At 44.2% G+C, this 71,558-nt stretch overlaps 3 protein-coding genes across 7 annotated transcripts; 1 reads left to right on the top strand and 2 right to left on the bottom strand.

The window, feature by feature from the left end:
• The first annotated feature begins 26,847 nt into the window (after nt 1-26,847).
• Nucleotides 26,848-30,906, top strand: LOC121577300 (duodenase-1). The gene is made up of 5 exons (XM_041891063.1): nt 26,848-26,951; nt 27,957-28,119; nt 29,046-29,172; nt 29,398-29,625; nt 30,309-30,906. Exons 1-5 carry the CDS (start codon nt 26,894-26,896, stop codon nt 30,441-30,443), a joined length of 711 nt encoding a protein of 236 aa, XP_041746997.1. The 5' UTR covers nt 26,848-26,893; the 3' UTR covers nt 30,444-30,906.
• Nucleotides 30,907-33,191: 2,285 nt separating this feature from the next.
• On the bottom strand, nt 33,192-38,349 carry LOC121576765 (cold-inducible RNA-binding protein B). 3 transcript variants are annotated; one of them, XM_041890200.2, is made up of 7 exons: nt 38,242-38,349; nt 37,002-37,116; nt 36,739-36,845; nt 36,452-36,629; nt 35,927-36,017; nt 35,619-35,653; nt 33,192-34,265 (listed from the first exon to the last, which is right to left on the bottom strand). In XM_041890200.2, the coding sequence occupies exons 2-7, from the start codon at nt 37,099-37,101 to the stop codon at nt 34,246-34,248; spliced, it is 531 nt and encodes a 176-aa protein (XP_041746134.1). In that variant the 5' UTR covers nt 37,102-37,116; nt 38,242-38,349; the 3' UTR covers nt 33,192-34,245. The 3 variants fall into 3 exon arrangements, with proteins under 3 accessions (XP_041746134.1, XP_041746136.1, XP_041746135.1); XM_041890202.2 differs by having other exon boundaries at nt 36,473-36,629; XM_041890201.2 differs by lacking the exon at nt 38,242-38,349 and adding an exon at nt 38,085-38,155.
• Nucleotides 38,350-38,574: 225 nt separating this feature from the next.
• LOC121576764 (cold-inducible RNA-binding protein B) lies at nt 38,575-44,595 on the bottom strand. Of its 3 annotated transcripts, XR_006002530.1 has the most exons (8): nt 44,502-44,595; nt 43,322-43,431; nt 43,138-43,244; nt 42,902-43,049; nt 42,566-42,761; nt 42,312-42,379; nt 39,537-39,626; nt 38,575-38,900 (listed from the first exon to the last, which is right to left on the bottom strand). XR_006002530.1 is itself a non-coding variant. In XM_041890199.1 (7 exons), the coding sequence occupies exons 2-7, from the start codon at nt 43,419-43,421 to the stop codon at nt 41,875-41,877; spliced, it is 633 nt and encodes a 210-aa protein (XP_041746133.1). In that variant the 5' UTR covers nt 43,422-43,431; nt 44,502-44,594; the 3' UTR covers nt 40,958-41,874. The 3 variants fall into 3 exon arrangements, 2 of the variants coding, with proteins under 2 accessions (XP_041746133.1, XP_041746132.1); XM_041890199.1 differs by lacking the exons at nt 38,575-38,900; nt 39,537-39,626 and adding an exon at nt 40,958-41,888 and having other exon boundaries at nt 44,502-44,594; XM_041890198.1 differs by lacking the exons at nt 38,575-38,900; nt 39,537-39,626 and having other exon boundaries at nt 41,878-42,379.
• Nucleotides 44,596-71,558: the final 26,963 nt, after the last annotated feature.

Genomic DNA, 71,558 nt, shown 5'->3' with positions numbered 1-71,558 from the left:
AACAGTGGTAGGCCTGATCACCGACAACAACGAGACAGCCTATAGGGAGGAGGTCAGAGACCTGGCCATGTGGTGCCAGGACAACAACCTCTCCCTCAACGTGATCAAGACAAAGGAGATGATTATGGACTACAGGAAAAAGAAGAGGACCGAGCATGCCCCCATTCTCATCGACAGGGCTGTAGTGGATCAGGTTGAGAGCTTCAAGTTCCTTGGTGTCCACATCACCAACAAACTAACATGGTCCAAGCACACCAAGACAGTCGCGAAGAGGGCACGACAAAACCTATTCCCCCTCAGGAGACTGAAAAGATTTGGCATGGGTCCTCAGATCCTCAAAAGGTTCTACAGCTGCACCATCGAGAGCATCCTGACTGGTTGCATCACTGCCTGGTATGGCAACTGCTCGGCCTCTGACCGCTAGGCACTACAGAGGCTACTGTGTACGGACCAGTACATCAGTGGGGCCAAGCTTCCTGCCATCCAGGACCTTTATACCAGGCGGTGTCAGAGGAAGGCCCTAAAAATTGCCCCAACCCTGATTCGCCGGTCTACTGAGCCACCGGTCTGAGCGCACCCCCTCGGCAAACACAGGAATGGAAACCCAACGCACCCTAATCACCTCCAGCGCACCTGCACCTTATCATCTCATCACCACCACTATATAGCCCTGGACTGTTCGTTCATTGTTGTGTGCAATTGTTAGCGTCATGTCGTTTACTCGCTCTTTGTTATTCTCTTTCTCATTGTTAAGTATACCTTTACCTTGTTAATTCCTGCGTCTTCGTATACTCAGTACTAGTCACAGAATTACACACCACTCACGAAAATGGATGCAGCAGGAGTTTCCCTGTGACTCGACCAGCAGCAGCTTGTCCAGTTGAACGCCACCATGCAGGAAGTGCTCCAAACTCTGCATAGTCTGCCGAGCTCTCCGGTTCCACCTCAGGGAGTGGCGAGTGCACCCAATCCACCTGTTCCCGTGCTATCACCCACTTCTGAGGGAACCCTTGCCATACCGGAGCGCTATGAGGGTAAAACTACTAGGAGCTGTCACCACGAGGAGCTGTCATTCCACATCGTCACGTCACCCCTTCACTGGATCGTCTTGGGATTGCCCTGGCTCAGACTACACAACCCCACCATCAATTGTATCACCAAGAGGATCACAGCCTAGTCCAGGTTTGTTGTTCCACGTCAGTGGAGTGTCCGGAGTCCGCCCTCCAGCCCAACATTCCACGTGAGTACGCAGATCTCTCTGATGTCTTCTCTTCATCAAAGGCTACGCATCTCCCTCCTCACAGGCCCTGGGACTGCGCCATTGACCTGCTGGAGGGACAACACCCCCCGAAGTGTCGCATTTACCCCCTTTCCATGGCGGAGACTGAGGCCATGGAGAAGTATGTGGCGGAGACCCTGAAATAGGGGTTAATCAGACGCTCTACCTCTCCTGCCTCCGCCAGCTTCTTCTTCGTGGCCAGAAAAGACGGAGCCTTTTTCTCTAAAAAGCTGGCACTGGCTGGAGGGCATAGTCCACCCATTCCGGATTCTTACTGACCACCGGAATTTGCAGCACATACGGGCAGCGAAACGGATGAACTCTCGTCAAGCCAGGTGGGCCCAATTTCTTACTCACTTTCAATTCATTCTGTCCTACCGCCCAGGATCCCAGAATGTGAAATCCGAGGCACTCTCCAGGATGCACCTTACCGGAGAGAGGAAGGATCTGGGGGGTCCTATCCTACCCCCGTCTCTCATCGTTGCACCTGTCGATTGGGATGTGGACGAAGACATCCGCCTGGCGGCTCAGGAGGACCCAGCGCCTGCCAACGCTCCTCCGGGGCACGTGTATGTACCAACCAGTGTCCGTGACAGCCTGCTGATATGGGCGCACACCACCCTTACGGCAGGGCACTCCGGTATTACGCGCACCCTGCATTCTCTAGCACAAAAATACGGGTGGCCCACCTTGGCGTCTGATGTCTCTCGCTATGTCAACTCCTGTTCCGTATGTGCCCAAACGAAGACACCTCGGAACACCCTGGAAGGCAAACTAGTTCCTCTACCAGTGCCTCAGCGACCTTGGTCACACCTGTCCATAGACTTTGTCACCGACCAACCACGGTCTGACGGCTTCACCACAGTCATGGTGGACGTAGATCGGTTCTCAAAATCATGCCGTTTTTTGCCACTAACTGGTCTTCCTTCTGCTCTCCAGGTCGTGGAGGTCCTATTCCAAACAGGTCTTCCAGCACTATGGACTTCCGGAGGACATCGTCTCGGACCTGGAGAAGATCGGGGCCACGGCCAGTCTCACTTCCGGGTATAGGCCTCAGTCAAATGGGCAGGTGGTACGCATGAACCAGGAGCTGGGGAGGTTTCTTTGTTGCCACTGTCAGGACCGGCAGGGTGAGTGGGCGAGGTTTGTTCCCTGGGCAGAATATGCCCAGAACTCCCTCATTCACTCCTTCACTGGGCTCACTCCCTTCCAATGCGTCCTGTGGTACCAACCGGCCCTGGCCCGTTGGACACCCAGCCAGACCGATGCGCCTGCTTTCGACGAGTGGTTCCGCAGGGCCAGAGAGGTCTGGGACACCGCCCATGTCCGTCTCCAGAGGGCCATTTGTCGGCAGAAGGACCAAGCTGACCGCCATTGCAATGAGGCTCCCGTATTCCAGCCTGGTGATCGCGTCTGGCTGTCCACTCGAAACCTCCCTCTCCGCCTGCCCTGCAAGAAACTGAGCCCCCGGTTTGTGGGGCCGTTTAAGGTCCTATGCCAGATTAATGAGGTGTCGTACCGGCTGCTCCTTCCCCCTCACTACCGTGTCTCACCTACTTTTCATGTGTCTCTCCTCAGGCCGGTGGTTCCTGGTCCTCTGGCGGATGCCGTCCACCGGGGTACGCCCCGTCCACCGCCTGGAAATTGACGGGAGTCCGGCGTATGCTGTGAGGGATCTGCTGTACTCCAGGTTCCGTGGGGGATGGCTCCATTACCTAGTGGACTGGGAGGGGTATGACCCCCAACCTAATTCGGGACCTCCACCGTCGCCACCCTGACCGGGCCGCTCCTCGTCCTCTGGGTTGTCCTCCTGCGGCGGGAGCACTGTCACGTCTCCTCCCGTTGCTCCCCTCCAGCGCTCTGATTAGCCGGTCTACTGAGCCACCGGTCTGAGCGCATCACCTCGGCAAACACAGGAATGGAAACCCAACGCACCCTTATCACCTCCAGCGCACCTGCACCTTATCATCTCATCACCACCACTATGTAGCCCTGGACTGTTCATTCATTGTTGTGTGTAATTGTTAGCGTTGTGTCGTTTACTCGCTACTTGTTATTCTCTTTCTCTATGTTAAGTAAACCTTTACCTTGTTAATTCCTGCGTCCTGCCTCTTTGTATACTCAGTACTCGTCACACACCTGTTGTATTCGGCGCATGTGACAAATACATTTTTATTTGATCCTGGAGGGGAAAATTATACAACAGTCAGGGCAAGTTGTAGAGCTAGGAGAGGGTGTCAGAGCCCAATGTTGGCTTGGAATACTTAGTTTTGCCATGCCAAGCAGTCTGCTGCCTTTTTATATATACAGACAAATGTGTTTGAGTGTATATGGTGGGTATATTGGATTCCTAACATAGTTGAAGTACACAAAAATACTGAGTACATGTCATAAGTACAGTACACAAATCTGGAAAATGTCTCTAATTTAAAATGTATACATATACTGGTGATTAAACCACAATTTAATGGTAATGTGGCAGCCATATTGGATTTGGAGTCAAATCTAGGGGGCCCCCTAACGTAATTGCAAGAGTAGGGGCTAAACATATAAAATCCACAGAGGAACCTTTGACTGGAAATAATTACAGTTTTTAGTGTCTGAGCCCACTTGCCTTAGAGTCAATTACAAAAGCCACAACATCAAAAAAACATGGGTAACTGTATGCAGTTTTTTATTCAGGCAGGACCATACAGCACTGAATGAGGACAAATTTGACTTGGAAAGTTGTCTATTGAACAGCTACCAAAAAGTGAAGTTCATCATAAATATTCATAGTTGATATTTCCGACAATTGTATCTGTGTGTTTACAGTTCTATATTTCCAAGATGCATTAAGATATCCTAATGTTGTTTGTTTGTGTATGTAGGGCAGACAACTGACTACTTGTATTCCAAATTGTAGCATCATCAGAGCTTGCAATTTTGGGTTACATGAGCCAGGCATTATTCTGCACTTTTTGAGTTAAGGGGGTGTGATACAATATCTATCAATTTAACCACTTTTGCAGTAAAATATTTTTATACAACCATCCAGGATTGGCCACTAGCCTATTTCTGATTGGCTATATCGCTAGGATGTGGCAACCAAAAGAACCCAGATGGAACCGTGGAAAATGTGGCATTCATTCTCATGTAATCCAATTAGGTTTTTCAGAGAAATGCCGGCAGAGAGAATCTAACATGTTCTGGCTTTTAAGCCTGCAACACATCCACGTGAGAGCCTGAGAGGCTGCCTAGTTGTCTGTCACTCCATGTGGCAGTGGGAATGGGAACGGTCGGTCACCTGTCTCCATGATGGTTCCCTCAGTTCCTCCTCCGACTGCCCAGCAGCCAGAATAACCAGGAGATACATTTCTATTCGCTCATCCCACAGTAATGAATCCTCCACTGAACAAGTTCCATGGTGAAAACCTATGACCCAATACAACATTTGTCCAAAACTGGACTAGGCTAGCTAGCTACATCTGGATGTTCGATTATTCCCCTGGTCTCAACCGAGAAATGTCTAAATATAGGTATCGCCTTTCAGTGCCTATTAATTACAAACGACCCCTATTTGGCCCACTTACAAACCTCATTGGCTTTCAGTGAAAACCTATACAATACTCTTTCAATGGTTTGTTTTTCTTTTCCACACTGTTTGGCCACCACGTTAGCCTTTCATGGCCCTTGTCTGTGATCAGAAACACTGGATATGTCTACAGACAGACGGGGAGACACTGGGCTCTTTAGAGGTATCTACCTTGGGTCTATATCCCATGCTAGTTTTCCTGGGGCTCTGTGTTCCTCAGACAGCGCTGAATTGAAAGAGGATTGAGCATGTATTTCTGCCTGAAGAATAAGTGGAGTGAAAAGGGGGCCTAAGCTCCTCCAACACAACCATTATCTTGCAGTTGCATGATTAATCTGTTTAATTCTTGCTCCGATCGCGTTAAACCAAAACAGAAGTGCAAAGCTGCAAGATTTGGCAGCTAAGAGCCTTCATCTGATCCACGTGGTTGTATCTCTGACTCCTCAACAGCCCTCACCGCTGTTAGGTTCGCTAGAACACACCATCTAAGCTAGAGCGAGGTGAAAACATTGCACAAGACTTGTTTACTATGTTTAATCAGTGGCAAGTTTTTTTCTGAGGAGCCACAGATACAATCTCGAGTGTATGATGCTTTTAGTTTCACATCCTGCCACTGTTCTCTGCACGATCTGACTGACTGAAGCCTAATGGGTCTGTTAAAGTTAGAGGAGCTTTATTTGCAGAAATGTTCCCATCCCCTATTATTCTGATGTACATCTGATACCTTGGAATATGTACACCATATGTTTTGCGGATCATAATGATTCGAGCAGAACACCAAAACATCCACACAGGCTGACATAATTGATGTTCTTCAGGCTCCAGACAACCTCTATTATTTATCTTTATAAGCATGGCATGACGCTTCAGACTGGGTAATGTCTGTCTGTCTGTCTGTCTGTCTGTCAGACACAGACTGTGGACATTCTTCAGGCTGTGGTTGGGTTTTTTCAATGCCAAATGATAATTCTTCATCTGACTCCTATAATCCTTTAAGAACAATTTCCCCTTTTGTTTGGGTTCCCTTGTACATGTGGTATATAGGGTATGTGACAGTGGAGGCTCCTCAGGGGAGGAAGGGGAGGACCATCCTCAGTGAATTTCAGAAAATGTAAATAGTGAAACATCTAAAAAGTTATCCTTTTTAGATAAAACTATACTAAATGTATTCACGTCACCAAATAATTTATTAAAACACACTGTTTTGCAATGAAGGTCTACAGTAGCCTCAACAGCACTTTGTAGGGTAGCACCATGGTGTAGCCGGAGGACAGCTAGTTTCCGTCCTCCTCTGGGTACATTGACTTCAATACAAAACCTAGGAAGCTCATGGTTCTCACCCCCTTCCATAGACTTACACAGTAATTATGGTAACTTCCGGAGGACGTCCTCCAACGTGTCTGTCAGGATTGAGTGTAGAGGGAACGTGGAATCACACGCAGGACACAGAGATTCAAAAAACAGATGTCTTTAGTGAAGTCCGACAGTACAAGCCAACACGGCAACAGGCCACAGGCGAAACATACGCACACTGGAATGTCCAAAGTAAATGCGCACAACGTGCAGGACTCTCTTAAACAAAACGAAATACAGAGAGCACAGAACAGCGGACCAACAACAACACGTGACATCGAACAATTACACACAACACCTGACCAAACACAAGAGAACGAAATAGGGTGCCTAATGAACACTTAACAATGAACAGGTGTAACAAACAGACAAAACCAATCTAACATGAAACATCGAACGGTGGCAGCTAGTACTCCGGAGACGACGACCGCCGAAGCCTGCCCGAACAAGGAGAAGGAGCCGCCTCGGCCGAAACCGTGACAGTGTCAGAGCTCTTGCAGCATGAACTGACATGTTGTCCACCCAATCAAAGGATCAGATAATTAATCTATTACTGAAAGCATTAGCTACAGCCAGCTAGCACTGCAGTGCATAAAATGTGGTGAGTAGTTGACTTAAAGGGAGAGAAAGACAATAGTTGAACAGTTTTGAACAAATTAATTTATTCAAAAATGAAGGAGAAGTGAGAGAGCGAGAGTCATTCAAAAATCATGTTGAACACTATTATTGCACACAGAGTCAATATGACTTGTTAAGCATATTTTAACTCCTGAACTTATTTATGCTTGCCGTAACAAAGGGGTTGAATATTATTTACTCAAGGTATTTCAGCTTTTCATTTTTCAGTCATTTGTAAAAATGTCTAACAGCATAATTCCACTTTGACATTATGGGGTATTGTACGTAGGCCATTGACACAAAATCTCAATTGAATCCATTTTAAATTCAGGTTGTAACACAACAAAAGTCTATAGTGTATTCCTCCTCACAAAGGTCTAAGAGTTGACAGTCCACCACAGTGTCCTAGAGAGAGAGAGAGAGAGAGAGAGAGAGAGAGAGAGAGGTACATTTCATATTTTTTTCACTTTCACTTTCACTTACTTAGCTAGCTAGCTAGCAAATGCAGCTAGCTGTTTAGCCTACTCAAACACTCTGCTCAAAGAGAGAGTGATGCTATGTTAGCTATCTGACTATGGCTATCCAACACTGGAACACTTCCAAGTCAAGGTAAGGTTTTGGTTTTATTAATTTATTGCCACCGGGGCCCGCCGGTGTAACTGCTAAACTCCTTGCTCTCTGTACTGCATGATTGTAGCGGGTTTACCAACGCATTAGTTCTAGTAGCTATGTTGACTATGACATTATAATATGGTGACAGCGATGTAGGCTGTGTGTAGCAGTTAGCGGTTATGATGTGAAGGTTTGGCTTGGAAAGTTTTTTTTGCCTGGTTACAGACAGCTGATGTGTTGTGCACTGAAGTCCACAAGTGAAGGGAAAAGTTGAGAGGAGGAGAGTGCATAGATGCGAGAAGAAATTACACCACGATCAAAGGCATCGTGCTGTATTGTATGTATGTGGCTACTATGAAAGTGAACTGTGTTTGAGTGTGATCAGGGGTGTATTCAATCTGCCGATTCTGTTGAATAACGTTTCTTAAACAGAAGCAAACGGAACAAAACAGGGATAAACATACCCGAATTTGTCCAATAAATGTTTTTGTTTGCAACTGTTGGACTAATGATTACACCCTAGATCAGCTAGATGTAGGCAAGAGTGTGTAAGGTGGTATTGAATGTGTCAATGTCTGTCACCTTGATTACTCAAATGTATCTCAACCTGTGGACCTAGGCTGGGTTGTAGCAAGCTCATGATGGGTATAGGGAAAATTTGAGTATCATGTAGTAGCCTAACTATCAATGTTACATTGAGCTTGGTGAATGGAATATGAATGACAGTCATCCGATATGCTGTAATAGAAATAAGGCCATGCTCATTTAAAAAAATTGCGTCCTCCCTCATCTTAAACGGCACCGACCCCCACTGGTATGTGATGCTGGTCGTTCAGTCATTTTGACTAGTCAGTCATGATGTGTGCAGTCAGAATAGACAGTTGAAATTGAAGGGGTGCTACTGATGGAGTTTAATTGTGGTTGCGTCACTGGTTGATCTGCTGGAAGCCTATCCAATTAGACTTCATTAAGCATTTTTTTCAATGGAAATAAACAGCATACCGACTATGGCTTCACGGTCAGAGCACATGCCCGTGTCTCTGCATGGAGACGGTGGAGAACCAGCTGAAGCAGGTTTTCTATTCTTAGCCAGCACATCACTAATAACATTAGCTCATCATGTTAAGTTTCTCTTATTACTGATCCAATCCCTCCCGTGTTCATGCCAATTGTGTGCTGCGATTATGTATCAATTATGTCTCAATTGTTCTAAGAATTACAGTGTTGTAGTTGCTGGAGAGCTTTAGAAGCACATCTTTCACTGGAGATGAGAACACTCCATAAAGGAAAATAAATAGTCTGAGGTCCCAACGTTTTTCCATCAGTCTCTCTTCAATAAGCCACAATTTCTCAGTCTTCTGCTGCCAATGGTTTTGAATTATATTGTGAAAAGAACTGATTTGGATCCAGTTAAGAGTTTTCTCTCTAAAGTTGAGTTAGCATGGCAGGCAGGGCTATCAGATGAGATGCCAGGATCTAAATCAAAATTCTGTCAGGGTGCAGGGAGTCCATCAACGAGCTTGCTTGATGTGTCTTATATTGTCCTTGAGAATCCTCTTGTTTAGTTTCATTGACCACACACAGCACGACATGCCTTTAGCAAATGGTGATGTTTTTGTTTTCCTTAACTACCCAATATCAATGGAAATAAGCCCTTGGCACTCTGAAAATGTTCTCACAACAAAACAAAACAAAAATCACTTAGCCTACCAAAAAAATCTTATTTCACCTGAGAGCAATAGTTCACATGAGAACACGTTCATCTTATGACTACATGACAAGCAAATTAATAAGCACTGTTGACATGACTCATGGTCTTATAGTTAGGTATAACAATTTAGACTCAAACTCAGATCTGTCAATCATCCATTTGTGAAAACTGCAAGAACTGACTGACAGTAAGACCAACTGACATGGTATGTTGATGTACAGATAATTTAATATTATAAAAGCTACATTTAATTCAACATAAACATTTAAACCTGTGACTTGAAATTAATTCTATGAAATCGCAAGTGCATCTATGCTTTTCCTGCAGTAGCTGTAGGAAAGGTTGAACTACCTGAGAAGCCCCAGTACATTTCCAGCTGTGCAAATAGGATAGAGACTTTTGCATAAATCTTACTTTCTTCATATGCTGAGTGCTGGACAGTGGGGCATCAGTTGATACCAATGATTTATATATAAACTAGATGACTCATACGGGGCTCTGTGTTGAAGCCACCATGCCTCCATCTTGGCACTCCCTCACCAGTGTAAATAAATATTTTGGAAGCTAAATAAATGCATTTATTAATGTCTACATTCATTTTTGCCACATTCATTCTAGTACAGACACCTTAATGCATACCTTTAAATTATATTAATTATGGCCGATATCGGGTCTGTCTGTCATGGCCGTTATTTCGCCCAAAAATAGTAGTCCCAAATTGGGCTATGTTTAGTCCGTCCATTTTGGTCCAAATTTAGCCAAAGATCAGCCTGACCGCTAGCTTGCTGTACTCATTGAAAACATCCATGAAAATAATCATATGGCATAGCTTATATTGATTAAATTATAATGTCTTTATGGAAATATCCACAATACAATATTCATCAAGTATTAATTTTTTTTAGACAAATTTAGCTTGTCAATTTGTCAGATGTTCTAACATAGGCAGAATATGACTGAAAACGGCCTGTAATCTTAAGGGTGCACAATTTAACAACTGAATTTATTACAATTTTAATTTGGTATTTTCACCGCCGTTTGCTTCTGTGACATACTGCGCAAGTGCTAGGGGGCAAAAGACATGAGCAAGTAATTCACAACATTTTATAATTTGTCATATGTTCAGCTTTCAAACTATTATTTTCTCTATACTCTAAGCCATCGTTAGCTACTGGATACCTGCAGATGCTAGCTAGATAGCTAATGTTACAAGGCGGGAAAACATAGCTAACTGATTTGCTAACTAGCTTGCTATATGGTTTAACTAGCTATCTAACTAGCTATCATAGCTCGTGAGAGAGGAGCATTAATAAGCCACTAAGAAGGGGGGATGAGGCCATTAAGTTGGCCAAATTTGGCTACCTAGCTAGCTAACGTTAGCTACTGCTGCTGATTAGTCACTGGTGTGTGTGCGCTTGTAGCTAGCTAACTTTAGCTATGTAGCTAGCTAGCTAGCTAACGTTAAAAAAGTTATCTAGCAGCTAATGTTAACATAAGCTACTCTGGGTAACGTTACCTGCAGTCAGATGCTAGCTAGCTAGTTAGCAAGGTAGGAAAGTATAGCTAGCTGGTTTTCTAACTAACTAGCTTGCTGTAGCTATCCAACTATCATAGCTAGCTAGCTCATGAAAGAGGGTCGTTAAAGGGGAATGGAAACACCTCGGGAAGTAAAGCTGAGCAAAGAGATGCATTCAATCCACTAATACTAAACATGTGCTTGTAACATAGAAACATCTCCATTTTTTGTATTGTGATCTTCAACAACAGTTATTAGAGGTAAGGGTAGCGCCATCTTGAATTGCCATAGCAAAGACTGATGCCAATGTATCATTGGTAGAAGTGAGAAAATTCTGAGTTTTAGCATGGAGACTGAAAGTGAATGCTGCCATCGGAAGGCGTCTCGCCTCTACTGGACCTGAAAGGTTTCTCACAACTTTGACTGCTCTGTCATTGAGAGCACGACAACAATATTAAGGTAAGAAACTGCATACAATTCATTTTTATGTTGGTAATTATAATGTGTACATTTTAGAGTATTTTTTCTGTTTGATAAGATGTCTGTGAAACGAAATTTTGATAACAAGCGGAGTAGACAATCAGCCAAAATGAGGCAAGCTAGCTAGCTAGCATAGCTATTTGATTTAGCTCTTCTCTTGTCTTGCCTTTTTTATGTAAATGTTTTCATTGATATCTGTACAAAATAAAATACTCATATTGACAATTTGAAGAGCATTTGTCATTACGAGCTATACCTAGCTAAAACAAACTGGCTAATGTTAGTGATTAGATATGAAGCTAGCTAGTTAGCCAGCCAGGCAGAAGAGAAGGCTGTTGCAGGATTGCTATTTTACCAGTAAAATATAGCTATGATCCCCATATAGCTAGCTAGCTAGCTAAAGTAATTATTAGCTAACTAGCTACATAGCTATATATCTAGATATATTATGTTTCGTTTTATCTGTGATAGCTATGATTCTTAAAAATAGTATGCCTTCTGGCTGTTGATTGCAAGAAGCATAGCATAAGCCTGAAGCCTAACCCTGATAACTTATTCAGTTCCCTTCGATTAATGATTCCCTTTTTATGTGCTAAGGGGTTATCACTACTTGGGGAACACGAGGACGAAGAGAATGAGATTAAAATGAAGGAGCCGGAGGAAGTTGAGAAGCCACCACATGATGCTGCTGCCTCTCAGCCAAGCTTTTTGACTGGAAGGTAACTGTCAATGATGTATTATTGTTATGTACTATTAGGCCTATATAAATTAGGTCTGTACTTTTTTAAATACTCTCTCACTCTCTCGCTCTCTCTCTCTCTAGGACACTGTGGTGGACTGTCAGCTCTTAGACCTTTGTGAGGAGGAAGGCACTATATACTTTTTTTTGTGTTACAGCCTGAATTTAAAATGGATTAAATTGAGATTTTGTGTCACTGGCCTACACACAATACCCCATAATGTCAAAGTGGAATTATGTTGTTAAACATTTTACAAATGAATGAAAAATAAAAAGCTGAAAAGTCTTGAGTCAATAAGTATTTAACCCCTTTGTTATGGCAAGCCTAAATATATTCAGGAGTTAAAATGTGCTTAACAAGTCACATGGACTCTGTGAGCAATACTAGTGTTTAACATGATTTTGAATGACTACCTAATCTCTGTACCCACATACAATTATCTGTAAAGTCCCTCAGTCGAGCAGTGAATTTCAAACACAGATTCAACCACAAAGACCAGGGAGGTTTTCCAATGCCTCGCAAAGAATGGCACCTATTGGTAGATGAAAAACAAATGCAGATATTGAATGTCCCTTTGAGCATGGTGAAGTTATTAATTACACTTTGTATGGTGTATCAATACATCCAGTCACTACAAATATACAGGCGTCTTTCCTAACTCAGTTGCCGGAGAGGATAGAAACTGCTCAGGGACTTCACCATGAGGCCAATGGTGACTTTATGGCTGTGATAGGAGAAAACTGAGAATGGATCAACAACATTGTACATTTTAGTTACTCCACAATACTAACCTAATTAACAGAGTGTAAAGAAGGAAGCCAGTACAGAATAAAAAATATTCAAAAACATGCATCCTGTTTGCAATAAAATAAAACTGCAAAATATGTAGCAAAGTGTTATGTTTGGGGCAAATCCAACACAACACATTACTGAGTACCACTCTTCATATTTTCAAGTATGGTGGTGGCTGCGTCATGTTATGGGTATGCTTGTCATCGGCAAGGACTAGGGAGTTGCTTTAGTATAACAATAAACAGAATAGAGCTAAGCACAGGCAAGATCCTAGAGGAAAACCTGTTCAGTCTGCTTTCCAACAGACACTGGGAGACAAATTCACCTTTCAGCAGGATAATGACCTAAAACACAAGGCCAAATATACACTGGAGTTGCTTACCAAGATGCCATTGAGTGTTCCTGAGTAGCCTAGTTACAGTTTTGACTTAAATTGGCTTGAATATCTATGGCAAGACTTGAAAATGGCTGTCTAGCAATGATCAACAACCAACTTGACAGAGCTTGAAGAATTGTTTTAAGAATGAAGGCACTATATGTAAGAGGAAATTGAAGTTATAAAAGCCAATTATTGTTATTATATTCCTTATTCTTATCATCCCAGTCCCTGCTGCTGATAAACATCCCCACAGCATGATGCTGCTACCACCATGGTTCATGGTAGGGATGGTGCCAGGTTTCCTCCAGATGTGACACTTGGCATTCAGGCCAAGTGGATAATCAGGGATACGTGGAAGGTAGGATGGATCCTGAGAGAGGCTGGGAGTTTCAGGCGCACCGCAGAGGGGTTAATGACACGGTCAATTTCAAAGGGAACAATGAATCGGGGGGAAAGTTTCTTCGATGCCACCTTCAATGGCAGGTCCTTCGATGAGAGCCATACCTTTTGACCCGGGGTGTAGACTGGAGCTGAGGCAGAAGAAGAAGGGCAGTACTTCCAGGTACGGTGACAATGGCACAGATGGTCCTGGACAGAGGGAACCACAACCTCAACCTCTTGGGCGGGAAACAAGGGGGGTTGGTAACCCAGAGCACACTCGAAGGGTGACATACCTGACGAGGCGTTGGTGAGGGTGTTGTGGGCATATTCAACCCAGGGTAGCTGAGCGCTCCAGGAGGAAGGGTTAGCAAAAGTCACACAGCGTAGGGCAGTCTCCATCACTTGGTTGGCCCGTTCGGTCTGGCCGTTAGTCTGGGGGTGATATCCAGAAGAAAGACAGTGATACCAAGAGCTAAACAGAAGGATCTCCATTCCTGGGAGGTAAACTGGGGTCCTCTGTCGGAAACGATATCAGTGGGGATGTCATGCAGACGAAACACATGGGATACTAACAGGTCCGCAGTCTCCCTGGAGGACGGGAGCTTGGAGAGGGGAATGAAGTGAGCCATTTAGGAAAACCTGTCAATAATGGTGAGGATGACGGAGTTACCATTAGATGGGGGAAGGCCAGTGACGAAGTCCAGAGCTATGTGTGACCAGGGGCGACTGGGTATGGGAAGAGGGTGGAGCAGACCGGAAGTGGGTTTAGTCAAGGTTTTGTTCCGGGCACAAACCCAACAGGCTGAGATTAACTCAGTCACCATGGTGGGCCACCAAAAGCGCTGACGCAGGAAGTAGAGGGTCTGGTTCATACCAGGGTGACAGGTGAGGTGGGTAGAATGGCCCCACTGAAGAACATCAGAGTAAACACAATCTGGGACAAACAGAGCATTACTAGGACCGTTACCCGGGTCAGGCTGGTTCTGCTGAGCCTGGCGGATACGGGACTCGATCTCCCAGGTGACGGCGGCAACGATACAGGTGGATGGCACAATGGCTTCTGGCTCAGTACCTATGTTGTTGTTGGTGAACTGGCGAGAGAGGGCATCAGGCTTGGTATTCTTCGAACCGGGGCGATAAGTTAGTGTGAAATTGAATCTACCGAAGAACAAGGCCCACCTGGCGTGCCGGGAGTTCAGACGTTTGGCGGTCTGGATGTAGGACAGGTTTTTATGGTCAGTCCACACGATGAAGGGGGTTACAGAGCCCTCCAGCCAATGACGCCATTCCTCCAGAGCCAGCTTAACTGCCAGGAGTTCCCGGTTTCCGATGTCAAAATTCCTCTCTGCAGGTGAGAGCTTAAGGGAAAAGAATGCACATGGGTGGACCTTCTTATCAGAGGGGGAACGTTGAGACAGAACAGCACCTACCCCGGTGTCAGAGGCCACCACCTCCACGATGAACTGGAGTTCTGGGTCGCGCTGAGTAAGGACCGGAGCGGAGGTGAAGCGACGCTTGAGTTCCAGGAATGCTGCGTCTGCCGCAGGAGTTCAGTGGAACGGAGTGGAGGTGGAGGTGAGAGTGGTGAGAGGTGCTGCCAAATGGCTGTAGTGGCGGATGAAACGTCTGTAAAAATGTGCAAACCCCAGGAAACGCTGTAGCTGCTTCAGGTTGGAGGGCGCAGGCCACTCTGTGACTGCCATGACCTTGGTGGGGTCCCTACGTAACTGTCCCTGTGCAATAATATAACCCAGGAAAGACACTGTGGCAGCATGGAACTCACATTTTTCAGCTTTAAGAAGAAGCTTATTCTCCAACAGCCGTTGAAGAACTTGGCGAACGTGTTGCTGGTGAGCCTCAGGGTCCTTGGAAAAAATCAGGATGTCATCTAAATAGACAAAAATGAAGCATCCAATCACATCCCTCAGCACGTCATTGACTAGACAGCAGGGGCGTTAGTAAGACCAAAAGGCATGACCAAATACTAAAAGTGACCAAGTGGTGTGTTGAACGCAGTCTTCCACTCGTCCTCCTCTCTTATGCGGACAAGGTGGTAGGCATTCCGGAGGTCGAGTTTGGTAAACACCATGGCACCATGGAGTGGGGCAAAAGCAGAGCTGATGAGTGGCAAGGGGTACTTGTTCTTAACAGTGATATTATTCAGCCCACGGAAGTCTATGCACGGCCTCAGTGACCCATCCTTCTTCTTCACAAAGAAAAACCCAGCACCCACCGGGGAGGAAGATGTCTTGATAAGTTCTGCAGCCAGAGAATCCTGGATGTACCTCTCCATAGCCTCTTGCTCGGGACGAGAGAGGTTAAACAACCGGCTACTGGGGAGAGGAGCTCCAGGCTGGAGGTCAATGGCTCAGTCGTACGGCCAATGAGGCTGCAGCGACAGGGCGTGGTGCTTGCTGAACACAGGAGCTAGATCGTGATACTCGGGAGGAACTGATGACAGGTCCGGAGGTTCTGGAATGAACTGGGGCGCAGACAAGGCAGGGGGAAGGGCATAATGTAAACAATTAGAGTGACAAAATGAACTCCAAGTGGTTACCTTTCCAGCGGTCCAGTCAATCTGTGGGTTGTGTAGCTTTAACCATGGGAGAGTAAGGACAGTCGATTATGTGGAAACGGATCTTTTACTGGTGATTTCCAGAGAGACACAGGATGACCGGGACGGTTCTCTCACAGGCATGGGTGAGGAGCTGTCCATTGAGAGCGTTGGCATCGAGGGGTGAATCGAGTGGGACAGCGTCCAGGCCCAACTGGGTAACGACACCTCGGTCCAGGAAGCTCTCGTCGGCGCCCGAATCGATGAGAGCAGACAGAGGAAAAGCCTGGCTCTGCCACACAAGGTTGCCTTCAAGCAGGGGTCTGGGGGAAGATGGGCATGTGATTTGGCTCAACAGTATATCCCCCACTACTACCGAGCCCCCCTCTTTTGCTGGACGCAGGGAACAAGTGGAGACAAAGTGACCAACCTGGCCACAGTATAGGCAGCTCCTAGCGCCGATTCGTCGTTGCCTTCCTCTGGAGAGAGACGGGCCCGGCCGAGCTGCATGGGTTCAGGATCTGGACGAGCCTGGGGATGGGATGCAGTTGGAGAAGGAGGACAAGGCACTGAAGCAGATGTTATGGGACATGCAACCCTACCTACCCTCTCCCTCCAACGCTCCCAGAGACGGTTGTCGATGCGGATAGCGAGAGAGATGAGTTCATCAAGTCCATCAGGCTCATCCCTGGACATCAACTCGTCCTTGAGGGTCTCAGTGAGCGCGTTCCGGAATGCTCCCTGAAGGGCCTCCTCATTCCAGCCGCTCTCAGCGGCGAGGGTGTGGAACTCAAATGCCATCTAAAGCAAACACTATGGGGGCCTTGACGGAGGGACAGGAGTCGTTTAGCGGCATCCTTACCACAGACCGGGTGGTCGAAGACTTTCTTCATCTCCTCCGTGAATCTGGAGTAGGAGAAGCAGATGAAGGACTGTCTCTCCCAAACCGCCGTGGCCCAGGAAAGCGCTGCTCCACGGAGGCAGCCAATCAGAAAGGAAATCTTGGCCCATTCGCTAGCAAATGAGTAGGGCTGTTGCTCAAGTACTAGTGAACATTGTACCAAAAAGGCTCTGCAGGCTCTGAGGTTGCCATCGTAACGCTCGGGAGTCGGAACAAACGGCTCCCGGAGCGGAGGAGAAGGACTTGGAACTTGTTGTGAGCTCTGGGCGAAGGGTCGGCCCTGTAGGTCAGACAGGCTCTGTGAAAACTCCTTGATGTGTTCCAGAAGGGTCTTCAGGGCTTGGTCATGTTGCTCAAGCAGGGCGTCTTGGCCGGCAAGGGTTTGGTGGAGAGTAGCAGAGTCTGCTGGGTTCATCTCTTTGGCCAGACCGTACTGTTACGCGGAGTGGAACAGGGGAACCCAAGAGCAGACTCAGACGAGGAGACTGGGATGAAGTAACCAAGGTATTTATTGAAACACAGGGGGGAGATGGAGAGCAGGTCAGGGGAAACTGCTGGAAACCAGGTGCGGAGGCTGCGGCTGGAGCGAGGGGGGTTGAGACAGGGTGAGCAGGTCCGGAGGGGAATCCAAGGGAGTAGTAGAGTGGGGAATCCAGGACAGAGTAGCAGGATGACGAGACGTGGGACTGGAGACAGGGACCAGAGTCAGAGCGGGCAGAACTGTAGCGGAGAGGAAAACAGCGTCAGGCAAGGAAAACAGGCACAACAGGATAACAGGATATGAATAGTAACAAATGGCTGGAACCGTAGACTGACTGAGCAGAGATTACGATCTGACAGTGTGGAAGTGGCAGGACTGAGTATTTGTAGAGGTCTTGATTATGGAGCAGGTTGCAGCTGGTGGGGATCTGCTCTGACTCCAACTGTCTCTGCCCACACAATCACACACACACGAAGAGAGAGAGAGGGAGAGGGAGAGAGTACTGGGGGAGTGGTGGCAGGTCAAGGAGACACAGGATGAGCAATAGAGGGCATTGCAGGAGCAGATGTGAAAGATCTAGGGTTTATATACATCATTGGTTGATACTCGCTCAGCGCCTTCACAACCCTCGTGGTGTTACCATGGCGAGGGGCAGACATCTAGCTGACTCGGCTGAGTGGGTCTTGCACACAGGCAGGTGGATGGGATAGTTTATCACAGATAAGCTTTGGAACTCTTGCCTCTGCCAATTCCTTTACTTCATTTATTTTCTTGCCAGTTTTTGTAAATAATCTCAGTGAATATACGACGTGTTGAAGTGTGGCCCGTAAACTCATCACAATAAATGTTGAAGTGCATGTCTCTTTTACAATGACATACTTCCTAAATGTGTTACTCATCCGAATGCATACAGCTGTTGAGGATGTACAGTATATCGTTTGCTGTGTGGTCCTGTCAGATAGAAAAACATAACTAGAGCCCTAATGGTTTGAAATTATTTGCACATTCATTTGCAAACAATTTCCATTTGTGTTTGAGTGTATTGAGGTTACATGACAGAATATACAGATAAAAATATAGTTTGTTATCTGTGTCACAGGAGGAGTAAGGCCTGAAGGCAGAAAGTGTTCAACATTTTTATCTCATGAAGAGATACAGATATCAGCACCTGATCAGTTCACATCATATAAGACAAGCTTGGGTAACATTTCATTTTAAGGGGTCCTTATTATAGTATTGTAATTAATTGTAATAATTCATAGTTACACTGTAATAACAACATGTAACTGGTGGTAATTGCAATATGTAATTACACAGGTGTAACAACGAATGCTTGTTACCATTCTTGTTACAAATGTTAAAGTTTACGATAGCATCCCAACGCTCCATATTTCAGCCTGCACAAACCACGTGATAAGTTTTAGCAATTTGAAAACCGACCAACTCATTGACACAACTCTGCAATAAAGGACTCTGGAGTCTAATTACGTTGTACTTATGCAGATATTACATGTAATCTGTGGTGTACTAGTGCGTTTATCCTCCCACTTGGATGGTGCGTCTGGAAGCCTTAAAATTAGGGCCAGGTTGTCAGGATGGCTAACGTACTACAGTGCCTTGCAAAAGTATTCATCCCCCTTGGCGTTTTTCCTATTTTGTTGCATTACAACCTGTAATGTAAATGGATTTTGATTTTGATTTCATGTAATGGACATACACAAAATAGTCCAAATTGGTGAAGTGGAATGAAAAAAATTACTTGTTTCAAAAAATTCCAAAAAATAAATAACGGAAAAGTGGTGCATGCATATGTAGTCAATCCCTTTGCTATGAAGCGCCTAAATAAGATCTGGTCACATAATTAGTTAAATAAAGTCCACCTGTGTGCAATCTAAGTGTCACATGATCTGTCACATGATCTCAGTATATACACACCTGTTCTGAAAGGCCCCAGAGTCTGCAAAACCACTAAGCAAGGGGCACCACCAAGCAAGCGGCACCATGAAGACCAAGGAGCTCTCCAAACAGGTCAGGGACAAAGTTGTGGAGAAGTACAGATCAGGGTTGGGTTATAAAAAAATATCAGAAACTTTGAACATCCCACGGAGCACCATTAAATCCATTATTTAAAAAATTTAAAGAATATGGCACCACAACAAACCTGCCAAGAGAGGGCCTCCCACCAAAACTCACGGACCAGGCAACGAGGGCACAATCAGAGAGGCAACAAAGAGACCAAAGATAACCCTGAAGGAGCTGCAAAGCTCCACAGCAGAGATTGAAGTATCTGTCCATAGGACCACTTTAAGCCGTACAATCCACAGAGCTGGGCTGTATGGAAGATTGGACAGAAAAAAGCCATTGCTTAAAAAAAAAAAGAAGCAAACATGTTTGGTGTTCACCAAAAGCCATGTGGGAGACTCCCCAAACATATGGAAGAAGGTACTCTGGTCAGATGAGACTAAAATTAAGCTTTTTGGCCATCAAGGAAAACGCTATGTCTGGCGCAAACCGAAAACCGCTCATCACCCCGAGAACACCATCCCGACAGTGAAGCATGGTGGTGGCAGCATCATGCTGTGGGGTTGTTTTTCATCGGCAGGGACTGGGAAACTGGTCAGAATTGAAGGAATGATGGATGGCGCTAAATACAGGGAAATTCTTGAGGGAAACCTGTTTCAATCTTCCAGAGATTTGAGACTGGGACGGAGGTTTATCTTCCAGCAGGACAATGACCCTAAGCATACTGCTAAAGCGACACTTGAGTGGTTTAAGGGGAAACATTGAAATGTATTGGAATGGCCTAGTCAAAGCCCAGACCTCAATCCAATTGAGAATCTGTGGTAAGACTTAAAGATGGTGAATAGTTATGCACGCTCAAGTTTTCTGTTTTTTTGTCTTATTTATTGTTTGTTTCACAAGAAAAAATATTTTGCATGTTCAAAGTGGTAGACTTGTTGTGTAAATCAAATGATACAAACCCCCCCAAAATTCCATTTTAATTCCAGGTTGTAAGGCAACAAAATAGGAAAAATGCCAAGGGGGGTGAATACTTTCGCAAGCCACTGTATTTAAGAACACATTCATTACAAGTAAGTACCCCTCAAGATACACTTTATTTTAACTAGCTCAATCCTGCGTAACGCCTAGTAATTACATTGTACTTATGTAGATATTACATTTACTCCGTGGTGTACTTGTAGGTTTATCCTCTCACTTGGGTGGCAAGGAGGTCCAGGTTGTCATAATGGATAACGTACACATTTATTATACATATTTTTATTTTATTTAATATATAACCTGGGATGACACCCATATGGTAGACCCCAGTCAGTGAGGTTGTCCCATACCTGATCTGTTATTGTAAGCTCAACCAAGTTAACCTAGATGGTACACCTTTTGGGGGCAAGTGCTAGCTACAACATTGACTGGAGATTTAGAAGAGTGCACATTCACGGGTAGATAATTAGAGCCTATTGAGCCTCCAACCTTTGTAATCTCGGACACCCAGTGCATCTGTCCACAAGAGATTACAATCTTGTGAGTTATTACTGAATCGGATGCAGCTGAGATGAAACAAAACACTAAATTGGTGAATTTAGTGGAAACTAAAAAGCATGGTAACAAGCGTTTGTTGTTAGCCCTCTGTAATTACAGACTGCAATTACCACCAGTTACATGTTATTATTACAGTGTAACTATGAGTTGTTACAATTAACTACAATACTTGTAATAAGGACTCCTTAAAATGAAGTGTTACTGAAGCTTGTTTTTGAGTGCAGTGCAGCTCACCAGTCCCAGACATTATATGATGCTTCTGTTCAGTTCAAACATTCAAAACAGTTCCAAATCATTGCATATAAAAACTGTGGACTAACCCTAACGCAGCAATGATGGAGTGGCGTGAGGAAGATAGAAGATCTACACTTGATCTAGGCCTCGACATGTGATACATGGTGGAAATAATCACAGGTGACCACCTGTCAAATATTGCACAAGTTTTGTGTTGGCAGGTATGACCATTTAGAGGTATCAATTTTGTTTTTTGCCACTGTCATAAAAGTCTCATGAAAAACATCAGATGAAGTCATGCACAAACCAATGTCTGCCAAGTATCTTAACAGCATAATCTATGGCTCTCTGAATAGCACTTAAGCAGAGGCCAGGCTGTCAACAAACAAATAGCGATTGCATCCCACTGGGCACACACTGGTTGAATCAACATTGTTTCCACATAATTTCAATGAAATCAAGTTGGACCAATGTGGAATAGACATAGAATTGACATCTGTGCCCAGTGTGATATGATCATGAAGAGAGGGAGTGCATCCACGCCAGTGTATTTCCCTCTAGGCAGGGAAAAGGCATAAGATCCTAATTGGGTAAGTCTACTTTACTAGCATTTTCATTGTTTCAACAAGTGGAAAGGGGATGGGGTTGGGGAATTTCTTTCTGGGAACGGTCCTCTGCCCCGTGACAGTAGTCACGCCCCCTGGTCCCATGGCTGGGGTGAGCTACTGTGCTGGGCTCCCCTCTCTGTCCCCTGGCCTAGTGTGCTTCTGTTTGGCAGGGCCCGCTACCAAGGCCCGGCGGGACACCAGCAAACGTGGGCTTCTCTTGTCCAGCTCTCCTCTCAGAGAGGGGAATCCATGCTAAACTAAGGCGTAATTTCACCCTGCTCCTTGAAAATACCATAAATACACGTACAGCTGGGTCTGACAAAGTTTTCATTGTGGAAATAGTCTGAATTGGATTTTGAAACACACGTGGAATTATGAACACCAGTCTTTATAGACTATATTCTAGTTCATGTGCCTTATAGAAAGTTTACCAACATTTTCTTCCCCCCTCGTCTAAAGAACAGCATCTAGACTTTAGATATTAATTGTATGTCTATTGACTTTTACTTTCACAACCATGAATCCGATAGACAACACAGCTGTCATGTGAACAACTTCAGAGGGCACGCTTGACAAGTGGTTAGAGGATTACTTCTATAATGAACATTTCATGGTGTCAGACAGAGGCTGGAGGCATTGTAGTAAGTTATCTGGACAGACCTATCAGAAAGGAGCTGATGGAGGACTCAGGAAGTCAGCCTTTAGTTCCTCTCCATCCTATCAACACAGATCCAATCATGTGTTTCTGGGTGCAGACTTCTTTATAACATGATCATACCACAGAGATAATGCCACATCCACCGACTCTACAGTAGGCCATGAATTAACCCCCATATGTGATTTCGAATTCACCGTGATGTGCGTCACACTGGTCAAGGAATGTCAATTTTCCGGTCCTCCTTTTATTATTGTCATTTTCCTTTCTTCTTAATAAACATGTAATTTTGTGCCATGATTGATGGACTTTTTATGACTATTATTACTTTCCCCTGTTTCTACTGCAATGGCCGATGGCTAAACCAGGCGGCGTCCAACCCCCGCGGTGCCAATAAAGCTGACACGCTGACGGTAAAGGCCTCTCCTGCTGGGCTTCCTCTCTGTCCAGCTCCTCTCTGTTTCCTCCTGTGATTCCCATTATGCCATCACACAGCTCCCAGAGACCATTCACTTCTCCTATTCGCTTTCCTTCTCACAAAACCCACTGTTGCACACTATTCCAATCAATTAGAATAAAAGGCTTGTGGTTCAGGTATGAAAGAGGGTATTATTCAGTCTAGACTCTGGAAGGTATGTAATAGACATACCTGGGGCTACGTGGTCAGTTTATTTGCTTACCAGAAACAAAGGGGTACCCCTTTTTAGCCAAGGGAAATATGTTGTTACCACATCACCTTTTTTTATGTGTTTCTGGTTTGTATGTTTTATACATCCCATGAAAGTATGTATCTGGAGCAGTTTAACTCACCCCATGATGTTGACCTCTGATATGAGGACAAAATAGGTAGACAGGAGGGTCACATAAGGAGAAAGGAGGGTCATGTGGTGTGAAAGTATCAGAAAGCAGACCTTTAGTTTGAGTTTGCATGGTAAACAGGAAGCAGCCGCAGCATCCCTGTGTCTGGGTGTAAGACAGCAGAATAATATATGTAGATATGTTCACACAGGTCATAGGGAGAAGAGAAGCCAACTGTTTCATTGCTTTGCTGGTATATAGTAATAACCTGCTATTATTATGTTATGAACTGAAATCTACTGAAGCAAGTAGAAACAAATTGCACCATGCCAAAGGGGGAGAAATGCAAAATGTGTAAGATTAATGGAAATTCCTAAAAGTGATTTAGAATTAAATCCTTGAGTCAGACAGGTTGTCACACCCTGGCTCTGGGACTCATTATGTTGAGCCAGGGTGTGTTCATTTCTATGTGTGTATTTCTATGTTGGTGTTCATTCTAGTTTGTTGTATTCCATGTTTGCCTGAGTGACTCCCAATCAGAGGCAACGAGTGTCAGCTGTTGGCTGGTTGTCTCTGATTGGGAGCCATATTTAAACTGTATGTTTTCCCTTTGTGGTTGTGGGTTTTTGTTCCGTGTTCGGTCATTGATACCGTGGACGTCACGAGTCGTGTTTTGTTTTGGTATTTTGACGCTTTAACTAATTAAAGTCATGTTTGTTCATCACGCTGCGCCTTGGTCTACTCCTTACCTCGACCTTGACAGAAAAACCCACCATGCAACGACCAAGCAGCGTGTCCAGGGGCAGCTCTTGGGCTGGACATGGGAGGAAGCGCCGGGAGAAGAGACGGTGGAGGCGCGCCGTAGAGAGGAGCTACGGCGTGATCAGGGTCGTCGTCGGACGGTCGTGAGGCAACCCCAGAAAATTTTTAGGGGGGGGCACACGGCATGGACGACGGGGCTGACGGAGGAGAAAAGGGGGCGGATCCAGAAGGCCACCAGGCCAGGGGTACACCGCCCTGTACGTCCTGTGCAGATGCCTCACACAGAGTGTGTGAGGGTAGGCATTCAGCCAGGACGGGTGGTGGCCGCTCTTCACTCCAGGCCTCCTATCCGTCTCCACAGCCCGGTTCGGCCTGTCCCTGCTCCACGCACGAAGCCTACGGTGTGCGTCGCCAGCCCAGTCCGGCCTGTCCCTGCTCCACGCACCAAGCCTACGGTGTGCGTCGACAGCCCAGCCCGGCCTGTCCCTGCTCCACGCACCAAGCCTACGGTGTGCGTCGACAGCCCAGCCCGGCCTGTCCCTGCTCCACGCACCAAGCCTACGGTGTGCGTCGACAGCCCAGCCCGGCCTGTCCCTGCTCCACGCACTAAACCTACGGTGCGCGTCGCCAGCCCGGTCCGGCCTGTTCCTGCCACCCGCACCAAGTCTACGGTGCGCGTCGCCAACCCGACCCGGCCTGTTCCTGCCACTCGCACCAAACCTACGGTGCGCGTCGCCAGCCCGGTCCGGCCTGTTCCTGCCACCCGCACCAAGTCTACGGTGCGCGTCGCCAGCCCGACCCGGCCTGTTCCTGCCACTCGCACCAAACCTACGGTGCGCGTCGCCAGCCCGGTCCGGCCTGTTCCTGGCACTCGCACTAAGCCAGGGGTGCGAGAAGTCAGCCTGGTAAGGCCCGTCCCTCTTCCACGCACCAAGCCAGGGGTGCGAGTCGTCAGCCTGGTAAGGCCCGTTCCTCCTCCACGCACAAAGCCAGGGGTGCGCGTCGTCAGCCTGGTAAGGCCCGTCCCTCCTCCACGCACCAAGCCAGGGGTGCGAGTCGTCAGCCTGGTAAGGCTCGTTCCTCCTCCACGCACCAAGCCAGGGGTGCGAGTCGACAGCCTGGTAAGGATCGCTCCTGTTAAGTCCAGTCCTGCTCCAGCCGGCGGGGCCAGACTGGACCAGGGGCACTATGGGGGGTGTATTGGAGGGTGGTGGTCAAGGCCGGAGCCAGAACCGCCGCCGAGGAGGTATGCCCGCCCAGCCCTCCCCTGGTTTGTTTAGTTGAGGCGCGGTCGCAGTCCGCGCCTTTAGGGGGGGGTACTGTCACACCCTGGCTCTGGGACTCATTATGTTGAGCCAGGGTGTGTTCATTTCTATGTGTGTATTTCTATGTTGGTGTTCATTCTAGTTTGTTGTATTCTATGTTTGCCTGAGTGACTCCCAATCAGAGGCAACGAGTGTCAGCTGTTGGCTGGTTGTCTCTGATTGGGAGCCATATTTAAACTGTATGTTTTCCCTTTGTGGTTGTGGGTTTTTGTTCCGTGTTCGGTCATTGATACCGTGGACGTCACGAGTCGTGTTTTGTTTTGGTATTTTGACGCTTTAACTAATTAAAGTCATGTTTGTTCATCACGCTGCGCCTTGGTCTACTCCTTACCTCGACCTTGACACAGGTCTGATACTTGCATGACAGTCCATGATCCAATCTTTGACCCTGAAGTTCAATTCCAATCTAAAATGATTTTTCCACTTGGATAAATTGTACATCAACCTCCAAAGATTATTATTTTCAACGAGAATGCAGATGTTGAGCACTGGTATTTTACGACCCATACCTTTCAAGTCATTTTCTACTTTAATTTTGCTAAACCGAAAATAGCCTTTTAGAACCCACAAGCTACCAAGATACATCATTAACTGCTTTCGATTTATGCCATACATGAATATGTCTAATAGTGGTATAGTTTTATTTGGATTTCTGGTTGGAAGTGGAATGACTGACCATGATGTTCACTGTCATCTATGGAGGTTAATATAATATAAGAGAGTCTAGTCACTTGATCCTTTAGTTTTCTACCCAAAGGACTCTAATGCCTTCTTCATACCAGACAAACCTCTCAGATCACAAAGCACTGGGTACAATGAACCCTAAAATCAAACAATTCACATTTCGATACACTCTCTTTTGACTGGGGTTAAGTTTAAATAATGTTACCTCTGGGGCCCGATGGCAGAAAAAGAGACTTATAAGAGCCATGACTTTGAACAGGGAATGGGAATCTTCAAGGCTGTCTGCTGCTTTTACCTGAGTGGCATTGGATTGTAAATTATGACAGATGTATGTATGTGCATCACAGGCCACCTGATTTATGCTAAATGATGCACCAGTAGACTCAATTACGAGTCAGCCTTGGGTCACACACAATAAGTGACTTTCACATCATATAAATCTATCAAAACATAAATCATCATCACAGGATATTTGTTCAATGTCACCCACAAAGGTGTTCTCTTGTTACAGCAGAAAACGGTTCTCAAAAAGAATCCATGCGTTTATGTGCTTTCCTTTCAGTCCCATGATGCTCTGAAAGACCCCTTCAGTCCATAACAACTAGCCTAGCTATAGTTTCAACATTACTGCTATTGGTGTCTTGCTTGTGGCGCTTTGAAGGAAGTAAATGCAAATATATCAACCTCAAATGAAAGAGGATGACATGCACACAAAGGGAAAGGGTTTAAGCTCTGTCATTCATCACTCTCAGTGTCAATCACTCAAAATATATGCATAGATGATTAGTTCCTGGTCTCCTCCAAGGCCTATTTAAAGCTGAAGTGTAATAAGAGACAGTGAATGACATTTCTCACAGGTCTCCAATCACACCAATTGCTCAGCTGAACTCCATTTACTATGGGCATTCCATTGAACCTGGGTACTCTGCTGCTGATACTCCTCTTCTACACACAAGGTAAAGAAAGCAAATACCTAGACCGTATATGTACAGTGAGCTCCAAAAGTATTGGAACAGTGAGATATTTGTTGTTGTTGTGGCTCTGTACTCCAGTGCTTTGGACGATACAATGACTATGTGGTTAAAGTGCAGATTGTCAGCTTTAATTTGAGGGTATTTTCATCCATATTGGGTGAACCGTTTAGAAATTACAGCACTTTTTGTACATAGTCCCCCCCCATTTACATTTTAGTCATTTAGCAGACGCTCTTATCCAGAGCGACTTACAGTTAGTGAGTGCATACATTTTTTTATTGTAAATAAGAGTAGAATATGTTTCTAAACACTTCTACATTAATGTGGATGCTACCGTGATTACGGATAATCCTGACTGAATCGTGAATAATGATGAGTGAGAAAGTTACAGAGGCATAAACATATTCTATTTTTATTTACAATAAAAGTGACTCCAAAATGACACAATACATTATTTACAATTCATTTCTATTGGGCACAAAATAATCTGAAACACAACCAAAACAAACAGCAAATGCTTCCAACAAATGTTTACAGTCACAAGCTTGATGTAGTTCTTAAATATGGGACCAAATAAGTTTTACTACTTTAATACAGTGAATTTGTCCCAATACCTTTGCTCCCCTAAAATGGGGGGACTATGTACAAAAAGTGCTGTAATTTCTAAATGGTTCTAGATGGAAATACCCTCAAATTAAAGCTGACAGTCTGCACTTTAATCTCATAGTCATTTTATCATTTCAAATCCAATGTGCAGTACAGAGCCAAAATAACAAAAATGTGTCAGTCCCAATACTTTTGGTGCTCAATGTATGTACTGATTCAGGGTATTGTTGTACTTTTGCAGTCTACTACTACTAATCCAAACCTGTACTGTATCAGGTATTAAGCAAGAAGAAGGTATCAAGTAAGAAGAAAAATGCACAATGTCTGGTGTGTTAGATATTATGGGTTGAGAGTGGATCCTGATTGTTGATGTTGTCACAGTGCACGCAGGGCGTATCTATGGGGGCAAGGAGGCTGTGCCCCACAGCAGACCCTACATGGTGCTCCTGGAGAAGGCTGTCTCCAAAAACCGGAAGGCAGGAAGCTGTGGTGGTTTTCTAGTGAGAGAGGACTTTGTGATGACTGCCGCCCACTGCAATGGGGGGTCAGTAATGTCTGCTTATCTAGTGAGGGAAAACCAAGGGCAAATATATGTGGAGCCCGTTGGGCCCCATTATCTGCCCTATAAATGCTTTAACTGTTTCTCCTTAATACTCAGTACCTCATAGCTATATGCATAGAATTAGAATTCTGCCAGAGGAAGTGCAAAATTGATGCTGGTCAAACTGCAATTTCTATTGGAATGTTTTGTGAATCTCACCAACTAAATTTTAATAGGCTACCATTTCAATGTCTCTAGGTTTTTCACACCTGAATATCTTTACTGTTTTTAGCCTAGGGCTATCCTACCCTAACGTTGCATTTACACATTTTGACATAATGTATTTCTAACATCCACTTTGGAGCATTTAGACGTGAAACACAGCTTAGCCCAGGGCTAAGACCTCCAATAGCCAAAGGCTGGGATAAAAGGTGCAGTATGAAAAACCTACCAATAAATGTAATAATGCACCATTAAGATATATTGCAGACTATTTAACCCTTAAACAAAAAACACATGATTTCAATTGTGGAAAATAACATGATTTCACATGACAATTCACATATGAAATCATGTGAAACGTGTTTTTGGAACACTTTACGTGATCACGTTTTCACGTGTAGTTTCATGTTATCACATGTTACTTTACATGTTGTCACGTTATCACATTAACTTCCCGTAAGATCACGTGATCACATGAAAACGTGTTTTCTGAACACTTCACATGTGATCACGTGAAATTCATGTGGTTTTCCCGTAAGGGAAATGTCAGAGCACGTGTTGAACCAAGCGGAGAGCAAGGCTATACAGTAGATTTACATTACGTTTTCAATCAGCATCCGTGTTAGTCCACTAGTGTCAGCTGCAGATGTGTGTAAGACCACAGTATATTCCATAGCATTGTGTCTCTGCGTGTGTGTATGTTACAGATCCATTAAGGTCAAGCTGGGAGTCCACAACGTGCAGCAGGAACAAGGTCAGGAAATGCTTGTGAAACAGGCATTTCCACATCCAAATTATGATAAAGAATATAATAATGATATCATGCTACTCAAGGTAAAACTCCAAGCTAGGACCTAAAGCTGAGCATATTGTTTTTATTTTCACCTACACAAGTGAAATTGTGCATGCACATTGATGTCACTACAATGTCAAAGTATGAAATTGATTTGTAACAAACAGTTAACCACCATTAAATTAACCACCAGGCTTGCTGAGTAGACAATAGAACCAAGGATGGAAGTTGTAACATTAGACAACCCTGCTCTCTCTGCCTCCAAGCTGGAGGGGAATACGGTTTTCACTGACCGTGTGAGACCCATTGGCCTCCCGCAGACAGAAGATGAGGAGGTGCCCAAGGACTGTCTGGTGTCAGGCTGGGGACACACTATCAGGCGAGTAAATAAAGGCTGCCCTGTGCTACAGGACCTCAACGTGACACTGGATGAGAATCAACTTTGCTCTGACAACCATCAGGTCTGCTCATCAGGACTAAATGGACCTGCTCCGGTAAGTGGCGTCTGAAAGTATATAATATTACAGGGGAAATAACATGGGAGGAATTAAAGAAAATGATAGTTTCCCCTTGGTTTGAGAGCATGAATCATTCCAAGGAAAATGTGCCTTTTCATTTGCCTGGCTACCCAAACTCCTTACTTTGGCCAAACGCTATGCCACGCCCATGGACATTAGTTTGTTCTCCACAATTAGTCTGTATCTGAGTACCTCCCTGATGATTTCTAGAACGCAAACACATTCTAATCGTTCTGATTGGTCCTAGAAAACGATGGGTTGGGCCAAAACACACGTGGGTAAAGGGGTCTTTTGAAAATTCGGAATTGGCTGTGATTCTCTAATTCAGTGTTTCTTAATCCTGGTCCTGGGGAACCAAAAGGGTGCACATCTTAGTTTTTGCCCTAGCACTACACAGCTGATTCAAATGATCAACTCATCGTCATCTTTGATGATTTGAAACAGGTGTGTAGTGCTGAGGCAAAAACAAAAATGTGCACCCCTTTGGGTCCCCAGGACCAGGATTAAGAAACCAATCGCTGATTACTTTATTATGTACAACACCCCTCATTGACTTCAACTATGGCAGTCTCAGACTGAAGTATGTAGTGAACATAGAGCAGCGGAAGAATTCAGTTTTTCATTTGTTCAGTATTGTGGTCTATGTGTGTTATTTCCAGGGAGACTCTGGTGGTCCATTAGTCTGTAATGGTGTGGCCTATGGGGTGGTGTCTACCAAGACTAGAGACAACACCTACATCTACATGCGCATCCCTGACTACCTGGACTGGATCAATGACACCATGAAGAATTGATATGCCACTGACCAGAAACATTTTGTTAATTTGGCCACCCAGGTGCCTAGAACATGATTATGATACTGTGAAGAATCATAATGTGCTTATGATGCTTTCTGATTGATTTACCAGTGCTGGTTAATGTCTTTGCCCAGAGCCGCCTCTTGCTATACGGATACTTTTTTGTTATTTTTTTGTTTGTTATTTTTTATTCAGTGAGAGTTAGAAAAGTAGAATACACAAGTTGCCATTTCGAAATTTGGTAGTGCATCAGCTGTTTTCCACTTGTTATGTCAGTCACTGACAGTCACTCAATTAACCCATGCCAGCTAAAAAATGTATTGCTAGGTAAGGTAGTCTAGCCAGCTATCTAAACCTTGTAGAAGGCCGCATCATCACCAAATTACCGACCGGGCACGCAGGGCATGTGCCCAGGGGCCCTGACCTCCAGGGGCCCCCATTGATTTTGTTAATCACTCTCACACAGATATCCTATTTTTATATTTGTATTTATTAGGGATCCCCATTAGCTGCTGCCTTGGCAGCAGCTACTCTTCCTGGGGTCCAAACACATTAAGGCACTTACATCACACAAAACAAAATATAAAACAGTACATCATATAACATTATTACACCACTACATATCTACAATATAAAATGTATAATACCACCATACAACAATATTACAATGTACATGTGTGTAGAGTGCATGTGCTAGCGTTTGTGTGCGTCTGCGTGTCTGTACCTGTGTGTATGTCTCTTCACAGTACCTGCTGTTCCATAAGGTATATTTGTATCTTATTTTTTAAAATCTGATTCTGCAGCTTGCATCAGTTACCTGATGTGGAATAGAGTTCCATGTAGTCATGGCTCTATGAGGTACTGTGTGCCTCCCATAGTATGTTCTGGACTTGTGGATTGTGAAGAGACCTCTGGTGGCATGTCTTGTGGGGTATGCATGTGTGTCCGAGCTGTGTGCTAGTAGTTTAAACAAACAAGTCCCTCTTTGTGGCACCTGACCACACGACTGAACAGTAGTCCAGGTGCGACAAAACTAGGGCCTGTAGGACCTGCCTTGTTGATAGTGTTCTTAAGAAGGCAGAGCAGCGCTTTATTATGGATAGACTTCTCCCCATTTTAGCTACTGTTGTATCAACATGTTTTGACCATGACAGTTTACAATCCAGGGTTACTCCAAGCAGTTAAGTCACCTCAACTTGCTCAATTTCCACATTATTCATTACAATATTTAGTTGAGGTTTAGGGTTTAGTGAATGATTTGTCCCAAATACAATGCTTTTAGTTTTTGAAATATTTAGTACTAACTTATACCTTGCTACCCATTCTGAAACTAACTGCAGCTCTTTGTTAAGTGTTTTTATGAGACATAAATCATAAATGAGACATAAATCATGGAAAAATGTGTAGAATTGCAGGAAATTAGCTGTCAATGCCCCTACATGCAGTAACAATTGAAACCTCTGAATTTCCATCTGTCAAACAATGCTTTCAAGTCCTGTTCTGTGCTGCAGCAGTTTTAAATCTTACATTATTTATTGTGGGATTAAATTAGTAGAGTTGATGTTATTGGAGACATTTATTTTGTGAATATCTGAGCAAATGTGGTTTTATCAAGTTGTCCCTTCACCAGTAAGGCAACAATCATATTTCTAGTAGATGCTTCACTGCATTGAGCAGTAAATTGAAAAGAATGAGCAGTAAAATACATTGAACACACCAAAGATCTTTGAGACAAGACTGCCCCCTTGTGCACATCTGGATAACATACCGTCCATGTAAAATACATTAAAACGGTCTGGAATGTCTTTTGAGGGCATTAATTGCAATAAATGAAGGAAAGAATGTCTATCATCATGACTACTAATGATATTCCTAATATTGTGACAAACAAAAGAGATGAAAACGCCAGAAGAAAAGTCAAATATGAGATTCCCGAAAACCGGGTTAGGAGAACTTAAGCAGCAGGTTAGGATAATTAACGTACCAGGTTAGGATAATTAGAGAAAATGCTCTCCTAAACTGCTATGAAAAGTCACTTCCGGTCGTAGCTGTATCGAAGTGGCGTGTTTTTAGACAGTTCCATTGTTTAATGCTGATTGATAGCAAAACACCCCTCCCTACCTAACCTACATCATATTGAGCCATTATATTAGTCCTGGCATGCCAGTCTTCTTGATCTGTTGAATACTGGCGAATCATTGGGTTGATCAGACCACAGGTAGACAGGATACTCCTGAGTTTCAGGGTAGTTTCTGTCTGCACACGCAATGTATTTTTCACAGAACAAACAGCCCCCTGCTGAAACGAATTGTTTTATCCTTCAGCTGCAGTTTAATCCACAACTTCTCACGAGACTTTCCAGAAAATAATGATCTCATGTGGGTGTGTTCCAATAGCCAGCATGACTTCAACATATTTATTATTTGTAGCTCAATTGGTAGAGCATGGCGCTTGTAACGCCAGGGTAGTGGGTTCGATCCCCGGGACCACCCATACGTAAAAATGTATGCACACATGACTGTAAGTCGCTTTGGATAAAAGCGTCTGCTAAATGGCATATTATACTATATTAATTAGCAGGTGTGAGTGTCCCTTAGACGATATCATTTCATTTCTACCCTAGATAGTCCTTTCAATATCTCATAAATATATCTATCAAGTCACCTCTTTTTGAAAAGCTTGCAAATGAGAATAGAAGAATATGGATATGCCCATGTAATGTAGCCTATATCAAAACAAGCAACAGAGATTTGTAAAGGTTTTTTTATTTAGGAAAAATACAACCATGAAGATACAGAATGCTTTAAAAAAAATCAAATACAAAACCAATCTGATGCTATGACGAGAACAGTTGTGAAGTCACTCCATTTGTACCCTCATAAAAAGTAGGTTTGTTGAAAAGAGCTCATACGTAGTAGTTATGTTTTAGAACTGGCCCGCGTCACATTAATTCAGCGCTGTGTACTAAACTGTCGTGTGACAGTTCCTTATTCAAAATGTGCAGCTAATAAAATAAAAACAGTTCTCAGTAGAAACCAAAATAAATTAGAAGAGAACCTGCCATAGATAGGTCAGTGAAACAACAGATCAGAGATCCAGAAAACAATTGAGCAGGCCCTCTTCATTTACCAGAACCCACAGCGATCCTAACAAGCCCAGTGGACTAGAGAACGTTTGGAGAACATCTCTACCATCCCTCCCTCTGTCAGGTAGAACAGTGCAAACATGATGGTGGTGATGGAAGGTTTCAGACCTTTGTGTATATTTCCCTCATTCAGACTCATCACCGGGTGGCAAAGCAGTCACAATCAAATCAACCAAAATAAGTGCAAGCATTTTCGTACTTTGTTACAGAGCAGAGCTTTAAAACTACAAAAGCGTTACCATTCTCTATCCAAGTTACATTCCCTGTCTTTCAGGCTGTGCCTCTTCCGTGCACAGCCCAAAGTGAGGCAACAGCCTACAGCACATGAGCCTTGCTCTTTCGAGCTCCCCACAAAAACTGTAAATGAAAATGTCGTTCTCTGCGGTTTTCAATAACAAATAAGGAGGATCAGAAAGTAAAAAACAAAAACTTGGAACAGACCGGTGGTGGGTGGCTCGGAGTGCAAGCCAGCCCTCCCCGCACTTATCCAGGACTGCTCTTATCTACATGGTGGGTTTCAGAAGAAGATTTAAAAGTGTCGCGGAGCAGCAGGCGCTGGGCTAGGACCAGGCCAGGCCCGCCGTCATCGGGATGGGGCCGCCGGTTCGGGGTGAGGGGCCGTGCCCAGACGACAGACATCCGGACGCCACTGTCCTACCAGCCGCCCTCGTCACCTGCAGAGAAGTTGGAAAGACACACACAGGTTACCTTGATTCTGTGGATGGTAGGGGGCTCATCTCTCGAAAGGGGCCCTGCTGCTACTGAACGCTAATTCCTTTTGAAGATACTTAGATGTGGTAGCAAATTATGCTGGTGTGAATGACATTTTCTATGACAAATAATCTATCTGAAAGCAGGCCATCTGATTGAGAACTTTTTTGTTTCCATTCAGCAAGCGCAGTCAATCTCTGCTCGATGAAAGAAATCTTACGTTGGCCTATTCCATGGACAGAAAACTTTCAGAAAAAAAACTAAAGAGCAGACAGATAGGACAATCCTGCTACTACTCTATGCAAATTACGTCAACCAGAAAGGTGACTGGCTCCATTGTGTGTGTGTGTGTGTGTGCAGATCCTTGTACTGCAAGGCAAAGAAGCAAAGGAAAATACACCTCTACAAAAAAGCTGCTACAAGAGAAAAAGCTTATGACAAGAAAAGCAGGAAGTAGAGCGCTAATGCTATGACCCCTGTAGGACAGCTCGCGCCAAGACAGTTGCAGACCGAGGTCAGCCTACCTTGGCTTTCTGCAGTGCTAAACTGGGCCTTCAACATATTGTTTCTTCAGTTCAACATATTTCAACTACAGGAGGCAGCCTCACTGTGCACCACTGACAACAGCACCGCCTGTTCAGAGAAGAGAAAGCCCAGTGGTTAATGACGAGGTCCCAGGTTCTCCAACAAGGAGGGAAACACAAGTAAACTAAGAACCATCTGCAGACCCTCTCTTCCACTGATGCTCCCTAAAGGAATGGATGCTGAGCTGAAGTGGTATCCTGGGTCTTTCCTATACCGCATACCTTTAATGAGCACCAAATGACTCCCATTTTCCAATACTAACCTGGTAGGGCATCGGTTTGTAGGAAATGCCCAGTGTCCACCACTAGGTTCACTTGCATTACTCCTCGTAATTCTTGAAGATGAATTATGTACCACATACTGTGAAACACCAAAAGCGTAACTTGGGAGGGTGTATTTCTCAATATGGCTGGGAAACAATGGGAACAGGGAACCCATTTCTCCATTACACATGACTAAAGAAAGGCTTCATGCATTGAGAAAATGACTAATTTCACTGATCTTTTCATCCATCAGTTGGCCCAAGACCATAGGAGGCAAACCCGGTCTGAGAGGAGCCCAGGCCAAGAACCTGCCTCAGCTCTGGTGTCGCTTGGCCGATTCCAAATCTATGGTAGCTTGCAGGGATGTGGCTGTCCAGGCACCAGATTGGCTGCCTATCCTGACTCCCTACACTTGTGTAAGCTTATAAGAAGCCTCACCATAGCTATCGTAGCTGTCTCTGTACGAACCTCCTGAACGATCTCCGTATCCTCCTCCTTGCGCTCTGTTGACAGAAGAAATGTACATCAGTAAACAAGAATTGGACGAGCAGAAGCAAGTTGAGTAACATCAAATTCAAAACGGTCTTCCTAAAAGTGCTTGCCTACTGTCAAAATGGGCACATAGCTTCTTAAAATGCATTGTGATTAACCTATAGGATCTATACTCTTCACCTTTCCTTTGTCTTCCTAAATTCTATCAATTGCCTAACATGCAGTAGCTATGTATATGCAAATGTACATTTATGTTGCTGACGTGGTATATCATCACTATTCACCTGTCTTTGTTGTAGTAGCCTCTTTCTGATCCGTATGAGCCTCCACTTCTGTTGTCGTAACGTCCACCACCATATCCCCGGTCTCCACCACCTGTAATATAACTTGTGGTTAACAGCTGCCTCAAGGTAGGCTAAAAGCAGCCATGCATTCATCTTATGGTTAAATTAGTTGATAAGAGAATAACGAACACCACTCTTCAGTTTGGACATGCTATCAGTAGCCCAACAGATGTTTCATTCAAACCTCTACAGCTACTAGACAACGGCAGCAGTCACTGCAAAACAAAAAGACATGGGGACGTAGGAGTGGTTATTAAGGATGAGGGACCAGAGGGGAGGGTCAGAGCATGGATTACACGCACTGACTACTTCTGGTTAGTTCTGCAAGTCACAGAATTCCAGGCTAGCTCAGGTGTGAGGAGGACATCTTTGTAGGGTTGGGACTGGGGTGTCAGTCATTCCAAGGCAAACGAGGGAGGGACACTCAAGGTCAGGATGCTGTAGGATAGAAAACAACAAACTTGCCTCGTGAGAAGCCACGCCCACCTCTTCCACCACCACCTCTGCCTCCACGGAAGTATCCTCCTCCACCTCCTCTGCCGCCTGAAGAGCCCCCTCGGAATCCGCCTCCGGACCTTCCACCGCCGCCACCGCCGCCAGATTTGCCGGCCTGGTCGACACGGATCTGTCTGCCATCAAGAGACTGACAGAGAAGGTTGGGGAAGATAAAATAAAGAATACACCATTAATATCGTCGTTGCACAGTCAAGACAGAGTTGTGTTCCAGGGCGGAGTTTAGGTTTAATTGTCACCTTGCCGTTCATGGCCAGCATAGCATCCTTGGCCTCATCTGGGTTCTCGAAGGTGACGAAACCGAAGCCCCTGGACCTCTGAGTTTCTCTGTCTTTAATTACAACAACTAGATAGAGAAAAAATGAAGTTAAAGACTATAGACACACAAGGCAACTTTGCAAGATGGGTATCATCCAAAGCATTTTCAAATAGTGGACCACTAGATAAATTTTTTGAAAACAATTTACATTGCACCCAATATCCAACAGTTACAGTTGCTTACCTTCAGATATTTGCCCATATTTGGAGAATACATCTTCTAATGACTGTTCATTAGTGTCAAAGCTGAGGCCACCCACAAAAAGCTTCCCTTCGTCAGACATCCTTCCTTTTCACCACTGCAGAAGGAAAGAAATATGTTTATTATGGATGCAATGATTTAAATTGTTAGCAGCAGGGCCTTTGGCAGAAATGTGGATGGGCCAACGGGGGAGTATATATAATAATGTTTTTGTGGTTGTTGTTGCTCAATCTGATTAGGTTGGCCAGGCTCCCTAGGTCCACCCATGCCTACGCCCCTGGTTAGCAGGTTATTATTGGATGCAAACCTCTTCATGTTCTATTCTTGCAATGGTGCAAATGTAAAAAATAAAATAAAAAAATGGTGCAAATACACACGCAATAACAAAAAAATGTAATTCTAACCGTTGATTTGGCATGATTCTGTTTTGTATTTGTACCCAAAGCCAAGTATGTTCTATTACCAAAATCAAGGTAGCCTAGCAAGAGTTTGATATAAACCAGTCAAGTGCCAGCAAGTGAAGCACAAATGCATATTGGGGGCTTAGCTCATAAAGGCCCAAGACCACCCTGCCCCCTCGGTAGCTAGCTTGTGGCTGCCCTCCCGTCCACCCTTCCCCAATATACCGTACCTAGCTAGTTTACGGCACCTAGCCAATGAAATTAGCGTTTTCGCAACAACAAAAAGCGGTCATCGCTCCACAAGCAGATGAGTGGGTGCGATTCAGTTTACCGTTTTTATTCCAAATCAGTAAGCGAACTCGTGTATTTGCAAAATAAATCGACGTTTTCCCCGCCCCCACATGTCCTAGGCCTAGATGCAACTCCCTTTGTTCAACATTGTCCAACAACCACAACGGCGCCATTTATGAGTGCTAATCGCCACCGACTTGCCAGCTATCACTGCGTCATTGCATCGACTAACGTTAGAGTACGCTCGCTCGCATAGCAAAATGTAGACATCGGCTTTATTTTGGCGAATGCAATATCATTGCACACCACAATATAATTGTCGATAAATTCGGACACAATAATGTACTATCGTGAGGATGTTATCGTAGGCTACCTGCTCGCTAGCTAAATCTTGAGCCACGGTCAGGCTCCTCCTCGGGTGATGTCAGACACTAATTTAGCGTGCCACTAGCTTAGTGGCTCCTGTCCCGAATTAAATAAAATACGTTCACCAACACGAACATGTATAAAAGATTATTACAATCTCTTACCTCTGACAAAACACTGAGAATCTATTGCGACCGACCTGCAGCAGATGGGAATGAATGAGATGCGGGGCCTCCCGGTATATGTATTGATGTCCCTTGCAGTTACGCCCATCTTATGAATATTCAGCAGATAAGACCCTCCACTGGCTCAAGGAAAATCATTAAAGATGTATTTATCAAAGTAAATATTTCTTAAATTGGAGGATCAACTACTCCAGTGAGTAGTCCTGAAACAGTCAATTCACCATCAGAAATATATTTTCGTATGCACTGTACTACAACTAAAAGTTGACATTACAGGAATGTCCTAATAAGAATATGCAACAGATACGAAACCAATTTGCAAAAAAAAATATTTAATCCATTCATCAATTTCCAAGACTGTTCATTTGAGTACTTTACACAATAATGTCAACATAGTTGTGTATGCTGGTAATACAGGTACTGCATTGGCACACCAGAATGACAATCCGTTTGGTAAATGTCATGGAGATAGTATAGTGCATATCTGAATACCAGATTTGATGTCCAAGGCAGGTCTCGACTAAACAACAAGTCCAGTTCAGCAGCACATCTCTAATTCAGTCTTAAAGATTTCTCTCCTGGTGTCGATTTTCCAAGGAGCTGTTTGCCATTTCTAGGCAAACCATCCCGTGGTGAACCTGGAATAAAGTTAGAATTAGTCAGAGAAGAAATACAGTAAAATGACAGATGAGGACTCCTGTACTACATTCTGCACTGCTAGAATTGTAAACTCAAGTCAGTTGCACCATGTGGACTATATGCTACTGTTAATAGTTGACAGATCAGCAGCATGCATCCCAATTCTCACCAAGTGTGTACTTCTCCCCACATTTAAAAGCAATGGATTGGTGTAAGCATATTCTGTAGGGAGTTTCCACCACAAGGCCGTAGTCACTGGGATTGGAAAATAATATAAAAAAATAACTCTGTCCTTCGACGAATGCAACTCTTCCAAACACGTCCAAAAGTTGACTTGTACCTTTGATGGACAAACAGATGTAGGTCGTATACAATTTCATCAGTGTTCATGTATCTGAGTGGGATCGTAGCCTTACAAGCAATTTAAAACATGCACTGGTTGTATATTGTAAATATGAACCCTTCCTTGAGCGATACCTGATCTCAGACTGAAGGACAGGTAAAAGCAGGGTTCCACAACACTGCTTTCACCAATAGATTTGTCGGATCAGTGATTACGTAATTTTTAGGGGGAACGTAAACAGGGCCCATGACTTCAGCTCAAAGGCATTCAGTACACGTCAGAGGATACCCACCTCCAAGGAAGCACTGGAACGAACCAGTCAGCGTCGAAGTACCCAGGCCTCGTGTTAGAGCAGACTTTCACATACGACGCTTAGTTCAACCTGATCGAGTAACGAGAGAGTAATTAGTTGAGTACAGCTTTTGCGGGCAACAATATGACATGCATTTGCTTATCATTAGCAACATGAAGAACTAGATGTGCTGAACAGCATTACACTTTTAGCATTAGACAGTGTTATCCTATCAAAGTTGATTGAATGTTAGACATTTATACAAAACAAATTACATAGTGATAAACCTCACAAGCAAAAGTAGAAAGGTGATATCTGTCTAGAATTTAAAGGTAGACTCAGCGATATGACGTAGATGCAGAAAGTGAACATCATAGTGGGTCAATTTCCGCAACTACTAAGAGCATTGAAGCACGAGGCTCAACTTCTCCGCTGTTTTGGTGCCCTGGCTAAAACACTGAAGCAAACCCATGCACAGATACTGTGTGACCGAATGAAGTCTCTTTCATCCCAATATCTGCGCTTCTGCTTGTGGCAACGTAATTTTGCTGAGTCTACCTTTAAGATGAAGACAACTTTGCAATCACTGGGAGAACAGTACTTGCACAAAGAGATCAAAACTGGGAGGATCTTGTTTTACACTAGGGATACTTGAGCAATGAGGACTTATGGAATTTTCAAAAGCTCAATGGTCATTTTCAGAGTCTCTAGTAGTCCATGGTCTATGGGGGACAGGGTGAAAATTCTCCACAAAAAACAAAAACAGGATACGCTACTGGACGTACTCATGCAACTCGGGGTTCTGAAAAGTAACGGCTAGGGCCTGAGGAAGTGACAGCGGTAGTTGGGCAAAGTTGAAGGTAGATAAGATGGACATCAAAATGAGAACTTTGAGGGATGCGAACAGGAGAGCAAAAGTCTTTACCTCACATTACTGGCCTATTTCCACTTATGAACTAGCCAAGAGAGCAGCATTCGCCAGAGAGGATTGACGTGTCGGTAGGCACAACACTTCATTCTCCAAGGACTTTGTTGAGTTCCAAAACGATAGTAGAGCTCTTGGGCGCAATGAAGCATTATAAAATAACCAGTGCCAGCACCAGGATGACATTTCATTTCTATTCTTCTTTCAACACCCCCCCACACACACACACAATGACTAGCTTCAGCATCATGGTAGATCTTTTAGCAGCCTCTGAGTATTAATTCAGAAAAAGTCCCAATATTCCCAAAGACCATTACACCCAGCCACCCTTCCAAAATGAGATCCCGCCTTTCAGAATACCCTTTCCAGCAGAGACTATGCTATAATTTCTCTCAAACCACTTACTACATCTCTCCCTACCAGACTCGCATTGCATAACATTCAGCTGGCTCAGTGTGAACAGGCTTAAATTCTTTGAAGGCACAAGAAATCAGAGCATTTTCAACGGATTGTTTAATAGGCTTCATGAAGCCAGGATATACAAAAAAAATAGAGGTGTTTGTACACAGAACAGAGAGCACATATCCTTGAAGTAACATTGAGTGATCGTGAATGTTCAGTCCATCGTCGAGCATATTATGCACGTTTGAGAAGAGCAAAGTACCTTAGGCCAACTGCAGAAGGCTGCAAACACCTAGTATGCCTTTCAATTAAATGAAGTTGGTTCGCCAGTCAAAGTCATTCACTCTTTGGATACTGAGTATTTACAAGTCTTTAGCAATATCAAGGTGGTCTGCTGGAAACCGGTGCTCCCACTTAGCATTCCTACCTTGTTACACTAAAGGAATGCATTACAGAACTGAAGGAGCACATCACAGCTTGTCAAGCTTCTAGTGTAAATTTCATAGATCGTTTTGTTAAAAAGACCAGAATTCACAACTCCAGTTAAAAATAAGCTTAAATGGAAACATGTCACTACTGATATTTGAGTCTTCCGATTGAGCAGGAACATGGTCAAGACTGAATTTGTCTTAGAAGCTATCAGGCTGTGTTGAACAGATTACGATTCAACGGTGGAAACAGGTTTCATTGCAAATAAAGCCATTAATGATCTAATTTGATTCTCCCAGTGTCCATTCTTCCTGCAACACCAGGAGGGCATACTGAACTTAAGGTACTAAGACCCTTAGTGAGCGTCAAGGCTTACAGTAATAAAACGCTACAGGATGACAGAGATCCTGTAGAACACTTTCAACACAATAAAAAAAAAACTAAAGGTACTGCCAAGTTTGTTAAAGAAAACACTAGAACCAGATACCACAAACAGAAGGAAAAATTGTCTTCGAAGAGAGCATCTTTTAAAAAACAGCCAGCGAAGGGACGATCTTGCAATCAGGAAGTTTGTTTTTGTTTTTACTCGTGTGTAGCTGAGGACAAGAAGAAGCCACAAGTGTAAAGGCACTGCAGCATTCGGACATTTCTCACACAGTAGACTAGAACCTATTCATATTTTGTGCCACAGTTCTCATAAGGTTCTCATTGCAACAGTAAAGCATCAGGGCAAGGGCCATTGGAAGTGAACTTATGCCTCTTCAAAAGAAAACTGACTCAGTGAAAAAAATCTAGAAATGTCTTTCTGCTTCTGGGTGGGTGGCAGAGAGCTGGATTTTTGAGCAGACGTGAGTATTTTAACATACTAATCCAAGAGGGCACAGGCTTTCGCATACTGAGCAACAAAGTCTTACAGGGCCATTCTGGGAGTCTATGCACTCATGTCCAGTCCGTACTAAACATTTCTAGTCCATACCTACAGTGAGATCATGGCAACTAGGCTACATCATTATACTTACCATAGCTGTCATAGCTGTCTCTGTAGGATCCCCCAGAGCGGCCACCGTAACCACCATCTCCTCCACTCCTAAAAAAAGAGCACATATGAATGCTGGTTAACTGAAACCAAGGAAAATACATTGGGTCAAGTACATGATTATGCTAGAAATACAACCTCTGTAGCTCAAATCATATTAAATGTTATTAAAACCATCTGACTGATTACTTAATAGTCAGCACTTAGTTTAATGGTCTTGTTTTCTCTAAGTCTTACCTGCCCTCTCTGTAACCTCCGCTGCCACCCCCAGAGGAGTATCCTCCTCCACCACCACTCCTGTAGCCACCACTGTAACTTCTGTCTCCTCCTCCGCCACCATAGCTTCTGTCACCCCCATAGCTTCTCTCTCCTCCACCATAGCTTCTCTCTCCTCCACCATAGCTTCTCTCTCCTCCACCATAGCCGCCACCACCTTGAACAAAAAGAGGATTTCAGTCAAAGGCCCTTTAGTTTGGATCAAGGTAAACCAAAAAAGGAGGGGCGTGACTTCGAGCAAATGGAAACTAACCACTTTGCAATGCCAGCCCTTACCTCCTAAATAACCATGCCCACCTCTTCCTCTGCCTCCTCTGAAGCCACCAGAACCGCCCCTGAAGCCACCAGAACCCCCCCTGAAGCTGCCGCCACCACCACCACCACGGTCAGATCTTCCTCCCGACTTGCCTGCTTCATCCACACGGATCATTCTGCCATCGACAGACTGAAGAACAGGGGGGGTAATCAATTATAATATCAGTGATTTATATCAGTCAAAGATCTTCATGTGTCTGGGGAAAGAATCCCCTCACCTTGCCATTCATTGCAACCATTGCGTCTTTGGCATCTTCAGGGTTTTCAAAAGTCACAAAGCCGAAACCCCTGGACCGCCGCGTCTCTCGGTCTCTGACAACATCGACTGGAGAGAATAAAAACATCAACCACACTCAATAAACTTTGCTTAACTGTTAACAGGGACCTGGAGAGGCAACATACCTTTAGCAATGTTTCCATACTTGGAAAACGCCTCTTCCAGTGAAGTTTCATCTGTGTCAAAACACAATCCTCCAACAAAAAGCTTCCCTTCGTCAGACATCTTGGATTATCTAAAGAGAGAAGAAAAAACATTGTCTGGCCTACAAACATTGTTTAGAAGACTTTCACTGTTTGAAGAATGTGACCATGGAAATTCTTATTTCGTGTGAAAGACAACACATAATTTTACATATGGATGGCACCAGGAGAAGCGCTAGCCATGAAGCCATACAATTTAGGCGATATAAGGCAGCCATGTTTTACCCGTACAATAAATTAGCTAACGTTATGCATTCTCTATAATTTAGCTGGCCAACTTAACTAGTTAGTTACCTGGGAATCTGTGGGAAATTCAACCATGGCGACTAACCAAATAACAGGCAAGTACCCACCATAACCTTTTGCTGACGTTATCTTGATAGACGCTAGCCAAAAAACAGGCAGCACACAAACAAAGGATAGTTAGCCAACTAGCTAAGCGTTAGCAGGCGAACGTTAAACCAGTCACATTAGCCATTTAAATACACACAGTAAACACGACCTGGCCCAGATTTGGCATACCCTGCAACGTCAGCTAGATTATTAGCTGGTAAATAGCTAACGTTACCTAAACAGCGGCAGTAAAATGACATTTGTTGCCACGCCGACGTACAAAAAGATAGCTACCTACTTTAGCTTTAACGTTAGCTACCTAACGTTAGCTAGTGAAACGTGCATTAGCGGACGGCCATTTTGTAGGTAACATCGAACGACGTTGTTAGCTAGTTAACGTTGGCTAGCTACTAGACCGAATTTGACTTTGAAATACAATCCAGTTGTAACCGTAAATAATGTGAAAAAACAAGTCAACATTGGTACTCGAAATAGAGTAACGTTGCATGCCGAGTAAAGTCACACATGAGGACGGGGGCCTAGTAATAATCATGGCTAACACTAGCTAGCTCGTTAACGTTTTAATCTCTTAAATTCCTTCATCGACATGAACACGTTGGCTTGCTAAATTGCAAAGCTAACGTTGATTAGAAAGTAATGTCAAAGTCAGTTATTTTCTATAGGAAAGCAAAAGGCATTGTTGAAATGAACAATGACATTTTGGTACATTTACCCGATAATTATTAGAATTCAGTGAATATATAGTTACCTCTGTATGGTTTGGCGTCGTCTGAGAAAGATGTCAAAATGGCTCCTGTATATGAGCATCTGCGCGAGTCATGAATAAATAGCAAAAGGGGCGTGCGCATCACTGAGGTAAAATAAGAACGGTGTGCATGCCTCGAGAAGTTTTTGCGCAGTCCAGCCGGTGGCGGTAAAGTATCATGTAGTGGACAGGTAGGCCAAATAAAATAAAATAAATGTGGGTAGGCTAGGTATACTGTATTTTCATGTGTGGTATTATGTCATGATATTTCGACTACACTTGGTGAAAGAGTTGGACTGACAGTTGCAGAGTCCGTGCAAAGATTATTATAACTAACCCAAGATAGGACATCTGCGTCGTTTCCAAATTCGCTGCACTGGTGTCTGTATTGGGATGTTCTCTGATAAACCAAAAGGCTAGATTAAGTATACAAACCAAAGACAAAGGCCCAAATAATAAAACACTGAGATAAACATGCCATTCAAAATTCCTATACACCAGACCTGTCTGATCAGATTTACAGTTTTGCAGCCCCTCTGATGTTGCTGTTCTTGCACTAGACAAGACAGAGGAGCGTATTGGTGCCGACCACAGTCAGGCTATAAATACCAGAGCTGCCGGGCCAACGTGAGTGCTGCTATCCTCTGCCTTACCTCCTACACACGCTCTGCCGCTTCCTGTTCTTTACCACAGTTTTCCACCCAGCGCTGACTGCCTCACCGCCTCCTCATATTCTCTCTCTTTAAGCAAAATACCATCCTTTCCACCCAACTGGATGACAGTCTCTCTCTCTCTCTCTCTCTCTCTCTCTCTCTCTCTCTCTGTCTTTCTCTGGTTTACAATGTCCCATTATTCACTCAGGGCCTCAAACCATTACTAATAATTCAAATTATGTGAGAGAAGAGTAAGGAATCCCAAAAAAACGTTCACATTTAAACTTGTCTAGTATGTGTGTCTGTGCAACCTCAATTAATGGTGGCCAATGTAATGCAGATGAGGTCAACATAATGTTTAATTCTAGAAAAGCTGCACTAACATACAATCCGACAGAGGGGGGCGCTGTAAATGCATGTTTTGATGGCCGGATGGCACCTGCCTTCTCATAGTGCTGGCTGGACCAGTGCTTCCACAGAGGTTCATTGACTGCAGCAGATAGTGCTGTGTCCTGGCAGTGGGCTCTCTGTTATATTTTGATTGCTATTCTGTGGATGCAGCATTGCAGAGGCAGTGTGAGCCTGGATGTGTTCAGGCTTGGCTGCCATGGCGTGTTGTTTATCTCACATGATTATCCCACACAACACAGCTGTCTGCGGTGGTTCTGAGCACCATCGCCAAGCCTAAAACTGACAAGCAGAGCAAAGCAATACCTCTGCTAAAATAGGATAGCAATGGATAATGGACTTTTGTGGCATCATGATATATAATTTCAAAGATTGCTTTGATATGCTGTGCAATCAGAAGTCACTGTACCTAACAAAAGTACTAGCCCCAACCACATAAATAGCACGCCTTTCACATTCACTTCCCTTTTAAAGCAGTATAACACTGACCACACCTCCCAGAAGAGAAGAATACATCTACCTATGTTGAAAACATTCAGAGAGACAGCTGAAATAGCAGCTCCTGACACAACCCATGGCCCTGTGCCTTTAAGAGGTCAAATAAGATCATTTACATTTACATTTACATCATTTAGCAGATCACATTGTTATTCTGCTTGTGGAGGTGGATGGATAGTGGTGGTGATGAGGGTGGGGCGATGTGTAGAAGTCGAAACGTGTCTCCGGAGGCCAATATGGATTAGGGAGAGAGAGAGAGAGGGGGGGAAGGAGAGAGAGAGAGAGAGAGAGAGAGAGAGAGAAATGAAGACAGCAAGAGAAAGAGAGGATAGTCCTTTGAGTGTGTCCTCTCTGATTTATTGCTCTGCTATGATGGAAATTGATCATTTCCCCAAAGATTCTCCCAAGTGGTGTTGTGCCCTGACTAGTCAATTAGCAGACCTCTATTTCTGTCATTATGTTGAGACCACAGCTGATGCCTCAGATGCTACACTTCTCAGATTTCAGCACTGCAAGGAGAATTTGCTCTCGTCATTATAAAGCTAACCTCTCTCAAACATTGTTTTTGAGATGTAGGCCTATGCTGAAAAACGTTAATGCATTTTTTTTCACACACCTTAGAAAGCCCATTCACAGCAGGCTCAATGCAATAAATCAATGTATTAAGTGTTAAGCAACATGCTGCAGTCCCTACCCCTAAGCGTAAAACTAGTGATTAAAGCTAATGGTAATTATAGAAATGCTCTATAGTGGTGCTAGTGTGAATTGAAGGGCTCACACAGATGAAGGAGGTGGAGGCTGGAGAGGGTTGGCAGTACTCCAGGTGGAGAGGAGGTGAGTCATGCCCAACTCAGACAGACTATCAGCGAGTGTGTGTGTGTGTGTATGTGCAGTGTCTAAAATCTGTACATGCGTATGTGTGTGTGTTTGTGTGTGTGTGTGTGCAGTGTCTAAAATCTGTACATGTGTATGTGTGTGTGTGCTTGTTCCCATTTGAGTGAGGATGTGTGTGTGAGCATGTGCCAGACATAGTGACTGTAGCCTTCTTTCTCACCCTGCGCCCAGTTCTCTCCAATGCCCAGTGGGAGTCATGGTTCATGTGACCTAGTATCAAACTGCTTAGTGGACGGAAGGAACCTGTAAGAACACAGAAAGTTTTTAGGTTAATCTGATTAGGAGAGGAGGTGAGTTTATGAGTCACTCACTGCGCACTCACTGCGCACACACACACACACACACACACACACACACACATACACTTGTATATCGGATGGCACATGCACAAGCACATTTGGGTAGGGTAAGATTTGAAAACACATCAGTGAGCATGTCAGTGACTCTCTGGCCCAATCCCAAATCGACCCCTAGACCCTACACTGTATGCACTTGTAAAGATCTGAGGATTTGACAGGTGTAAGCAATTTGGTAATAGTTCCAACTTGCCCTCTGATATGCTAGGTGGAAGTTTCACCTCAGTTTCACCGCAGAGCGTGTGCGTAGGAGGTAAGGCAGAGGCTAGCAGCACTCACGTTGGCCCGGCAGCTCTGCTATTTATAGCACACACACGTTTATTTTACTCTCTTTGTGGTGACCAAACAATTGATTCCCATTAAAAATTATATTTTCCCTAACCTTTAACCCTAAACCTAACCCTTAAGCTAACCTTAACCCCAAACCCCTAACGCTAACCCTAACTCCTAACCCCTAACCCTAATTCTAACCCTAATTGTAATCCTAAACCTAAACTTAACTCCTAAGCCTAAAATAGCCTTTTTCCTTGTGGGGACCGGCGAAATGTCCTCACATGTCCTAATTGTCCTTGTTTTACTATCCTTGTAAGGACTTCTGGTCCCCACAAGGATAGTAAAACCAAACACACACACACACACAGACCTGGATTCCCACACACATACAAATTTCACCTGTTGTTATTTCTCCATCCTTTTCAGATTCCTGTCAGCTCACATTGAATCCCAACACAGCTAATAAAAACGTGCATCTGTCTGAGGGGGACAGAAAGGTGACTTGGAGTTGTATGGCCAAATATGTTCCTCGTCACCCAGACAGATTTACCACTCACCCCCAGGTTCTTTGTAGAGAGGGTCTGTCTGGATCATTCCTGGGGTTTGGAGAGTCATGCCAGTGGCTGGGTTTTCTGGCACAATAATGTGAAGACTACTGCCATAGGACCATATGTCCCCTGCTCCTCGATAGTATTAGGAGTGTACCTGGACCACAGTGCAGGAACTCTGTCCTTCTACAATGTCTCTGATGGAATGAAACTCCTCCACAAAGTCCAGACCACATTCACTGAGCCCCTCTATCCTGGGTGCTTTGACTGGGATACGTCTGTGAAGATACTGACAACCAAACAGTGAAGAACTTTGATAAGAATACAAACATGCATGCTGTATGACATTCTCAAGTATCCTAAGGTCTAAGATTTTATGTAGGCTCAGTTGGTAGAGCATGGCTCTTGCAACGCCAGGGTTGTGGGTTCGATTCCAGTATGAAACATTTATGCACTCACTACTGTAAGTCGCTCTGGATAAGAGCGTCTGCTAAATGACTAAAATCTCAAATGTAGGCTGCCCACATCAGGGCTATACGACTTTGCTAATCGACTCCATATTGTCCCCAAGGCATTGGTCCAGTGTGGGCAGCTCATATCTGGTGAAGGCAGCTCGCACTTCGCCTGAAATAAGCCCACCCTTTGGATCGTTTGCCCTTATTGGGCCCATTTGGGCCCCAATATGAGCTCATGGTATTGGCCCTATGTCTACTGCCCACCCTATGCCAATTTAACAGTTTCCCTATTATTTATTAGGAATGTATTTACTTATTTATTACAATTTAACTCTGCATAAATTGTATCATTTTCAAGTCTTAAAGGTATTTAGCAAATGTGTAACATTGTATCAGAAAGACAACCAAGTTGTTGCTATCATATTGTTACAGTCATAGGTCACATGTGTTGTGTGTTATTACCTGCTGTATCCAGTCATGTTATCTGGTTGTATGATGTGAAAATTGTGTTTGTATGGCTCTGCATAGCGGTCGAAAAAATGTCCCGCTGTTCTGGAGCTAGAGCGCTATACTCAAATAAAATAAAAGTCTATTGGTCGTGTACACAGATTTGCAGATGTTATTGCAGGTACAGCGGAATGCTTGTGTTTTTAGCTCCAACAGTGCAGTAATACATAGCAATGCAAAACAATACACACGTAATCAAAAAAGTAATAAGAAATAAATTAAGAAATGTCAGAGGAATCCAATTAACAACCCAAATAACTGTAACAGTAATCAAAATGTAAACTACACGTATCTACACCGGATGAATTTACACAAGGTATACCACGAATGATATGAACAGCATATTACAGTGAGCTAGATCAAGAATCCAGTATATAAATAACTATGCGGTGTGTATAAACAATGTAACTAAAATGCAACGTACAGTAGTAGAAATATTAGAATGAGCAATGTCAAGAATAAAGTATATAAATACACAGTACAAAACCCCATAGCAAAATTGATAGAATTGCAGGAAATTAGCTTCCGGACCAGATTCCGGAATATAAATAATATATATGTATGTGTGAATGGTGTGTATAGACAGTATGGACAGTATGTGAATAGAAACAGTAGTTATATAGGATGAGCCATGACTACAATACAGTATATACATATAAAGTGGGTAAAACAGTATGTAAACATAATTAAAGTTACCAGTGTTCAATGACTATGTACATAGGGCAGCGGTCTCTAAGGTGCAGTGTAGAGTACCGGGTGGTAGCTGTCTAGTGACAGTGTCTGAGGTTCAGGGCAGGGTACTGGGCGAGCCTGGAGATAGAAGCTGTTTTTCAGTCTCTTGGTCACTGTACAACCAACAATGTGCTTTAAACCGGAAATTCGTGGCAGTTACTATGTTGTCATCTGTGGTCATAAAATATGTCTCGTGAGTATTTGCTATCTACAGTTGAAGTCGAAAGTTTACATACACCTTAGCCAAATACATTTAAACTCAGTTTTTCACAATTCCTGACATTTACTCCTAGTATAAATTCCCTGTCTTAGGTCAGTTAGGATCACCACTTTATTTTAAGAATGTGAAATGTCAGAATAATAGTAGAGAGAATTATTTATTTCAGCTTGTATTTCTTTCATCACATTCCCAGTGGGTCAGAAGTTTACATACACTCAATTAGTATTTGGTAGCATTGCCTTTAAATTGTTTAACTTGGGTCAAACGTTTCGGGCAGCCTTCCACAAGCTTCCCACAATAAGTTGGGTGAATTTTGGCCCATTCCTCCTGACAGAGCTGGTGTAACTGAGTCAGGTTTGTAGGCCTCCTTGCTCGCACACGCTTTTTCAGTTCTGCCCACACATTTTCTATAGGATTGAGGACAGGGCTTTGTGAAGGCCACTCCAATACCTTGACTTTGTTGTCCTTAAGCCATTTTGCCACAACTTTGGAAGTATGCTTGGGGTCAATGTCCATTTGGAAGACCCATTTGCGACCAAGCTTTAACTTCCTGGCTGGTCTTGAGATGTTGCTTCAATATATCCACATAATTTTCCTTCCTCATGATGCCATCTATTTTGTGAAGTGCACCAGTCCCTCCTGCAGCAAAGCACCCCCACAGCATGATGCTGCCACCCCCATTCTTCACGGTTGGGGTGGTGTTCTTCGGCTTGCAAGCAACCCCCATTTTCCTCCAAACATAACGATGGTCATTATGGCCAAACAGTTCTAATTTTGTTTCATCAGACCAGAGGACATTTCTCCAAAAAGTATGATCTTTGTCCCCATGTGCAGTTGCAAACCGTAGTCTGGCTTTTTTATGGCGGTTTTGGAGCAGTGGCTTCTTCCTTGCTGAGCGGCCTTTCAGGTTATGTCGATGTAGGACTCGTTTAACTGTGGATATAGACGCTTTTGTACCTGTTTCCTCCAGCATCTTCACAAGGTCCTTTGCTGTTGTTCTGGGATTGATTTGCACGTTTCGCACCAAAGTACATTCACCTCTAGGAGACAGAACGCGTCTCCTTCCTGAGCGGTATGATGGCTGCGTGGTCCCATGGTGTTTATACTTGCGTACTATTGTTTGTACAGATGAATGTGGTACCTTCAGGCGTTTGGAAATTGCTCCCAACGATGAACCAGACTTGTTTTCTGAGGTCTTGGCTGATTTCTTTTGATTTTCCCATGATGTCAAGCAAAGAGGCACTGAGTTTGAAGGTAGGCCTTGAAATACATCCACAGGTACACCTCCAATTGACTCAAATGATGTCAATTAGCCTATCAGAAGCTTCTAAAGCCATGATATAATTTTCTGGAATTTTCCAAGCTGTTTAAAGGCACAGTCAACTTAGTGTATGTAAACTTCTGACTCACTGGAATTGTGATACAGTGAATTATAAGTGAATTAATCTGTCTGTAAACAATTGTTGGAAAAATTACTTGTGTCATGCACTAAGTAGATGTCCTACCGACTTGCCAAAACTATAGTTTGTTAACAAGAAATTTGTGGAGTGGTTGAAAAACAAGTTTTATTGACTCCAACCTAAGTGTATGTAAACTTCCGACTTCAACTGTACATGGGATGCTAGCTGTATATCCCCCCTACCTTGTCACAACACAACTGATTGGCTCAAACGCATTAAGAAGGAAATAAATTCCACAAATTAACTTTTAAGAAGGCACACCTGTTAATTGAAATGCATTCCAGGTGACTACCTCATGAAGCTGGTCGAGAGAATGCCAAGTGTGCAAAGCTGTCATCAAGGCAAAGGGTGGCTATTTGAAGAATCTCAAATATAAAATATATTTTGAGTTGTTTAACACTTTTTCGGTTACTACATGATTCCACATGTGTTGTTTCATAGTTTTAATGTCTTCACTATTATTCTACAATGTATAAAATTGTAAAAAAAATAAAGAAAAACCCTTGAATGAGTAGGTGTATCGAAACTTTTGACTGGTATTGTACATATTACCTCAATTACCTCAACTAACCTGTGCCCCCACACATTGACTCTGTACCGGTACCCCCTGTATATAGCCTTGCTACTGTTATTTTACTGCTGCTCTTTAATTATTATTATTATTATTTATTTTTTTACTTATCAATTTTTTTCTTAACACTTATTTTTCTTAAAACTGCATTGTTGGTTAAGGGCTTGTAAGTAAGCATTTCACTGTAAGGTGTACACCTGTTGTATTCGGCGCATGTGACAAATACAATTTTATTTTATTTGATATGTCACAAATTTCAATGTGTTGTGGCTAACATTAGCTAGGTGGCTATTTGTCCTCTTGCTCAGTTGTGCACTGGGGCCTCCCACTCCTCTTTCTATTCTGGTTAGAGCCAGTTTGCGCTGTTCTGTGAAGGGAGTAGTACACAGCGTTGTACGAAATCTTCAGTTTCTTGGCAATTTCTCGCATGGAATAGCCTTCATTTCTCAGAACAAGAATAGACTGACAAGTTTCAGAAGAAAGTTATTTGTTTCTGGCCATTTTGATCCTGTAATCGAACCCACAATTGCTGATGCTACAGATACTCAACTAGTCTCAAGAAGGCCAGTTTTATTGCTCTTTAATCAGCACAATAGTTTTCAGCTGTGCTAACATAAATGCAAAAGGGTTTTCTAATGATCAATTAGCCTTTTAAAATGATAAACTTGGATTAGCAAACACAACGTGCCATTGGAACACAGGACTGAAGGTTGCTGATAATGGGCCTCTGTACGCCTATGTAGATATTCCATTAAAAATAAACCGTTTCCAGCTACAATAGCCATTTACAACATTAACAATGTCTACACTGTATTTCTGATCAATTTGGTCAGGGAGGTGACGAAGAACCCGATGATCACTCTGACAGAACTCCAGAGTTCCTCTGTGGAGATGGGAGAACATTCCAAAAGGACAACCATCTCTGCAGCACTCCACCAATCAGGCCTTTATGGTAGAGTGGCAAGATGGAAGCCACTCCTCAGTAAAAGGCACATGACAGCTCGCTTGGAGTTTGCCAAAAGGCACCTAAAGACTCTCAGACCATGAGAAACAAGTTTCTCTGGTCTGATGAATCCAAGATTGAACTCTTTGGCCTGAATGCCAAGCTTCACGTCTGGAGGAAACCTGGCACCATCCCTACATTGAATAATGGTGGTGGCAGCATCATACTGTGGGGATGTTTTTCAGCGGCAGGGACTGGGAGACTAGTCAGGATTGATGGAAAGATGAACAGAGCAATGTACAGAGAGATCCTTGATGAAAACCTGCTCCAGAGCGCTCAGGACCTCAGACTGGGGCCTTCCAACAGGACAACAACCCTAAGCACACAGCCAAGACAACACAGGAGTGGCTTCGAGTAAGTCTCTGAATGTCCTTGAGTGGCCCAGCCAGATTCCGGACTTGAACCCGATCGAACATCTCTGGAGAGACCTGAAAATAGCTGTGCAGCGACACTCCCCATCCAACCTGACAGAGCTTGAGAGGATCTGCAGAGAAGAATGGAAGAAACTCCCCATATACAGGTGTGCCAAGCTTGTAGCGTCATACCGAAGAAGACTCGAGGCTGTAATCGCTGCCAAAGGTGCTTCAACAAAGTACTGAGTAAAGGGTCTGAATACTTATGTAAATGTGATATTTCCGTTTTTTATTTTTACACAGAGAGCTAACATTAATAGCATGCATGTCAATCTCTCCTCGCTCAAAGTGGAGGAGAGATTGACTTCATCACTACTTGTATTTGTGAGAGGTATTGACATGTTGAATGAACCGAGCTGTCTGTTTGAACTACTGGCACACAAGACAAGCCACCAGAGGTCTCTTCACAGTCCCCATGTCAAGAACAGACGATGGGAGGCGCACAGTACTACATAGAGCCATGACTACATGGAACTCTATTCCACATCAAGTAACTCATGCCAGCAGTAAAATTAGATTAAAAAAAACAGATTAAAATACAGCGGGGAACAGCGGGGACTGTGATGCAACACAAACATAGGCACATGCATACAAACACACGATAACATACACACTGTGTTATAGATGTGTGGTAGTAGAGTAGAGGCCTGAGGGCACACACATAATATGTTGTGAAATCTGTTATGAATGTATTGTAATGTTTTTAAAATGTATAACTGCCTACATTTTGCAGGACCCCAGGAAGTGGGGATCCATAATAAATACAAATACAAATACAAATACATTTGCTACAATTTCTAAAAACCTGTTTTGCTTTGTCATAATGGGGTATTATGTATAGATTGATGAGGGGAGGGGGGGGGACAATTTAATCCATTTTAGAATACGGCTGTAATTTAACAAAATGTGGAAAAAGTCAAGGGGTCTGAATACTTTCTGAATGCACTGTATATGTGTTTCTTATATCTCTCAGATATAGGACAGACACTTCAGAACAAACTCTTCAGGTACAAGTGCAAGCACAAGCATCCAGGTGGCCTATTTTTTATGTTGACATTTACATTTTGGTCATTTAGTAGACACTCTTATCCAGAGCAATTAGGATTAAGTGCCTTGCTCAAGGGCACATTGACTGAATATTCACCTAGTCGGCTCAGGGATTTGAATCAGCAACCTTTCAGTTACTAAGCCCAACGCTCGTAACCACTAGGCTACCTGCCTCTGTCCATAACCCTATCAAGGTGGTAAAACAGCAGCATGGATTTAAATAACTGCATCTCAATTCCTACTTCTCCAAATAAGGCATGGCATAGAGACAAAGATTCCTTGATAGAGGTTACAGGAAATAAAAGCCTGGCAGGAGGCCAGCTCCAGAGGTGTCTGTCTACACAGCACAGGGAGGAGCTGCTATGATGTTGTGGTTATGTTGTCCTTCCGGTGAGAACATAAGAGTCTTGTAGGAAGCCAGCCAGCCAGCCAGCGTCAGTGCCAGCTTTGCCATATCCTGGCACGAGGGATACAAACAGCCCTGTTTGCCATGGGAATGTCCTGGCTGCCTGGCGGGCTGACGCACTTCCACTCCTCCTCCATGCTCCTGGGGGAGAAGCCTCACGTTGCCCCTCAGGTATCCATTCATTCAAGGTGAGACGCAGCTGACATGACAAGAGGGCTGCCATGGCAACCGTTGTGGGAACAGCAGAGCAGCGTGCACCTACACGTCGGATAATAAAGTTTCTTAGCTCATACCCCGTATGCTCTTACCTCTTACCGGCCTCCTTGGATTGGCTGACTATCTATGTATCTCTCTTGGTCTCTCTGTGTTGTGTGGGTGGTTGGATACATGGGGATGCAGTTCAATGCTGATCAATGCTATATGTAGTTAAATGCTGGTTAATGCTGTCCTCATTTAATTACTAATCAATATCTAATTTATACTGTATTGTTTATTCAAAATAAGGCTGCTACACTTCTGCTTGTTCAATGTGTTCGGGTAGCAGTAGTAGTAAATACAGACTCATTGCCATGCCTAAACAACAGACATATTTCAATGCTGAATTAAGCTGGGGTGGATGAGGCTGCAATTCTCCATACTTCCGTCTGATGCACGGAGCAGCATGATTGGCACGTGAAAAAAAAGCCTAAATGAAAACAGAACAACAAAGTGTTCATCAAATTAGTCTATCACCCCCCCAACAGCTAATGTATTTGATATGATAATTACGTTCATGTGTTTATTTGTTTTCCAGCAACTTGTCAGACTAATTAGAGTTTAACAAGCCAACTTGGCAGAAGTTTGTAGGGGTGAAGATTTAAAGCACTTTTTTCCAAAGAGTTGGGATGTTGTTGGTTTGAAATAATTGATGTTTATTTGATGCCAACCACCCCAGCCTTGTAATGATATGATCTTGTATATCATAAGATTGTCACGTTTGATACCAGCCCCTAATGGTAATACTTTTGGCGATATATTTCGTTTTTGTAAATTCATCAAATGTAATTATAGAGCATTGGCATATAGCAGGTGACAGTTATCTTTTTCAGTATTCAACATGACTTGGCCTGTTGAAATGTGATGAAACAGAAACAAGTCTCTTCAATTCAAATTAAGACCCTATAACCCCCACTCTCTCAAACCCCGTCTCCTTCTCTCATATGTAAAAATGTTCCAGCCAATGCTCTATAAACACATAACAACACATCTTTCCTTCTAAAATGGTCCTCTAATTGTGTCTTCAATGGACCCACCGCAGCCCTTTAGATGAGAGGATACCTTCCCTGTGACATTCAAAAGCAGTCACTACCCCTCATCCACCCTCCCATTGTGACCATCTTCTGTGCCCTATAATGACTGTGTGCACGCCCAGGCCATTATAAATAGCCAGTGTCCTGTTTAAAAGCAACACCTCTCTCTATGTGCCGTATAATTGGCCTGCATGATTCACTATGATTCATGCCAGTACATGTTCTGTTCTCTGAGCGAGCTGTCATGTGTGTGTTGGGGGAGGGTTTGTTTGTGTGTGTGTGTGTGTGTGTGTGTGTGTGTGTGTGTTTGTGTAGGCTGTGCCACGAGTGTATGGAAAAATAAAGAAAGGGAGAGAGAGAATACTGTCAAGACCAAGCCATTTTTGTCAACCCACATTGGTTCACACCCTCACAGCAATCAGGACAACTCACAGACATACAAAAAAGCATTACCTCAAAAAAATAAGAAAATAAATGCACAGAGCAAGACAGTTTGATTGTCTGTAGACACAAATACAATATGTGGTCCAGGCATTTTATGCATATAAGGTGTGTGTGTGTGTATCCATGTGTGCGTGTACATGTGCATGTGTGTGCTTGTGTGCATGCTTGTGCGTATATTTGTGGTTCAGGTGCAGGCAGCAGAGGTGTGACAGGCCCCATTGTCACTGTGTTGGTATTTTCCTGCCTTACATTCCCTCCCTCGTTAATGGTGATAGACAGAGTGACCGAGTGATGGAAATGCTCTTAATTGCCACCTGGTGTCTCTGGCCTATGAGCCAGCTAGGTAGGTGGGGAGGGTAATAGCTAAAGAGGAGGTGAAATATGAGGTATCTCCAAGAGGACACAAATACATGCCTTTTGAACAGCCTAATGTGCTGGATGCCTATTTAGCTATAATTATGTGTGTACATCATTTGGCATCGGTAAATATGTGTGTGTGTGTGTGTATGTGCTTGCATGAGTGTGTACGCCCCTGTGCATGTGTTTGTGTGTTTATGCACCCATTGTGCATGTGTGTGCTCCCAACAGCACATGTGGGTGTATGGTGGGTAGCTGAGAGTTGCAGTAATAACCCGGGGGCAGGGAGTGAGCAGTGAGGAGACAGGAAGAGGAAATACAGTTCACTGGTCGCCCACCACTTCCTGTGTCTCTGTCTCCTACTCATGCAGCCCACGGACCAGCACTGCATCTAAAACCAGTTTGTTTGGAGGCACTGAGATAGAGATAAGATGGAGGCTCTGAGATAAAAACAAAGTGAGAGAAGGCTTTCGCTCTGGCTGTCATGCCACTGCAGAAAGATTATGCAAGAACACATTATCCAGTCCAAATCAGATGAATGTTTATCTCTGACTAGATCTGTAGACTGAGGCGGGTGCATTAGCAAACAGATATCAATATATAATTTATGCTTCATTGTTAAGAGTGATTATGTCTGCATTGCTCAGCTGGCTTGGCTTGATTGTTGCAATTAGGTGACCAGACATGCAATGAGACCGTAGGCTGACACACTACAGCTTTCTTAACATGCAGACCCAGATGAGTCACGTATGATAAACTGTTGTGATCAACATACCAGATAACTTAAAGTCAAATAACATCTGTCACTAACAATCTGGACCTCTAAATCTCATAGACTAGACATAACATAGTAAATGTAAATTCAAGACATTTAAATTAGTATTATACACTATACAGTGCCTTCGGAAAGTATTCAGACCTCTTGACTTTTTCCACAATTTGTTATGTTACAGCCTTATTCAAAAATTGATTCAATTGTTTTTTTCCCTCATCAATCTACACACAATACCCCATAATGATAAAGTAAAAACAAGTTGGTAGAAATTTTTGCTAATTTGTAAAAAAAAAAAAACAGGAAATATCACATTTACATAAGTATTCAGACCCTTTACTCAGTCCTTTGTTGAAGCACCTTTGGCAGCGATTACAGCATCGAGTCTTCTTGGGTATGACGCTACAAGCTTGGCACATCTGTATTTGGGGAGATTCTCCCATTCTTCTCTGCAGATCTTGTCAAGCTCTGTCAGGTTGAATGGGGAGCGTTGCTGCACAGCTATTTTCAGGTCTCTCCAGAGATGTTAGATCGGGTTCAAGTCCGGGCTCTGGCTGGGCCTGTCGCACCCTGATCTGTTTCACCTGTCATTGTGATTGTCTCCACCCACCTCTAGGTGTCGCCCATCTTCCCCATTATCCCCAGTGTATTTATACCTGTGTTCTCTGTTTGTCTTTTGCCAGTTCGTTTTGTTTCGTCAAGCCTACCAGCGTTTTTCCCCTTGCTCCTGTCTTTCTCAAGTTCCTGTTTTCTATTTTTCCCGGTTTTGACCATTCTACCTGCCCCTGAGCTTGCCGGCCGTTCTGTACCTTTTGGACTCTGATCTGGATTACTGACCTCTGCCTGCCCTTGACCTGTTGTTTGCCCAATTTTTCTAATAAACTTTTGTTACCTCGACCATGTCTGCATCTGGGTCTTCTCCTGAAATGTGATAGGGCCATTCAAGGACATTCAGAGACTTGTCCCTAAGCCACTTCTGCGTTGTCTTGGCTGTGTGCTTAAGGTTGTTGTCCTGTTAGAAGGTGAACCTTCGCCCCAGTCTGAGGTCCTGAGCGCTCTGGTGCAGGTTTTCATCAAGGATCTCTCTGTACTTTGCTCAGTTCATATTTCCCTCGATCCTGACTTGTCTCCCAGTCCCTGCCGCTGAAAAACATCCCCACAGCATGATGCTGCCACCACCATGCTTCACCGTAGCGATGGTGCCAGGTTTCCTCCAGACGTGGAGCTTGGCATTCAGGCCAAAGAGTTCAATCTTGGTTTCTTCAGACCAGAGAAACTTGTTTCTCATGGTCTGAGAGTCTTTAGGTGCCTTTTGGCAAATTCCAAGTGGGCTGTCATGTGCCTTTTACTGAGGAGTGGCTTCGTCTGGCCACTCTACCATAAAGGCCTGATTGGTGAAGTACTGCAGAGATGGTTGTCCTTCTGGAAGGTTCTCCCATCTCAACAGAGGAACTCTAGAGCTCTGTCAGAGTGACCATCGGGTTCTTGGTCACCTCCCTGACCAAGGTCCTTCTCCCCCGATTGCTCAGTTTGGCCGGGCGGCCAGCTCTAGGAAGAGTCTTGGTGGTTCCAAACTTGATGGAGGCCACTGTGTTCTTGGGGACCTTCAATGCTGCAGACATTTTTTGGTACCCTTCCCCAGATCTGTGCCTCAACACAACCCTGTCTCGGAGCTCTGATTTCTGCTCTGACATGCACTGTCAACCTTATATAGACAGGTGTGTGCCTTTCCACATCATGTCCAATCAATTGAATTTACCAAAGGTGGACTCCAATCAAGTTGTAGAAACATCTCAAGGCTGATCAATGTAAACAGGATGCACCTGAGCTCAATTTCGAGATTCATAGCAAAGGGTCTGAATACTTATGTGAATAAGTATATTTCTGTTTTTTATTTTTAATACATTTGAAAAACATTATAAAAACCTGTTTTCGCTTTGTCATTATGGGGTATTGTGTGTAGATTGCTGAGGATTTTTATTTATTTAATCCATTTTAGAAAAAGGCTGTAACGTAACAAAATGTGAAAAAATTATGGCCTTACTAAAGAGCTCAGTGAATTTCAACGTGGCACTGTCATAGGATGCCACCATTCCAACAAGTCATTTTGTCAAATGTCTGCCCTGCTAGAGCTGCCCCAATCAACTGTAAGTGTTGTTATTGTGAGGTGGAAACATATAGGAGCAACAACGGCTCAGCCGTGAAGGGGTAGGCCACACAAGCTCACAAAACGGGACCGCCGAGTGCTGAAGCGCATAGCATGTACAAATCGTCTGTCCTCGGTTGCAACACTCACTACCGAGTTCCAAACTGCCTCTGGAAGCAACGTCAGCACAAGAACTGTTCGTCGGGTGCTTCATGAAATTGTTTTTTATGGCCAAGCAGCCGCATACAAGCCTAAGATCACCATGCACAATACCAAGCGTTGGCTGGAGTGGTATAAAGCTCGCCGCCATTGGACTCTGGAGCAGTGGAAACATGTTCTCTGGAGTGATGAACCACGCTTCACCGTCTGGCAGTCCAACGGACGAATCTGGGTTTGGCGGATGCCAGAAGAACACTACCTGCCCCAATGCATAGTGCCAACTGTAAAGTTTGGTGGAAGAGGAATAATGGTCTGGGGCTGTTTTTCATGGTTCAGGCTAGGCCCCTTAGTTCCAGTGAAGGGAAATCTTAACACTACAGCATACAATGACATTCTAGACGATTCTGTGCTTCCAACTATGTGGCAACATTTTGGGGAAGGTACTTTCCTGTTTCAGCATGACTATGCCCCCGTGCACAAAGCGAGGTCCATACAGAAATCGAGATTGGCCTGCACAGAGCCCTGACCTCAACCCCATCGAACACCTTTAGGATGAATTGGAACGCTGACTGCAAGCCAGGCCTAATCGCCCAACGTCAGTGCCCTACCTCACTAATGCTCTTGTGGCTGAATGGAAGCCCATGATTTTGATGAGATGTTCGATGAGCAGGTGTCCACATACTTTTGATCATGTAGTGGACGTTACGTTTGGTATGGTTACATAAAACAGAAGGTAACTTAAAGCAAAAACGAAAAGCAAAAACGAAAGTAGGGTGGTTGGTCGGGGTGGATGGGTGGGCGTATAACGCGAAAGTTTAGCAGCCCAAAGGTTGTGTGTTCGAATTTCATATTTTAGCTAATTAGCAATTTGGCAACTACTTACTACTTTTTAGCTACTTTGCAACTACTTAGCATGTTAACTCTTCCCTTAACCTTTTAACCTTACTCCTAACCCTAACTTGAACCCTAACCTCTAACCCTTAGCCTAGCTAACATTAGCCACCTAGCTAACGTTAGCCAAACAAATTGGAATTCGGAACATATCATATATTTTGCTAATTCGTAACATATTGTATGAATTGCAATTCGTAACATATCATACAAATTGTAGTTTGTAACATATCAAACGAAATGGATGATGGACATCCATAAATTAATACATACCATATGAAATGAAACATATTTTACTAATTTGTGTGTCACGGATTTCCCTTTACTATGTTACGTCTACCCCTGAGTCCAGGTTGGTTCCAAGCTGCAGTAGCGCTTAGTGTCAAGCAGGGGTCCTCCACTCATTAGCTGATGACTGACTGTGACTGTCCTCCCTATCCCAGAAGAGAGAGATAGAGATAGGGAGAGAGAGAGAGAGAGAGAGCAGCTGATCTGTTCATAGTGGCTGAACTGCAGCACTTCTCTGTCCAGTGACCCCAGTATGGACGAGCAGTCTGGGGCACTTTTCAGTCCCTCTGCCCCCCTCAGGGCTCCGAACCAACATACAGTCTAGTTACCCACTTTCACTCATTGGAGCAGAGTGGCCTTGCAGGGAGGAGAGAGATGGGAATGGCTGATAAAACGTGTCTCTCTGGTAGAACAGCAAACAGCGAACCCCCTGCCCTTTTGGGCTCCTACATCCCCAATGAATCTTCCGCCCACTCACTGAGGAATGTGGAGAGAGCAGGGAGAAGGATACAGGGAGGAGGGGAGAGAGGGAGGGAGACGGAAAGGGAGCAAGGGAGAAGGGATACAGAGAATGAAAGGGGAGGAATAGCGATGGCAGAGAGATAGAGAGGGAAAGAGATAGAGGGAGGTAAGAAAGGGAGACAAGTTATGAAACATGTTATGCCAAGCTCTAACACCTGAGCCATCTCATCTCATGTTATCTGCTTGCTGGGTCATGTGATGTGAGCCCAGGGTCTGTATGTTTCACTGTGTGTCTCCCAACAAGGGATTTCTATAGGCCTACATGACCATATTTGGGTTGAGAGCTTCCTCCAGTGTTTACTGAATAGGTGGAGATTGACATTGTCACAGAAGAGCATTGGAGCAGGATGACAAACACCCTGCTGTGAATCAAAGGCTGGTACGTGGTGGTTTCACTGCCTGTATGGGATGTTGTTTACCTGGAGTACAGCAATGCATAAGTGACATCACCCATGGGACACAATGACAAACCCAGGTGGGGTCACACCTGTGAGGTGGTTACAACGTTTTTGGAATGAGGATAGTGGAGAAACACAGAGGTGGTGGGTTGTGAGATGAGGTGTGTCAATGAACAAAGCTGAACTAGCCTTATATTTCACAGGACAGCCTGATCTGAATGGCCTCACTGTGTTGTAACTAACAACATAAAACCTGTTTATGACTCATGACATCATAGGATGCCCCAAGGTGTTTGATTCACTTTGTTTATCTCACCTCTCTCTTGTCAACAAGGCGCTATTATCCTCTCTCTCTTTGCCAACTGGGCAACAGTTTTTCAAAGCACATTGGCATTGCTGAAAAAAGGGCTGGATATTGGTAGAATGGTGTTCATTGAATGTGGAATTCCACTGCCGGCACGGCGTAAAGTGTGGCATTGTTGATAAAAGGTTAGGGCTGTTTCGAATTCCAAAAATGAAAAGAGCTCCTCTCCAGTGGCTGCACTGAAATAATGGTGACATTTTGGTTGCATCAGCTGTATCTTTAATGTGGCAGAAGTGAAATGCCAAAATGATCAAAGCCAAGTCCAGAGACTAATGATGCTCTCTTTTCTTTTTATCTACAAACAAACTTCAATCAAAAAGCCCCTCCAATAATATTTCCCTGAATAATCAGCATTAATGATAAACAAAACTGTTAAGAGAATGGCGCTGGAGGGAATAACAGCCGTTTTACGGGCTCCTGACCAATTGTGCTATTTTGTGTTTTTTTGCGCTGATCTTAACTTTTATGAACATAATGCTTCCGCCATCGTTTCCTATGACCGAAAAGAGCTTCTGGACAGAACAGCGATCACTAACCTTGATTTGGATGAGGATTTCTACTTCAATGAGGCAGCGGCGAAGGACATACAGTACGGCTCATCCCGGACCAGGCCCAAATCCCCTACACTCAAAAAAGGAAGAGGCAGCGTTATAGATGCCATCGTGCAATACCTGACAAGACTATGTCGGCGAGTGGATAAACCGCCTCTACCCTTCTTTTCTATTGCCGAACGTGCAATCACTGGAGAATAAACTGGATGAGCTCCGTTCAAGACTATCCTATCAATGTGATCTGAAGAACTGTAATAACCTGTGTTTCTTTGAGTCGTGGCTAAACAAGGACATGGAAAATATAAATCTAGCTGGTTTTTCTATACAGGACAGATCAGCAGCGTCGGGTAAACTCAAGGGGGGTGGTGTGTGTGTATTTGTTTTATCAACACCTGGTGCGCAATCTTTAATATTAAGGAAGTCTTGAGGTTCTGCTCGCCTGAGTTAGAATACCTCGCGATAAGCTGTAGACCATACTATTTACGAAGAGAGTTTTCATCTATATTTTTTGTAGCTGTCTATTTACCACCACAAACTGACTAGCTGTATTAGGGACATAAGCAAACAAGACCACACTCAACAAGCTTTATAGGGCCATAAGCAAACAAGAAATTGCCCACTCAGAAGCGGCGCTCCTAGTGGCAAGTGATTTAATGCAGGAAAACTGAAGCATGTCACCTGTGCAACTAGAGGAGCAAAACACTCTAGATCACCTTTACGCCACACACAGAGACGCATATGTGATGCACACAAATATGTATGGTCATATTTTTGATGTTTTATTTAGTTTGTTATGGAGCCATCCCTTAGATTATTTTCTAGGCCTCAAAGTTATTTGCATTGAATGTAATATATACATGATTACTGCCGCTAGGGGGAGCTGTGACGTAAATGGGGAGCGTTAGTGGGATCTTGAGGTCTTGGATATTTGTTACGAACCCCGTGGCTCTAAACGTCTAGGGTGGATGGACATGAGACCCGTAACATAAATTATGCAAATTATAAGTGTGACCTGGAACAGCGAGAACCAAAAATGACACAACAACCATGAGCTACCGTCAAACTTAAATGGTTTATTACTAAACACACGGTAAAGGTTTGGGAAAAAGGGCTGAGCAGGACCCAAGAAATGAAACAATAGTGTAAAACCCCCTAAACTGATCTAGCCTGCCTAAAGAACCGCTAGGCTACTGCTACCATACAAAAATACAGTGGGTGGTCCGCTCAGGTCTAACTGGTGTTTATAGACAGATTTCTTCCTACGGGTAATGTACGCCCAAGGGCAACTAGCTTAAACTCCCCTTTTCCCAAAAACACACAAAGCTACTAAACAGGGTAATCAGCAATTTAGTGCGTACACAACACACAGGACACCACCGTGTCCATACTCACATATGGCAAAAAGTCTCTCTCTCTTGCAACAAACACAAGTCTGGTTTTATACAATGGGCTGTGTGATTCAACAAACGAGTAACAGGTGGTGCTATTCACAGGAATGTTCACTGATTGGTCCAATCAGCAGACACCTCAACGACCACCAATCAGGAACATACAGGACACCTGTGATTAGGGCAGAAAGAGTAGAAACACACAAAAACACAGGATACCTGTATCCGTAACACTCCCACCCTTAAAAGAGCAAACCAAAATGGTTTGCGACACACGTACCATCACAACACCCAAAATTCAATAATCCTCCTGCCGGGATAACAAAAAAAAAACCTAGATCATTACACACGAGACAAAGCATCTGCCAACACATTATCTAACCCCTTTTTGTGGCGGATCTCCAAATTATAATTTTGCACGACAAGTGCCCAACGCATAAGGCGTTGGTTCTGGTTGTACATCCGGTGGAGAAAAACTAAGGGGTTATGGTCAGTATACACTACCACTGGTAATGCACTGGAACCAACATAAACTTCAAAGTACTGCAGAGCTAACAACAAAGCTAGAGCTTCTTGTTCAATGGTGGAATAGTTTGTCTGACATTTGTTAAATTTCCGTGAAAAATAACAGACAGGATGGTCCACTCCACTCTGGTCTTGCTGCAGTAGAACAGCACCAGCACCTCTGGCACTTGCATCTACCTCCAGTTTAAACGGCCGCTCAAAATCTGGCGCAGCAAGAACAGGAGTACTACACAAGAGTGCTTTAGCAGTGTTGAAAGCAGTACAACAATCTTCAGACCATACAAATTTTCTCGCCGGACTGAGCAAATCCGTTAATGGAGCAACTACCGCAGAGAAATTTTTACAGAAACTACGGTAGTAGCCAACCATCCCTAAAAACGGCGTAGCTCTCTTCTGGTGGTAGGTGCGGGAAATGCGTTTATAGCTGAGACCTTGGCATCTACAGGGCGCACCTGACCATGGCCGACCTGTTTACCCAGATAAGTAACAGTGGCCTTCCCAAACTCGCACTTTGCTAAGTTCAGGGTTAGAGAAGCGGTTGCTAGACGTTCACACACTACCCTTAGAGTGTTAACATGATCAGACCACTCAGTTGAATAAATGACCAGATCATCAAGGTAAGCACTACAATTAGGAACTCCAGCCAATACTGTGTTAACCAGGCGTTGGAAAGTGGCTGGTGCGTTCCGCATCCCAAATGCCATGACAGCATATTGTAGGAAGTGATCTGGGGTCACAAAGGCAGAGATGTCGGAGGCACGTGGGGTTAACGGCACCTGCCAGTAACCTTTAGAAGATCTAATTTGGTTACATAAGTAGCAGCACCAACAGTATCAATACAGTCATCCAGTCTGGGTAACGGGAACGAGTCGGGCACTGTGACAGCATTGACTTTCCGATAGTCCGTACATAATCTGGATGTCCCATCAGGTTTAGGAACCAGAATGCACGGAGAACTCCAAGGACTTGAACTTGGCATAGCCAGGTTATTCTCCAGCAAATAACCGACCTCACCCCTCATTATCTTTCTCTTAGCGACGTTGACACGATAAGGATGTTGCTTGATAGGTGCAGCGTTTCCAACATTAATGTCATGTTCTAACACATTTGTACATGTAGGAACATCATTAAAAAGACATGGAAAGCTGTGTAACAGTCTCACAATATCATCTGACTGTCTGTCCGTTAAATGAATCAGGCTTGCCGGGAGAGACAACAGCATCTCTGAATTGGGCAATCTAGCACACTGCTGCTGAGTATTGCGCAACTCCAAACCATCTCCGTCCACATCATTAACATTACCTCCCACTACAGCCGTAGCAGCAACAGAGACAGCCGACCCGGCCAGTTTCTCTGGACTGTCTACCTGAGTGACGGGTCTGTTGTGGTATGTCTTCAACATGTTAACGTGGCACACCGAGATTGGCGTTTTCTATCAGGAGTCTGTATCACATAGTCAGTTTCAGTTAGTTTCTTTTCAATGACATAAGGACCAGAGAAACGTGCTGACAATGACGCTCCTGGCACAGGCAACAACACAAGAACTCGGTCACCTGGCTGCAGTGAACGAGGAAACAGCCTGTGTGTCATAGTGTCGTTTCATCCGTTTCTGTGAGGAAGACAGCGCTTCCTTTGCTAGAGCACAGGCAGCATGTAGGCGCTCACGAAAGCGACTAACGTAGTCCAACACATTTTCTTTCACACCCAACTCTTGTGACAAAAACTGATCCTTAAGGACTTTCATAGGTCCTCTCATGGTGTGTCCAAACACCAGTTCAGCTGGGCTGAACCCTAGGGATTCCTGTACTGTCTCACGGACAGCAAACAACACTAGAGGAACTCCCTCATCCCAATCTTTCTCAGATTCCAAGCAATATTTACGGAGCATAGACTTCGGGGTCTGATGCCAACGTTCAAGCGCACCCTGAGACTCTGGGTGATATGCGCTTGACACACGGTGTGTAACTGACAAGGATTTTAACACTTGTTTGAAAAGTTTAGAAAGGAAATTCGTACCCTGATCAGTTTGTATCACCCTAGGTAATCCAAAAGTTGAGAAGAATTTGATCAACGCTTTACTCACCACTGGAGCAGTAATCCTTCGTAGAGGAATGGCCTCTGGGTACCTGGTGGCCACACACATAATTGTCAACATAAACTGGTTACCAGATTTTGTTTTCGGTAATGGTCCAACACAATCAACCATCACATGTTCGAATGGTTCACCTATGGCCGGTATGGGACAAAGCGGCGCGGGGGAAATAACCTGGTTCGGTTTCCCAACTACTTGACAGGTGTGGCAAGTCCGACAGAACTGAGCCACATCTTGTTTTAAGCCAGGCCAAAAGAAATGTCGCAAAACTCGATCATAAGTCTTGGTGACTCCCAGATGTCCGGACCACTGGTGATCATGAGCGAGGGATAAAACATTTTGTCGAAAGGCTGTAGGAATCACTATTTGGTAAACAGCATTCCAATCTCCGCCAGCGTCAACATGGGAGGTCCATTTACGCATGAGGAGATTACCATCAATGAAGTATGCCATGTTTTTCTTCTTTAGCTCGTCCTCTGAGACAACACTAGAAAAACATTTAGCCAGGCTAATGTCAACCTGTTGGTTAGCGATCAGCTGCTCACGAGTAACTGGTAACTGTATTGCCTCAGCAACAAGTTCCATTTCCTTCTTCCTTTCTCTGGGCTGTTGGTCAGACTGCACCAGCTTACCAGAGGTAGCACCCGAACTATCCTCTGGGTCACACTCTCTGAATAGAATCGTGTCTGACAAATCTACCACTTCACCCACTTGTCGTGCTTGAGCACGTGTGACAGCACAAGCGGGGAACACATCTGGATAACCCTGTGCCAGCTCCTCGGAGAGAGACTGGTCACTTTTATCCAATACCTCCAATATGGGTATTACCTTTCCTCCGGCAATATCGTTGCCCATTATAAAGGTCACCCCTTTTACTGGCAACATCGGACGTACGCCAACTCTGAACAATCCACTGACTAACTCAGAGTGTACGTTCACAAAGTGCAATGGCACTGGGACGAAACCCATTTCAATTCCTTGTACTAACACACTGGAACCACAATATGTATTATTAGACAAGGGCAACACATCAGCTAGTATGAACGACTGCGCCGCACCAGTATCTCTGAGGATTCTAACTGGACGCTGAGACGCTTCATCATCTGATATAGAAACAAACCCCTCAAAAATGAACGGTTCATAACTGTGATCTGGGACAGGGACTTTCAAACCACATTCACTATGAGGCTTCTGTCTTGATTCCGGCCTTACAACCGTACGAATCAGCCCAACACCCGTTGGCGGCCTGGCGTGCTGAGGCATCCCCGGTTTGCGTTTTAGCAGAAAGCAATCATTAACTATATGTCCCACCTTATGACAATAGAAACAGTGACGCACATCTTTTGGGGCGTGCTGGATGTACTGCTGGTCGACTAGGACTAGAAGTTAGCAACTCCGCAGCCCTGCTCTCCGTACGAGCCGAAAACACGCTCTTATGCGTCAACACAAACTCGTCTGCCAATACAGACGCTTCCGACAGTGAGGATACTTTCTGTTCGTTCAGATAAACTACAATGCGTTCCGGTAAACAATTTTTTAACTCTTCTAACAAGATTAACTCCCGTAGAGAGTTAAAATCAGTTACCTTACTAGCACTGTGCCATTTGTCAAACAGATTTCCTTTGTCTCTAGCAAACTCCACATAAGTCTGAGTAGGAGACTTTTTATGAGACCTAAATCTCTGTCGATATGCCTCAGGAACAAGCTCATAGGCACGAAGAACAGTAGCTTTGACCACCTCATAATTCAAACTGTCTTCAAGAGGTAGCGCTGCCAGAACCTCTTGGGCTTTACCTGTTAGCTTACACTGAAGTAATAGGCACCATACCTCGTCGGGCCATTTCAATGCTACCGCTATACGTTCAAAAACACTGAAATAGGAATCAACCTCTGACTCCCTAAACACAGGTACCAAGGTGATCTGCCTACTAATATCAAACGTAGCAGATGACACAGCTGGTGAGGATGGCTCACTAGCAGGCATAGTATTAGCAGAGACTAACCTCGCTGTTTCTGCCTCTAGTTCCATTTTACGCATCGCCAGTTCTTGATCAAGCCTACGCGTCTCCAGTTCTTGATCAAGCCTACGCGTCTCCAGTTCTTGATCAAGCCTACGCGTCTCCAGTTCCATCTTACGCGTCTCCTGTTCTATCTTACGCGTCTCCTGTTCTGCCTCTAGCTCCATTTTACGCATCTCCAGCTTGTCTTGCCTGATTTGTGCCCGCTCTTCCGCCTCCATTTGGAGCCGCGTCGAGCGGACATCGATCCTGGCATCACTGTCAGTCAGTGGGGAGAGTGGATCATAACGGGGCAATGTGGCTGGAGCCTTAGCCTCGTCCTCAGACACTGATGGGCTTACAGAAACATCAACCACATCCCCTACAGGAGCAGCAGACTCAGGCGGCGGTAACTCAAGCACTCGCTCGTTTAACAATATCGCTAGCACTACTTCCCTAACTTCTGCTTTCACTATACCCCTCGGTATGGGTACAGAAAAGTGGTCAGCCAAAGCCTGTAGATCCACTCTACGACAATTCTCAAAAATCTCCCACGTAGGGTTTTCCAAAAATGCTTCCACATCAAAAGTAGCCATCCTACTAACTACACGAGCCGTCGACTACTGAACACACACAAAAAAAAAACAGGTAGTTACAGCTGCTAAGCTCAACACTGAACCAGACACTTACTAATTTGCACGAGTAGCATGGGATAGATCCCAGACGAGCCCCCACTTTATGTTACGAACCCCGTGGCTCTAAACGTCTAGGGTGGATGGACATGAGACCCGTAACATAAATTATGCAAATTATAAGTGTGACCTGGAACAGCGAGAACCAAAAATGACACAACAACCATGAGCTACCGTCAAACTTAAATGGTTTATTACTAAACACACGGTAAAGGTTTGGGAAAAAGGGCTGAGCAGGACCCAAGAAATGAAACAATAGTGTAAAACCCCCTAAACTGATCTAGCCTGCCTAAAGAACCGCTAGGCTACTGCTACCATACAAAAATACAGTGGGTGGTCCGCTCAGGTCTAACTGGTGTTTATAGACAGATTTCTTCCTACGGGTAATGTACGCCCAAGGGCAACTAGCTTAAACTCCCCTTTTCCCAAAAAACACACAAAGCTACTAAACAGGGTAATCAGCAATTTAGTGCGTACACAACACACAGGACACCACCGTGTCCATACTCACATATGGCAAAAAGTCTCTCTCTCTTGCAACAAACACAAGTCTGGTTTTATACAATGGGCTGTGTGATTCAACAAACGAGTAACAGGTGGTGCTATTCACAGGAATGTTCACTGATTGGTCCAATCAGCAGACACCTCAACGACCACCAATCAGGAACATACAGGACACCTGTGATTAGGGCAGAAAGAGTAGAAACACACAAAAACACAGGATACCTGTATCCGTAACAATATTGCTTCATCAATCTTGGAGAATGAGGGTGTGAATGATGCTGAATAGGAGTAGACAAAGAAGAGCTCCCCAGTAGGTGTACCAAAACATTCAAGGGCAGCATCACCACAAGTTCACCCCTAGAGGTAGTCTCTATTGACTACATGCATCTGTAGGCCAGCAGAGGTGGCTTTGAGTACATACTGGTTAAAATATACAATTTCACAAGATTCACACAAGCTTATCCGACCAAGAACAAGTCTGGAAGAACAGCAGCTGAAAAGATATTCAATGACTTCATCCCAAGGTTCGGATACCCCTCCAAGTTGCACCACGATCAAGGTCGAGAGTTTGAGAATGAACTCTTCAAAACACTGCAGCAGATGACTTGAGTGGGTCACTCAAGGACATCTCCCTATCACCCTCAGGGCAACCCGGCTGAAAGATTCAATAGGACCCTACTTCAGATGCTGAGAACGCTTGAGGAAAATGATAGGTGGAAAGAGCATCTCGCCTACAACTGCACCAGACACGAAGTGACTGGGTACTCACCTTTCTACTTACTGTATGGTCACCACCCGCGCCTATCTGACTTGCTGTTTGGCCTGGCAACAGGAGAGGAGTCACAAACACCTAGAGGTTATGCTGGAAAGTGGGCTGAGGGATTGACCGAAACATACAGAATTGCAAACAGTCACGTGCAAGAGGTAAAAAGTACTATGACTGCCACTTGAGGGGAGTGGTTCTGCAACCCGATGACAGAGTCCTTGTACGAAACCTGAGCGAGAGAGGTGGTCCTGGAAAGTTAAGGTCATACTGGGAAAGGACAATATACGTAGTGAAAGAGCAAGTGAGTGACAACCCAGTGCACAAAGTCTGTCCAGAGACTGGTGGGAACAAGACCTGTGCCTTGCATCGGAATCTTCTGCACCTAGTCAACGACTTACCTGCAGACTTACTGCCGCAGGCCACACAGACAAACCCACCTAAAGAGAAAAGGGAAAAAGCAGAAACAAAAGA

Source organism: Coregonus clupeaformis, chromosome 11 (assembly GCF_020615455.1).
Source record: "Coregonus clupeaformis isolate EN_2021a chromosome 11, ASM2061545v1, whole genome shotgun sequence".
Lineage (NCBI taxonomy): Eukaryota > Metazoa > Chordata > Actinopteri > Salmoniformes > Salmonidae > Coregonus > Coregonus clupeaformis.
The sequence above is the reverse complement of the archived record's forward strand: the minus strand, read 5'-3'. Positions and strand labels throughout refer to the sequence as shown.

What these genes read in the sequence shown, in the direction of transcription:
- LOC121576764 (XM_041890198.1), bottom strand. Translation starts at nt 43,421, where the DNA reads ATGTCTGACGAAGGGAAGCTTTTTGTTGGAGGATTGTGTTTTGACACA. An exon ending in GTATGGAAACATTGCTAAAG is followed by an intron (nt 43,245 to 43,321) that starts GTATGTTGCCTC and finishes TATTCTCTCCAG; the next exon opens with TCGATGTTGTCAGAGACCGA. An exon ending in TGGTTGCAATGAATGGCAAG is followed by an intron (nt 43,050 to 43,137) that starts GTGAGGGGATTC and finishes CCTGTTCTTCAG; the next exon opens with TCTGTCGATGGCAGAATGAT.
- LOC121576765 (XM_041890200.2), bottom strand. Translation starts at nt 37,101, where the DNA reads ATGTCTGACGAAGGGAAGCTTTTTGTGGGTGGCCTCAGCTTTGACACT. An exon ending in ATATGGGCAAATATCTGAAG is followed by an intron (nt 36,846 to 37,001) that starts GTAAGCAACTGT and finishes TTCTCTATCTAG; the next exon opens with TTGTTGTAATTAAAGACAGA. An exon ending in TGGGCGTGGCTTCTCACGAG is followed by an intron (nt 36,018 to 36,451) that starts GCAAGTTTGTTG and finishes GTTATATTACAG; the next exon opens with GTGGTGGAGACCGGGGATAT.
- LOC121577300 (XM_041891063.1), top strand. Translation starts at nt 26,894, where the DNA reads ATGGGCATTCCATTGAACCTGGGTACTCTGCTGCTGATACTCCTCTTC. An exon ending in ACTCCTCTTCTACACACAAG is followed by an intron (nt 26,952 to 27,956) that starts GTAAAGAAAGCA and finishes ATGTTGTCACAG; the next exon opens with TGCACGCAGGGCGTATCTAT. An exon ending in GCCGCCCACTGCAATGGGGG is followed by an intron (nt 28,120 to 29,045) that starts GTCAGTAATGTC and finishes TGTATGTTACAG; the next exon opens with ATCCATTAAGGTCAAGCTGG.